The sequence below is a fragment of the Stomoxys calcitrans genome, chromosome 5 (assembly GCF_963082655.1).
Source record: "Stomoxys calcitrans chromosome 5, idStoCalc2.1, whole genome shotgun sequence".
NCBI lineage: Eukaryota > Metazoa > Arthropoda > Insecta > Diptera > Muscidae > Stomoxys > Stomoxys calcitrans.
Genome location: NC_081556.1, coordinates 43,590,207 through 43,662,295, shown reverse-complemented (window position 1 = coordinate 43,662,295; position 72,089 = coordinate 43,590,207). Strand labels below are relative to the sequence as shown.

The 72,089-nt window shown below is 39.8% G+C and overlaps 7 protein-coding genes across 7 annotated transcripts; all 7 read left to right on the top strand.

Moving 5' to 3' along the window:
- Nucleotides 1-21,529: 21,529 nt before the first annotated feature.
- On the top strand, nt 21,530-23,425 carry LOC106081049 (uncharacterized). Its single transcript, XM_013242738.2, has one exon. It carries the CDS (start codon nt 21,530-21,532, stop codon nt 23,423-23,425), a length of 1,896 nt encoding a protein of 631 aa, XP_013098192.2.
- A 5,582-nt stretch (nt 23,426-29,007) lies between these two features.
- On the top strand, nt 29,008-30,894 carry LOC106081048 (uncharacterized). The gene has a single exon (XM_013242736.2). It carries the CDS (start codon nt 29,008-29,010, stop codon nt 30,892-30,894), a length of 1,887 nt encoding a protein of 628 aa, XP_013098190.2.
- Nucleotides 30,895-36,641: 5,747 nt separating this feature from the next.
- On the top strand, nt 36,642-38,537 carry LOC106081047 (uncharacterized). The gene has a single exon (XM_013242735.1). The coding sequence runs from the start codon at nt 36,642-36,644 to the stop codon at nt 38,535-38,537; it is 1,896 nt and encodes a 631-aa protein (XP_013098189.1).
- Nucleotides 38,538-49,015: 10,478 nt separating this feature from the next.
- On the top strand, nt 49,016-50,923 carry LOC106081046 (uncharacterized). Its single transcript, XM_013242734.2, has one exon. It carries the CDS (start codon nt 49,016-49,018, stop codon nt 50,921-50,923), a length of 1,908 nt encoding a protein of 635 aa, XP_013098188.2.
- Nucleotides 50,924-56,702: 5,779 nt separating this feature from the next.
- Nucleotides 56,703-58,577, top strand: LOC106081045 (uncharacterized). Its single transcript, XM_013242733.1, has one exon. The coding sequence runs from the start codon at nt 56,703-56,705 to the stop codon at nt 58,575-58,577; it is 1,875 nt and encodes a 624-aa protein (XP_013098187.1).
- A 4,355-nt stretch (nt 58,578-62,932) lies between these two features.
- Nucleotides 62,933-64,774, top strand: LOC131997890 (uncharacterized). Its single transcript, XM_059369750.1, has one exon. It carries the CDS (start codon nt 62,933-62,935, stop codon nt 64,772-64,774), a length of 1,842 nt encoding a protein of 613 aa, XP_059225733.1.
- Nucleotides 64,775-67,961: 3,187 nt separating this feature from the next.
- LOC106081043 (uncharacterized) lies at nt 67,962-69,857 on the top strand. Its single transcript, XM_013242731.2, has one exon. It carries the CDS (start codon nt 67,962-67,964, stop codon nt 69,855-69,857), a length of 1,896 nt encoding a protein of 631 aa, XP_013098185.2.
- Nucleotides 69,858-72,089: the final 2,232 nt, after the last annotated feature.

Here is a 72,089-nt window from a genome sequence, read left to right as displayed (position 1 = left end):
TGTTCCAACGTCTCATCATCTTTCCCACATGCCTACACATGCCATCACTTGCCGTACCGATTTTGCATTAGTGAACTCGTAGTTTTATGTGTTCTGTTATGACACCAAAAGCTATACTGACCTCTTTCTTACTTCCTTTCAGTAAAAGCTTCGTTCTCTCACGATCCGGATCACCCCATAGGATTTTCGCCATCCTACCGACTGTTTTGCTGTTCCACAGTGTTATATGCGCGTTTGTCTCCCACGCCCTTAAATCGGACTGTGTCAACTCAAAAGGCTTCGGGTTAACCAAGTTTATCGACGGCAGTTCTTTGGCCTTCACTGCCAAATCGTCTGCCCTTTCGTTCCTCCTTACTCCATTATAGACCGACACCCAAACGATGCGGATTGTGCCATCCTCAGAGAAGGCGTAAATCTCCCTCTTACACTCCAAGACGGTTCGGTTCGGATGGTGGTGGTAATTTGAACATTGGCTCATCATTAAGGCAAAGTTGTTGTTGGGTTTTATAAAACGGTAGTCCAAGGAGTTTGATGATGATTTGAGGCAAAGTTGTTGTTGGGTTTTATAAAACGGTAGTCCAAGGAGTTTGATGATCCTAATGTGATCAAGCGTTTGTTTACAAGCTTAGTGCTGCCTACATGGGATTACGGTTGTGTTGTTTAGAACCCATTCAAGTGCTACTCAGATAGGATTGAATCAGTGCAGGTACAATTTCTTCTTTTTGCGCTTAGGGGTTTATCATGGAGTTCGCCTGAATTTCTTCCCCCTAACGATAACCACTAGAAGCTTATTGACTTATCAACGCTCGAAAAGAGGCGTTTGATACTTAGAGCCGTATTTAACGAGAACCGGTTGAAACTTATTGACTTACCAAAGCTCGAAAGGAGGCACTTGATGCTTAGAGCCGTATTTATTGTGAAAATATTGCGTGGCCAGATTGATTCCTGATTGGTTGATTGACTCTTAGATTAAGTTGTATGTCACTATGGGCATACATCTTAGCCATTAATAGGCTTGTTGTGCGCTCTAGAAACTTAAAAGTAACCTTGAAAAAGAAAATCTAAGTTAGGAATTCCGTGCTTTTTACAAAATCCTTTATTCCCAATTCTTAACTGGCGAATTAAATTGCAATATTCCTCTCCTTAATACTCGGCATTACATACCTCTCAGACTACCTTTAGTGAGATCTAATTACGAATTAAACAATCCGTTTCGCTCTTTGTGTGATGTGTATAACAAATTGTATGTTAGTATATCCGGCACCGATCCTAATCATGTAATAAGGAATCCTATCCTACGTCTGCAGTTTCGTCGTAGTAGTTGCCAGAGAAGACTGTTCTTCTTATTGTCCTTACGTTGATGTGTAATAACTATGTTGGTTTGGATGTTGATCTAACTATAGTGATCTAACTGAAATTTCAGTATTACCCTAACCCTCCATAGTTCGGACTATATGGGGTGTACGCATTCCTACATAATGGGAGATGGCCCCTCGATCGGCAGAGACGGGAGTGATTGGCGTGAGAACGAACAAAAAAAATGGACGTATAGTTGCATATGGTTAAATCAAATTTGAAAGTGATTCTAGGTAGATGGTTGTACTTAACAATGAGTCTATTTTTCTCTTTTTGGGTGTCACAAACAAATAAAGTAAGTTAAAGGGTCTTATACCCTAGAAAAAGCTTAAAAATGTTAGTGACAAGGCAGAATTCGGCCTCCTTCATTCAAACTTTCTTCCTACAGAATTTGTTTAAGATCAAACTATGCTCTTTTAAACCCAATTAAAAAACCCCAAAAACAACACTTTAACATCCCTTTCATATAAAAAAGATTTTTTGAAAATTTAGCCAAACATTTTTAGATGTTTTTTCCCCCATGCTTTATGTGTCAAATTTAGTGATATTTATTAAAGAAGAAAATTAAAATATACCAAAAACCAAAAAACAAAACAACATAACAAACTCAACAATAAACCAAATTAGAGAAATCCAAGAAATATATATAAAAAAAATAGTATCAAAAACTTACAAAAGAAATATTTCTTGAATACAAACATAAGAACAAAAGAAAATATTATTACAAAATACAAAAACTTAATTCTAAAGTCAAAACAAAGAAGAGAAAGGCAAAAAAACACAAAAATATTTTTAAACAAAAAATTCGAAAAATAAAAAAAATCTCAAAAAAAATAAATAATTTGTTATTAATCAATGATGAATGATGTGAAATCTTACAGATATACAAAAAAAAAATACAAAATTTGTTAATTAATTGCTACAAAGGAATAATGAATGATACAAAACAAAACAAAATCTAAACAGAACCGTAACTATAAACTAAAAAAAAAGTTGTTATTTTCAATTGAAAACATTAAAACATAAAGAATGAACAACGGTGATGATGATGATAATGGTGACAAATTACGAATAGTTTAATAAAATCAGTAAAAAAACAAAAATATTTTCCACACTACATCACACCTGGGGAGTGCATTTAGGCATAACCCAATTAGAACCAAACAAAAACAAATACAGCAATGAACATTCATTTTTAATTCTCACCAACACTAATGTTAAACTATTAGTTAAAGCGTTAAGTCTACATACTACTCACATATACTGCATATGCAAAATTAGCTATTTCATATAGCAGCAAACAAACTAGGAAGAAAGACATATACATGCAGCATATGTAAGACAAAAAACACTTATACATCTATGAAATTAAGATAGTATTTGACTATGTGTAAACAAAACACAAACAACACACAGAAAGCCAAACCAAATAATTGTTTAATTTTATTAAGATACACACATCTAAATATACAGCATACATGCATACATCATATTAATACAAATAACAATAATAAACCAAAACGAGGATGAAGTAGACGACAGACGAAACCAACAAATAAATATAAATGAAATTTTAAAAACTATTTAAAAATAATAAATCATTATTAAAACAAATATTATGTGTGGATTTCATTTCAAACAAAGCAAGCAAATAAACAAGGCTAAAGGTAAGTCAATACAAACATTTAATATTGAGTAGCAAGGGAGACATCTTTCTAAAATGAACAAAGCTGTTAGGAAGTCTAGAAGTTAAAACGTGTTATCGTTTTCTATGGGGCGGTATAACTATTTATGTTCGCTATTTGAATCGTGGATTGAATTAAGAGTGGGTATTAGGTTAAGGTTGATTGGGTAGCCCACTAGAATAGTTAATTCACTCGGAGGCCAGACTGGTCCATTGTGCTATCCTAGTGAGAACAAGTAAAACCGTATTCTGTTCGACCGGTGAATAAAGCACCATCTATGAACCTATAACAACTATATCGAAATATTGTCTGATTTGAAGCAAAACTCGTTAGGACGTCGTTGGATCTAACACAACTCACTGTTTCAAATTTCAACGAAATCGGGCAATAAATGGCCCATATATGGTTTCTAGGCGATAAGTCGGGAGATCGGTCTATATGGTAGCTACAGTCGAACTTCCCTATAACGTAGCAGTTGGGGACCAACTGGCCGTAGCATAGTAAGGTGGAATGAAAGGGCAGACGTTTTGGCAGTGAAACGCGAAGCCTTTCGGATAGACGCAGTCCTAATTAAAGGCGTGGGCGTCGTATGCGCATGTTACATTGTGGAACAGCGAAACGTTCGATGGGACGCTGAAAATCCTCTGGGATGATCCGGATCGTGAGGAGATAAGGCTATTACTGCAAGGAAGTGGGAAGGAGATCAGTATAGCTCTCGGTATCACAACGCGACACATAGGACTAAGCAGAATAGGTGCAGCAAGTGATAGCATGTATAGAACATGTGGAGAAGATGATATGCCATTGCCTGGCTTTCGCTGCTAGCAGATACCGGTACCGGTAGTGTTTAGAGCGCGATCGACCTGAGACGTGACGCCAAATTTTATTTTTGAATTCGTATTCTACTTTCAATTGCCTTTTATCCCATATTACCTCAATAGGAGGAATGGTTTTTAGGGCTGGACTTCCCCCTGCCCCCAAATTTTGATACATATTTCGAATTAACCTCCAAAATGCCTTTTTTCATACCCACCACCGAAGGATGGGGGTATATTCATTTTGTCATTCCGTTTGCAAAACATCGAAATATCCATTTCCGACTCTATAAAGTATACATATTCTTGATCGTCATAGAAATCTAAGACGATCTAGCCATGTCCATCCATCTGTCTGTTGAAATCACTCTACAGTCTTTAAAAATAATGATATTGAGCTGAAGCTTTGCACAGATTCTTTTTTTTTCCATAGACAGGTTAAGTTTGAAGATGGGCTTTATTGGATATATTGATATAGCCCCCATAAAGACCAATGTGCCCAATTAAGATCTCAGGCCCATAAAATCCACATTTATTATCCGATATTGCTAAAATTTGGGACAGTGTTTTTGGTTAGGCCACTCGACATCCTCCTTCAACTTGGCTTCGATCAGTCTAGATTTGGATATAGCTGCCATAAAAACCGATCTCGCGGTTTAATGCCTTGGGCCCATAAAATGCGCATTTATTGTCCGATGTCGCGAAAATTTGTGACAGTGAGTTATGTTATTCCCCTCGACATCCTTCTTCAATGTGGATCAGATTGGTTTAGATTTGGATATAGCTGCCATATAGACCGATCTCTCGATTTAAAGTTTTGGGTATGTAAAAGGTGCGTTTATTGTCCGATTTCGCCTAAATTTGGGACAGTGAGTTATGTTAGGACCTTTGATAGTTTTGCAATTTGGCCCAGATCGGTTCAAATTTGAATATAGCTGCCATATAGACCGATTTCTTGATTTAAGGTTTTGGGCCTATGAAAAGGGCATTTATTGTCCCTTGTCGCCGACATTTGGGATAGTGAGTTGTGTTAGTTTCGTCGATATCGTTTTGAAATTTGGGCCAGATCGGTTTAGATTTGAATATACAATAGCTGGCATATAGACCGATCTTTCGATTTCGGGTCTTAGGCCAATAAAAGCCACATTTATTTGCTGAATTTTTGATTTTGCTGAAATTTGGGACAGTGAAATGTGTTAGGCCTTTGACATCCTTCGTTAATTTGGTCCAGATCGGTCCAGATTTGGATATAGCTGCCATATAGACCGATCTGTCGATTTAGGGTCTTAGGCTCATAAACAGCCACATTTATTATCCGATTTTGCTGAAATTTGGGACAGTGAAGTGTGTTAGGCCCTTTGACATCCTTCGTTAATTTGGTACAGATCGGTCCAGATTTGGATATAGCTGCCATATAGACCGATCTGTCGATTTAGGGTCTTAGGCTCATAAACAGCCACATTTATTATCCGATTTTGCTTCAATTTGGGACAGTGAGTTGTGTTAGGCTCTTCGACATCCTTCGTAAATTTGGCTCAGATCGGCTCAGATTTGGATATAGCTGCTCTATAGACCGATCTGTCGATTTCGGGTCTTAGGCCAATAAAAACCACATTTATTATCCGATTTTGATGAAATTTGGGACAGTGGGTTGTGCTAGGCTCTTCGACATCCTTCGTCAATTTGGCTCAGATCGGCTCAGATTTGGATATAGCTGCTCTATAGACCGATCTGTCGATTTAGGGTCTTAGGCCAATAAACAGCCACATTTATTATCCGATTTTGCTAAAATTTGGGACAGTGAGTTGTGTTAGGCCCTTTGATATCCCTCATTAATTTGGTGCAGATCGGTCCAGTTTTGGATATAGCTGCCATATGGACCGATCTCTCGATATAAGATTTTGGGTCCATAAAAGGCGCATTTATTGTCCGATTACGCCGAAATTTGGGACAGTGAGTTTAGTTAGGCCCTTCGACATTTTTCTGAAACTTGCCCCTAATCGGTTCAGATTTGGATATAGCTGCCATATAGACCGATATCTCGATTTAAAGTTTTGGCCCCATAAAAGGTGCATTTATAATCCAATTTTGCTGAAATTCGACACATTGACTTATGTTGGGCTTTTCGCAATCCGTGTCGTATATGGTTCAGATCGGTCTATATTTGGATATAGCTACCAAAACGACCAAAAGTTTGTTCTACAAAATTGAACAATGACTTGTACTTATGAGAAAAATCAACGCCCATGCCGATTTGGTCGGACCATATTTCGATATAGCTGCTATGGGGGATTAAATTATGCATTTGTCACCGGATTATAACGAAAGGTGGTTTACAAAAATCCGGAGGTGGTGGGTATCCATAGTTCGGCCCGACCAAACTTAACGCCTTTTCTACTCCCCCCTCATATTGCCCCCATTCCGGTATTAAAAAATTAAATAGCCTATCACTTCTTAACTTTGTTGTTGTTACTATTAAACATGAAAACAACTGCTTTATTTACGCAATATATTGGGTTGCCCAAAAAGTAATTGCGGATTTTTTAAAAGAAAGTAAATGCATTTTTAATAAAGCTTAGAATGAACTTTAATCAAATATACTTTTTTTACACTTTTTTTTCTAAAGCAAGCTAAAAGTAACAGCTGATAACTGACAGAAGAAAGAATGCAATTACAGAGTCACAAGCTGTGAAAAAATTGGTCAACGCCGACTATATGAAAAATCCGCAATTACTTTTTGGGCAACCAAAACTTCTTTTTCTTAAGGGAAATTTCCATCATTTTCCAATGGCGCTTAACAAATTCGACAACCTCCAACACGGATTCTATCTACTCTGAATTTCATAACTTTGTCTTCTTGGTTTCTTCAAAATTTTAGTGTCGTGGATAATTTCTTGACATCTTATTTTCTAGAAATTTTATTCAAAATTTTATTTACCTAGAGAATTGGATCAATTCTTAAGTCACAGATTTTGAATAGCTTCAGCAAAAACAAAAGCAAATAACTTGTCTTCTTTCGTTTTAGCGCTCTTTTTCTTTATTTCATCCTCAACTTATAGTCTTCATAAGAGTGTACAATTTATTCGAAATTACTTTTACACAATCCTTTGCTTTTATACAGACAAATAAAAATAATTAATTTTCTTTCTTTAATGCTATTTCTTTAGCATTATATTTAATAAATTATTCCTAAAAGCCATTGGCTTTAGTATTCGCATTGAGTTTAATTTATCGTCTCGCCAAACGACATAATCATTCAGTGTAATGCCATTATGCGGTTTATGCAATGGGTTGATGTCCTCCTCCCACTCTCTGCCGGAATCCTTGTCAAGCATAAACGAACAAATGTTGAAATTCCCGCAACTAACACGAGGATGAAAGACCACCACAATAAAGACAGACTGTCTGCCATTTGTGTTCACTAAGCACTTTACAAAACAACATCAAATAGTGAAAGGATACAAAGAACGTTATACAACATATAGACCAGGAATGAGGCGTTTAATATGAATTACAAGTTATCCTTTGACAACTTTCAATTATCCTATTCAAAGGACTATATGAATGCGTCTCAATTGAAAGTGATTACGTTTGCCATTGTTTGACAATAACACTATGCAACAAAAGGAAAATTAAATAGCAACATTTATAAAACCAACACTTACTCATCTACCCGTTGGCATGCCCACAAAGCTCACAGAGCGGAAAGGTTTGAAGACAAAGAGAAAATCAAAACAAATTTTAAGCATTGAAAGCTAAAGTACTAAAACTACTCCCTCGATTTAGAAAGGGTACTAAAACTATTCTTTTTAAACAGGGAACATAACTACGATTTTCTTTTGAAAAGGGTACTAACCATATCTTTTCCTTTTAGAAAGGGTTCAATAACTATCCTTCCCCTTGGGAAAAGGATTTTAAATTTACCATTTTCAATGGAGAAGGGTTTTTAACTTACACTTTACCTTAGGAAAGGGAACTAAAACCACCCTTTCTCTTAGGAATGTATGATAAAACCAGTTTTTCCTTAAGAAAGTTTACTTTCTTCTAAAACTACCTTTTCTTATAAAAAGGGGACTGAAACCAGCCACGCTTTATGGAAAGGGTATTAAAACTACCCTTTCCTTATGGAAAGGGTATTAAAACTACCCTTTCTTTATGGAAAGCGAACTACAACTACCCTTCCTTATGGCGCCAGAAATGATTGTCACTGGTATACATTTGTCAGAGGATATTGGGGAAATTGTAAAAAATTCTCTCCAAAGAGGTGTCGCACTACGGCCTCCTTTAAAAAAGAGGCCTCTTATCATTGAACCTTAAACTTTAATCGAACTGTATTCATTGGTATGTGAGAAGTTTGTCATTGTTCATGTTGATGGGCAAAATTTGCATTTTGTCCGATAGACTGGTTCCTTGGCTTAAAATTTTCTTTTTAGAGGTTACTTTATATTGGGTTGCCCAAAAAGTAATTGCGGATTTTTTAAAAGAAAGTAAATGCATTTATAATAAAACTTAGAATGAACTTTAATCAAATATAATTTTTTTACACTTTTTTTTCTAAAGCAAGCTAAAAGTAACAGCTGATAACTGACAGAAGAAAGAATGCAATTACAGAGTCACAAGCAGTGAAAAAATTTGTCAACGCCGACTATATGAAAAATCCGCAATTACTTTTTGGGCAACCCAATAGTTTTTGGAGCGCACAACAAGCCTATTACTTGATTAGGTGTATGTCCATAGTGGCATGGGGCGGATTAATATCTGGACCCTCTTTTCCACCTAACCTAACCTTGGGAGATATACTCTGCTTGTATCAGCATGTCATGTCGTATATACTTGTGAGATGGAGGAACACAAAGGTAATTTTCATTCCGAAAGATTTTCGTCCTATTAGTCTGTCATCCTTTGTGCTGAAGACTCTTGAGAGGTTGATAGAAACATATCTTAGGGCAAACATCCCTAGAGATAGCCTAACGTGGCAGCAGCATGCATATAGTAAAGGCAAATTGACTGCAAAAGCCCTTCACAACCTAGTCGGATAGGTAGGGGGTTCTCTTGCTTGACCTTGAAGGTGCTTTCAATAATGTAAAACCGACGTCAATCATGAAGGAGTTGAAGTTTCTAGGCATCAACTCTACCGTAAGAAAGTTTATTAATAACCAACTTACTAAAAGATGCATTACGGTAGGCTTGGGATCTGTGGATCTAAAAAGATGGGTCACCAGAGGAACAACTCAAGGAGGTGTACTGTCTCCTCTACTTTGGAATATAGCCATTAACAATATATTATTGTCTCTGGAAGAAAAATATGTAAAAGTGGTCGCGTAAGTTGATGACGTGGCAAATGCGGTTAGGGGAAAGCTTCCCAGCACTCTAAGAGATATACTTCAGGAAGCTCTACGTGCAACAGCGAAGTGGGCTGCAGAAACCTGGTCTTGGCGTAAATCCGTGCGAGGCAGAAATAGTTCTTTTTAGCAGAAGATACAAATTACCTACAATGGCACCTGTCTCCTTGGGTGGAGAGAATGTTCCATTTACAGAAAGCGCAAAATACCTGGGTGTTTTGCTGGACAGGAAACTGAATATCAAATACAACATTTTGGAAAGGGCAAGAAAGACAACTCTTGCCCTACACCCATAGAAAAAACATGCACCGCGTTGACAAAGGGACACCATTTGTTCATAAAAGTGAATCAACACACAGATGTTATCAGATCAACCACAAATGTTCATAAACCAACAACAGTATTTGTGAGTGAAACGTCTACACCCGTTTACATTCTGATAACGTCTTTCGCACATTTTTTTAAAAGATTGCAAAAAGTTTTTGTGTGCTGCTATCGAACCTGTGTTCCATCCATTCCATTGAATGTTTACAAACGGCTTACCACATTGCAAAACAGACGGCTATGTAAATATTGGGTTGCCCAAAAAGTTATTGCGGATTTTTCATATAGTCGGCGTTGACAAATTTTTTCACAGCTTGTGACTCTGTAATTGCATTCTTTCTTCTGTCAGTTATCAGCAGTTACTTTTAGCTTGCTTTAGAAAAAAAGTGTAAAAAAAGTATATTTGATTAAAGTTCATTCTAAGTTTTATTAAAAATGCATTTACTTTCATTTAAAAAATTTGGGCAACCCAATACAATATTTTTAGAGTTATTCAAACTTAAGGTTTGTATACATACACATTTTGAAGGGATGATGTTCACAACGATCGGTGTATGAAACAACAACGTGTGCTCACAAAATCATCCACGCTTGTTAACAATGTTTTCAAGAACGTTCGTGTACGTTATTGACAACATTGGTGCATGTTTTTGTACCGTCTTTTTTCTATCAGTGTATACACGTACAAGAGAGCCATTGGCAAAAGTTGGGGGTTAAGACCGCGTGTCATCCATTGGGTATATACTGCCCTTGTACTATATTTATCATCAGAGACCTATAACGCTATATGGTGTTGTGGTCTGGTGGACGGCGCTTCAAGAGTCCACCTACTGTTCAATACTCAATCGAATTCAAAGGATGGCTTGTTTGTGCATCACAGCCGCACTTAGGACCACACCATCTGATGATGAGGCTAAGGGAGCATCCATTTTAGTCATGTGGCAGCCACGGACTCCGAGACCTATAACGCTATATGGTGTTGTGGTCTGGTGGACGGCGCTTCAAAAGTCTACCTACTGTTCAATACTCAATCGAATTCAAATTTATCAGAGAGACCTATAACGCTATATGGTGTTGTGGTCTGGTGGACGGCGCTTCAAAAAAGTTCAATACTCAATCGAATTCAAAGGATGGCTTGTTTGTGCATCACAGCCGCACTGAGGACGACACCATCTGATGATGAGGCTAAGGGAGCTTCCATTTTAGTCATGTGGCAGCTACGGACTCCGTGTTTTCCTTGATGCAACGTCCGATTTTGCAGGCAGTTTTGATTATATATAAAACCGATTGGAACTACGATATCCCTGGTAATAGAAGTTACAATTAGAAGTTAGTTCTATACGGTTCTGTATGGTTCAAAACTAGACGACCAGGCGGGTTTTGGTGTGTACTCTTAAGATCTAAAACTGGCCATATCTATAAGGTTACCCGTTAATCTGGCGGATATCCTTGCAATTAGGGAAGTGGTGGAATGGCATATATATAATGTCATAACGACGATTGGCATAAATATCTTTTCAGACAGCCAGGCAGCCATTAAATCCCTGAAGAACATATTTCTAAACACAAAAACCGCCCTGGACTATTGCAGATCTCTCAACGAAATGGGATTGTAAAATAGACGAGCTTGCGATACTACAAAATACCTTACACATTCCAGGGAAACTGAAATCAGTAGGTATGCCTCGAGCAACATGTAAGCTACATTTTCAGAATCAGGTCCGAAGGCCAACGAATGATAAATGGTCACAAAGGGAGGGTTGTGAGTATTCCCAAACTATGTGGACTATTCTAGACATGAAAAGCTCTACCGCTTTGCTATCATTGGCTATAACAGCCGTCTCAGTCATTGCGTCCGTCATGACAGATCAATGTCTAATCGGAAAACATGCTGACAGACTGAAGGTTGCCAGTAAAGACTTTTGCAGAAGCTGTGAGGACATCGAAGAGGAAGAGACTATAGAAACTATAGAACACCTTCTGTGTGTGTGCCCGCACTGGCAGTCAGAAGGAGTTCCACTGTAGGTTCTCATTTCTTTAAGAACCTATCTGTTTTAGCGGATGTAAACATTTGCAAGTTGTTGGGATTTTTTAAAGCGATCTGGATGGTTCAACGGCAGAAACTAGAAGGCATCCTCCTTCTTCTGTTCCTGTGGCTAAAACTACCCTTTCTTATGGAAAGGGCACTTAAACTACCCTTTGCTTATGGAAGGGGTACCAAAACGACTCTTTCTTTATGTAAATGGTACTACACTTTCATTTAAAAAAAGATACTAAAAAAACTATCCTTTCCTTTAAAAAAGGATACTAAAACTACCTTTTCCTTTTTTTAAGCTCAATGATAAAGGGCCTCGTTTTTGTGTGCCGAGTCCGAAAGTGTACCGCATCGCGACTCCACTTGATAGAGAAGTTTTAACATGGCAGGATACCTCACAAATGTAGCCAGCAATATTTTTAGCATAAGTAAAGGGATATCCACAGGCGTTCGGAGTCATAGGCGGACATGCAAACCTCTGCGCCACGGTGGCTATCTCCCTCCTGATGCTGACGACATTTGTCAGGTATAAGGCCATGCAAAAACTTCTCCCCAAAGAGGTATCGCACTGCGGCAAGCCGTTCGGACTCGGATATAAAAAGCATATCCCTTATCATTGCGCTTAAAACTTGAATCGGACAACAATTTATGTGAGAAATTTGCCTATGTTCCTTATTGAAATGTTCGGGGGAAGATTTGCACCAAAACTATCCTTTCCATTTGAAAAATGTAGGAAAACTATCCCTTTCTTTTGAAAAGGTTACTTAAACTAGCCTTCGTATTAGAAAGTGTACTAAAACTCGTTTTTCGTTTTCCTTCTTAAAAAGGTACTAAACTGACTAAAACTATGATTTCCCTTTTCTTTTAGAAGGGGTTCTATACCTACCCATTTCCTTGGGAAAGGATTTTAAAAGTATCCTTTTCCTTTGAAAAAGATGCTTTACAACACAAGTATTTAATTTGCTGATAGTAACTTCTCTGGATGAAGTAGTCACCTTTCGAGAGGTAGATCTTATTTTATACAAATCATTTATACTAGTTATTGTTATCTAATGGTGATTTCGATTCTGAAAAAAAAAATGTTACACTAATGTTGCACTTATACGGGACAACATTTTGGGAATCCTGCCTTATCCCTCTCATAGTTTTACACTTTTTACATTTTCAATCGAACATGTTAATATGCCCGTATATTGTAATTTCAACCAAATAATGCTGTAAAATGTAGCAATGCATCTAATATGCCGTTAGCTAAATAAAACGCGATTACTTTTTCCTTTTTTTATGTATTTCTTTTTAATATTTTGCCAAACATTCTACAAATTGTTTTCTTCTTCTTCTTTTAAACCAAAATTTGCTTGAACGGTGGCATGCACATGAGATGATAGCAGCTGATTTAAAGTGCGGCATTCTCCATCCTAGCCTAGCCACGGTGTAGAAAATGCAGCATTTTTTCACTTTCAGTGGGCAACACCATTACAAACGAACATTTACCCGGTGGTGGGGTTACACTTTTTTGGAGAATCGAACACAAAATTTCGATCTCAGTGCAACATGTCGAAAAAATGCTGCACTTTTTTCACAATCGAAATCACCATAAGTTCCGAAACTTGCGAAAGCAAACGAGGCAGTACTTGGCGAGTTTGTGATACTATAATATATGGTTTTCCAACAAGAGGTGTTATTTGGAATCATCCGATATTCCGGTAGCTGCTACTTTTGATGCTTTTATTCTTTAAGATTTGACAAGTAGTAGTCCATTATTACAAATGGAACCATAAACGCTTCAACAACGCACTGAAATTATTAAAATTCATTACAAACATGGTGAAAAACTTGCAGTCACAGTTCGCAAAACTAAAGCATATTTGGGTTATCGTGAATCCCCTTGATGGCTACGTCAAAAAGCAAAATTGTCACATCTGGGGCTCGGAAAATCCAAGAGTTATTCTGGAAAAGTCTCTCCATCTTCAACTTGTCACAGTTTGGTGCAGTTTATGGTCCGGCGTGGTCATTGGACCTTACTTTTCTGGAAATGAAATTGGTTCAACAGTTACGGTGAATGGATTGCACTATTGAGAGTTCATTTATGATTTTTTTTTGTTCGGAGTTGAATGGTATTGATCTGGAAAAAGTTTACTTTCAACAAGTTGGCGTATCGTGTAACGCAAACAACGAAACCATTGCTTTTTTACGGGAAAAGTTTTCGGGCCGTGTTATCTTTGGGAGCGGTAATCGCAACTGGCCACCGAGATCTTGTGATTGAACACCTTGTGACTTCTTGCTTTGAGCTTCGTGAATGATACGGTGTACGCCAACAGTCCAGCGTCCATTCAATACCTCAAGGATAGAATTCGTGTGGCTATCGAGGATATGGGCCTGTAAGCGTGGTCGCCGCGGCCATTTGAATGTTATTTTTTTTTATCATTATAAACGACAAACCTTCCTCTTTACGAGTATTATGAAATAAACCTTCGACCATTTATCTCAAAAAATTTTTAATTTTTCTTCGAATTCCAAAATAACACCTCTTTTTGGAAAAGCCTTTATGTTGATTTCAAAAACAAAACTACTAAAATAAAATTCCCTCTACGAGAGATAACTTTTCCCTAACAAATGTATGCAATGTACTGAACAACAAATCTCATAAATTTGAATTTTAACTTCAATCAAACTAACCTTCAAAGTCAGGCAACAAAATGTTTTGCGTGCTAGGCAACGATTTATTGGCTTTAACAAATTGGGATGTTTTGCTGTCATTTTCATTCATAAAAATGTAAATCGTTTATAACAGTTGTTTACCGTCATTGTGGTCAACCATGACCAATAAGAATATAAAGTCAGTCGAACATGGTAACAACACTTTTTAAGGGCAGCAAGCAAAATCGGGCTAAGTATGGCCAGGCCGAATCTTATATACCCTCCACCATAGATCGCATGGGATAAGTTCTTTCAATGACTTTTCCAATATATTGGAGCTCTATCAAGTTATGGAAAAAATGTCACATTAAAATTTTCAGTCAAAACAGATTTTTATTGCCTCATCTAGAGGCTCAAGAAGTCAAATCGGGAGATCGGTTTATATGGGAGCTATAAAAAGTTATGAACCTATTTTGATCATACTTTGCGTATATTTTGGAAATCGAAATAAAAAATTACAATACTTGCAAAATTTCAGCCAACAGAAGTGCGACCTCTAGAGGTTCATAAAGTATAATTTGAAGACTGGTTTATATGGCAGCTATAACGGGTAGTGAATCGATTTGAACCATACTTTACACAGTTGTTCAAAGTCAAAACAAAACATCGCGTGCAAGATTTCAGCCAAATCGAGTGGAAATTGCGCCCTCTAGGGGCTCAAGAAGTCAAATCGGCAGATCGGTTTATGTGGGAGCTATATACCGATTTGAACCATTTACAATCACAACCAACCTACACTAAAAATAAATATTGAGTTTCCCAAAAAGTAATTGCGGATTTTTTAAAAGAAAGTAAATGCATTTTTAATAAAACTTAGAATGAACTTTAATCAAATATACTTTTTTTACACTTTTTTTCTAAAGCAAGCTAAAAGTAACAGCTGATAACTGACAGAAGAAAGAATGCAATTACAGAGTCACAAGCTGTGAAAAAATTTGTCAACGCCGACTATATGAAAAATCCGCAATTACTTTTTGGGCAACCCAATATTTGTGTAAAATTTCAAGCGCCTAGCTTCACTCGTTCAAAATTCATTGTGCTTTCCACACACATACAGACATGGCTCAATCGATTTAAAATTTCAAAACGATCAAGAATAAATAAACTTTGTTGGGTCTGAGGTAAATATATCGATGAGTTACAAAAGGAATGACAAAGTTAGTATACCCTCTTCCTATGATGGGGGATATAATAAATATCACATTTAAAGGGAACAAATTGGAATAAAAGTCAGCTATTAAATGCTCACTACTGAGATTGTAAATATCAAAATCAAGGTTTGCTCTAGAATACGGAGAAAAATACGAAAATTGGTTAATGTCTGCATTTTCAAAAAGTTTCACTGTGTTCAACATTTTATAGTACTCCTTTAGAGGAAAGGCTGATATGCATAGGACAAGTGCTAAGGGTAATGTGTTCATCCTAGCAGAAAAGAAAAAAGAAGAAGAAAACAAGTAAAGGCGTGCTAAATTTGGCCGGGCCGAATCTTATAAACCCTCCACCATGGATCTCATTTGTCGAGTTCTTTTCCCGGTATATCTTTTTAGGCAAACAAAGGATAAAAGAAAAGAAATGCCATGTTATTAGAGGTATATGATATTTTGGTCCGAATCGGAGCATAATTGCATTGAATGTTGGACACCATAGTCGCATGATAATTGCGCCCTCTAGAGGCTCAAGAAGTCAAGACCCCAGATCGGTTTATATGACAGCTATTTCAGATTATGAACCGATTTAAACCATACTTGGCACAGTTATTGGAAGTAATAACGAAATACGTCATGCAAAATTTTATTCAAATCGGAGAGGAATTGCGCCCTCTAGAGGCTCAAGAAGTCTAATCGGGAGATCGGTTTATATGGCGGCTATATCAGGTTATGAACCGATTTAAACCATAATTGGCACAGTTGTTGGAAATCATAACAAAACACCTCATGCAAAATTTCAAATCGAATAAGAATTGCGTCCTCTAGTGGGTCAAGAAGTCAAGATCCCAGATCGGTTTATATGGCAGCTATATAAAAACATGGACCGATATGGCCCATTTACAATCCCAACCAAAATACTATAAAAAGAAGTATTTGTGCAAAATTTCAAGCGGCTAACTTTACTTCTTCGAAAGTTAGCGTGCTTTCGACAGACAGACGGATGGATGGACGGACGGAGATTGCTAGATCGACTCAGAACGTCGAAACGATCAAGAACATATATACATTATGGGGTCTTAGACGAATATTTCGAGGTGTTACAAACGGAATGACTAGATTAGTGGGTGGGTATAAAAAATGGATAAACTTACCCCACAGAACATTGCAAGACAACAAGTTACGACAGAACAAGTAAAAGAGTGCTAAGTTCGAACCTTAGGGACCCACCACCATGGATTCTGCTAAAAAATTATATAAAACAAGTAAAAGCGTGCTAAGTTCGGCCGGGCCAATCTGGGGAACCCATGGATTCTGCTTAAAATTTATACAAAATAAATTTATTTAAAGTGCCTAATTTTATTCTACATACCAAACTTCTGTCAAACCAGCAAAAATTAAAGCATGTAGGAACCGAACAAGGATGATCGAGAGACCGGTTTATATGGAGAGCTATACCAGGTAACAGGCCGATTTGAACTGTACTTAGCGCAGTTGTTGGGAGTCTTAACAGAACACTATTGCGGCTTCCAGGTGTTTAAGAAGTCAAATTGGGAAATCAGTTTATATGGGAGCTATGTCAGGTTCACAACTGTTGGAAGTCCTAACAGTACAGCTAAATCGGGTGAAAATTGCGGCTTGTAAGGACTCAAGAAGTCAAATCGGGAGATTGGTTTATATGGGAGCTATATTAAGTTCTTGACCGATTTGGACCGTACTTGGCACAATTGTTGGCAATCTTAACATAATACCATGTGCAGCTAAATCATACAACAATTGAGGCTTCCAGGGGCTAAAAAAGTCAAATCGGGAGATCGGTTTACATGGGAGCCATATGGGAGCAATATCTAAATTTGAAGCGATATGGCCCATTTGCACTCCCCAAAGACCTGCATAAATAAAATGTATCTGTGCAGAATTTCAAGCGGCTATCTTTATGGTTTCGACCGCTGTCGTGATTTGGCAAACGGAGGGACGGACATGGCTAGATCGACACAAAATGTCGAGACGATCAAGAATATATATACTTTATTGGACCTTAAACGAATATTTCGAGGTGTTACAAACTGAATGACTAGTTAAGTATACCCCTATCCTATGGTGGTGGGTATAAAAATAGATAAACTTACACCACAGAACGATAAAGGATAGTAAATCAGGACAGAATAAGTAAAAGCGTACTAGGTTCGCCCGGGCCAAACCTTGGAACCCACCACCATGGATTTTGCTAAAAAATTATACAAAATAAATTTATTTTAAGTGCATAAACTTATTCTACATACCAAACTTCTGTGAACATACCAAGGTTTCTAGAAACCGAACAAGGATACTCGAGAGACCGGTTTAGCAAGGAGCCAAGGACGTAGCAGGGATTTTAGTTTTGGGGGGCCACATTTTCACATTTTTTCAAAATCAAAAATTGTCAAAATTTTTGTTACTGTGAAATTGGTAAAGATACCTCAAACTTTTTTTTGAAAATTGTGGTGGTCGAGAGACTGGTTTATATGGGAGCCACGGACGTATCCAGGATTTTAGTTTGGGGGGGGGGGGGGTAACCCACCCCTAATTTTTTTAAATCGAAAAGTGCTAACATTCTTCTGTTACTGTTAAATTCGTAAAGATACCTGTAACTTTTTTTTTGAAAATTGTGGTCGCTTTTGTCTGCAGGAACTGACCCATCGGTGGTGACATTTGGTAATAAAGTCAGAGCTGAATTTTGTACTGATTGCCAACACACTATTTATAGGCCGATCATAATCTTTCAAAGACTTCATAACCTGATATAGCTCCCATATAAACCGATCTTCCGATTTGTCTTCTTGAGCCACTGGAAGCGGTATTTTTTTTCCAATTTGGCTGAAATTTTGCATAAAGTGTTTTGTTGTGACTTTCAATAACTGTGCTAAATATGGTTTGAATCAATCCATAACCTGATTAGCTGCCATATAAACCGATCTGGGATCTTGACTTCTTGAGCCACTTCAGGACGCAATTCTTACCCGATTTGGATGAAATTGTGCATGAAGTGTTTCATCTTGTCTCCCAACAACTGTGTGATGTATGATTCAAATCGGTTTATAACCTGATATACCTGCTATATAAACCGATCTTGGATCTTGACTTCTTGAGCCGCTGGAGGGCGCAATTCTCACCCGATTTGGCTGAAAATTTGTTTCGAATCCTAGCGAGAACATCGGAAAAAGCGGTGGTTGGCGACATTTGCTAGGTACAATGGCATGCATAATCTTATAAAACATTTTCCACAAAGAGGTGTAGCACTGCGGGACGCCGTTCGGACTCGGCTGAACCGTTTGGAGGGTGTTTTGGGGCTGGGGCGGCCACCGGCACTTTGCACTGAAAATAGGTATCAAATTCGTTCTTTATTCCCAACGGAAAAGAAGTTCAGTTTAGGGGGTGCTTTAGAGCGTACACTTCGCTCTAAAATGGGATACCAAATTCGTTTTACTACTCTCAAGTACCTTTCATTGAAGTCCCATATTGTCATAATGGGTCAATAACCCATTTGAAGTATCTTTAGGAGGAAATGCGTCACCTAGACTTGAATGCAAATTTTAATGTCGTATTCGTGAGCTACTCCTAAATACCATTCATTTGAGTCCCATATAGCCGTGGTCGGCTAATATGCCCATTTGGGGGTATTTTGGGTAGGCGACTTCCCTTTACTTGAACCTAATGTTTTATTTGCGGCCCATGTTGACATGTACTTCGAATATATCCGTTTAGAAGAGTTTTGAGCTTGGGGCGGCCCGCTGGGTACTTAGAGCCAAAATTTAAAACGATGTTCGTTTTCTAATCTCCAATACCTTTCATTTGATTATTGTGCCCATCGGACCACTTTCGGATATGTGGGGCGTTTTTGGGGTGAGGGTGAGGGTCCGCCTCCACCCGATATCTAAGAATTATATAGCCTATGTTTACTTCCAGAAATTTTAAGAAAATCTAATGGCGTTTTTGAGGTGTTGCGTAACCCCCTATACTTCGATCTGATTTTGTATGCCAGATTCGAAATCTACTCCCGAATACCTTTCATTTGAGCACCATATTAAAATGAATGTCTCATATGTCTGTTTAGGGAAGTTTTGGGTTTGGGGCGGCCCGTTGGGTACTTAGACTCATACTTTAATACCATATTCGTATTCTACTCTCCAATACCTTTCATTTGATACCTACACCTACATTGTCCCGATCGGTCCACTTTTGATTTTGGGATTTGTTTTTGGCATAAGGGTACCGAAAAATTATATAGCCTATGTTTCCTTCCAGACCAACCTACACAATATGCGAAAATTTCGGGAAAATCGGTTCTGACGTTTTTGAGTCTATGCGGAACAAAAAAAAAACCCTTGAACCATATAGCCATGATTGGCTAATGTGCCAATTTAGGGCGTTTTTGGGGGGGTGGGGTGACCCCCTACACTTCAACATGAATTTGTATTCCAGATTCGTTATCTACTCCCGCCTACTTTTCATTTGGTATGCATATTGTCCTTATCGGTCCACTTTTGATTTTTGGGGGTGTTTTTGGGGTAACGGGGAGGGTCCGCCCCCTTCCGATATCAATAAATTTTAAAGCCTATTCTTCTTTCCTGACCATATTCGTAATCTACAACCTCTCATTTGAGACCCATGATTGTCATGATCGTCAAATAACCCTATTTTAAGGGGGCGGCCTCCAAATACTTGGACCCAATTTTAGTTATGAAATTCGTATTCTGCTCCTGAATATTGTCCCGAAAGATCCACTTTTATTTTGGGTAGTTGTTTTGGGGTAAGGCCACCGAAATCAACAAATTATATAGCCTATGATTCCTTCCAGACCAACCTACACAATATGTGAAAATTTCAAAGTAATCGGTTAACGGGCGCAGCAGAGCCCGGCCAAATCTACGGCGTCCGATAATGCTATGGAGAGGAGAGGAGTACTCTATATTTGGATATTTCTTCCTAATTTCAGTTAAAAAATTATTCCAATTTTTCCACCCCACATTGCAATGGTCAGTAAAACTCCTTCTTGGGGTGTGGTAGACCCCCAGAGGCTTGATCCCAAAAGTGCAAGTCAATTTCGTGCTCTACTCCCAAAGACCTTTCATTTAAGATCCATATTGACATGGATGATAATAGCGCATAGGTAAGCATATCCGCCTATGACCCTGAACGCCTGGGTTCGAATCCTGGCGAGACCATCAGAAAAAATTTTCAGTGGTGGTTTTCCCCTCCTAATGCTGGCAACATTTGTGAGTTACTATGCCATGTAAAACTTCTCGCCAAAGAGATGTCGCACTGAGGCACGCCGTTCGGACTTGGCTATAAAAGGGAGGCCCCTTATCATTGAGTTTAAACTTGAATCGGACTGCACTCATTGATATGTGAGAAGTTTGCCCCTGTTCCTTAGTGGAATGTTCATGGGCAAAATTTGCATTTGGTAAATATTTCCGATTTTAAGGGTTTTTTGGGGGTGGGGTAACCCATGAAATATATACACAAGATGTTCTATTTGATGTCCTAAAATGTGTGCAACATTTAGGAAAAATCGGTCCCACAAAACACCTCAATTTACAAAATCTGGATTCAGCTCTCATAAAAAGCGAATTCCTGATTTAAAATCTTAACCGTTATTTATAACCCAATTTCGCTTAAAATAGAAACTGTAAGTTGTGTATAGACCATACAACATAAAGTTAAAGTACACCATATAAAAAATTGTTAAGTTGTAAATTTGTCCAAATTTTAATTTTATCTCAAATATGTATCGCGTTTTATACCTCCTTGTGGTGATTGACCCAATCTTATATTTACAACCACTCAAAAATTAGAGATTTCTACTGATTTTTTGGCAATAAACTTTTAAACATCCCCTTGAATATTTTATGAGAGCTCTTTCATTTAGGTGGTTGCAATTAGAACTTCAACTAAGGCACTCATCCCATTGCAAAAAGACATTAATAAATGAGACAGAGCTAAGTCGAAATAAAAGTCAGTTGTAAACAGCCAAACATTTGATTGGTGGTCCTTTAGTCAGCCACTTCAAAAGCATGATATAAAAGTCCTGCTGACAATATATGTTTGTCCATTAAGTCCGTCAACGTTAACACAATCGGTTGTCATCATGGCCCTGGATAGCGCCATTGCCCTGTTGATACTCTCTTCGAATATCACAAGAATCCATAAAGAGCAACTGCCCCAGCCTAAGATGGTCAATAATAGCTTTGTCATTGAGATTGTGAGCAGCATTCATGAACTCTATCACTTCAAGAATTTCGTTTTCTATATATCGGAACGTCTGGCCAAAGACACAGAGATTTCCAATGATTTCTTTCATGACTTTTGGGAAACTTTTCCCACTGTGCCATCGATTTTGATGATCAACAACAACCAGAGTATGGATGGCTTTCTGAGTACGCCTTCGTTGTGTTTGGTACTGACCACAGGATTTGATGATCCCATTATGAAGTTGGCCTCGGTGGGCATGAGAGGGGTACGTTTCCTCAAGACCATATTTATATATTTTCCCATTCTCTCATCGAAGGAATATTACCACAGCCTGAAGGACTACAAACGCTTATATGAGGGCATTCGACGCTTATATGCCTGGATATGGCGCAAGCAGTTCATCAATTGCCTGCTGATGACAGTGGACAATAATATCTTCATACACGAACCCTATCCCACTCTCCAAATAATCAATGTGACCTCGCAGTGGAACAGTTCTACTTTCTTCATGGATTACAGCACCGATTTTAAAGGCTATGTCATTGACTCGCCCGTACGCTATGATTTGCCGCGAGTCTTTTTTATGACCGGCCCACGCTATGGCTTGGGCAAGAAGAAGCCCCATGTAAGTGGTGTATCGGGAAAATTATTCATGATATTCGTAGACTACATCAAAGCCAACTACAACGAAAGTAAATTTGATGGCTATGAATATGAGGCGTTAGATTTGGCAGAAATTATAAATAAGATAGACCAGAAAGAGCTGGAGATCAGCATGAATTCGTATACGGGAATCCTGGGCTCGAACATTGGCAGCAGCTATCCCATAGGCATCAATGACTGGTGCATAATGGTGCCCTACCGCAACGAAACACCCGCTCACATGTATCTGCAAAAGAGTTTTCGCCCCTACACCTGGTACCTGATGTGCTTCAGCGTTTTCTACATAGCGTTGGGCCTTTGGCTAAGCACTCCGCCGCCCAGACGTGATATCAGTTTGTCCCTTTTACAGGCCATATGCTCAATGGTGCTGATCTCTCCTCTGAGGATCTTTAAAGTGCCAAGCACCCGCATTCGTTTCCTGTTTGTACTGCTCTTCATCATGGGTTTCTTCATCACCAACTTGTATCTGACCAAAATGGCCAGTTTTTTGACGGCCTCGCCGGAGGTACCACAAATCAATACAGTGCAGGATGTCATCGATGCCAAATTGCCCATCATGATAGCGAACTATGAATATGACATCATGATGTCGAACAATTTTCCTGCGGAATTCATGGCTCTAATGGTGCCAGTGAGCAAAGGTGAAATGGACAAACATCGCGATAAATTCAACAACTCCTTTGGCTATAGCATTCAGTCGGATCGTTGGGATTTTCTCAGTATTCAGCAACGCTTTATGAAAAAGCCCATGTTTCGCCTTTCCGAGATATGTATGGGACCCTTCTATCACGTCTTTCCCATACAAAAAGATTCGCATTTAGCCAAACCCTTGCAGGAATTCATAATGTCTGCATTTCAATTTGGCTTGGTGTCCTATTGGAACACTGAGGCTTTTGCTGATGCCCTCTACCTGGACTATGTCACCATCATTGTGGAAGAGGACAACTTTGTACCTCTGAGTCTAACATTTTTCCGTTCAATTTGGATTGTTTGGTGGTTTGGTTTGCTATTCTCTGGTCTGGCCTTCTGTTTGGAGATTAAATGGCATCTTTTACAGAGGAAAAGAAATAATTTGGAGAATTTATACCGACACTCGAGAACGTTTAAATGGTTGAAAATTAAAAATTAATCTCAATTAATGAATTGGAAATTTTCGACAAAATGATTTATGAAAAATTTATTAGAAAAAAGTCTCGTTCTTGACTGTTATCGAAAATGTAAGCAATCACAATCAAATTAAAAGAATTTTTGAATAAAACTTAATTTTCATATAGGCTGGATACTGGTGGCCACCTACAGTTAGACTCACTCACAGACTCACCTATTGCAATCATCATCAAGCTAAGATATGTTTATATTAACTTTGACAACAGTATTATTTTAAGACGAGCTAGCCATGTCTGTGTGTCTGTCTGTCTGTTTGTTTAATTTTTATACCTACCATCGCACAGTGGGAGAAAATCGAAAAAAAAACTGACAAAAAATATGCCGTGTGAGAACGGGTAAAGATATTTGTTTGAATTTGAAATGGTTAGAGCTGAGGTGTTAGCTAGATTGTGTGCAAAATTTCAAGGCCCTGGGTGGTCCGCGCGTCTCTTGGCAGACCCCTAAAGTTGGTCACCTTGGTATTTCGATAATTTGTTGGGGCTGCCAAATCTACATTTGTGGTTCGATTTTCAAAATTACAACGATTTTGTCACAGGAAGTGCTCACGTCTGATTATTCAGTTAAAAGTTATATTGGGTTGCCCAAAAAGTAATTGCGGATTTTTCATATAGTCGGCGTTGACAAATTTTTTCACAGCTTGCATTCTTTCTTCTGTCAGTTATCAGCTGTACCTTTTAGCTTGAAAAAATCCGCAACCCAATAGTTTGAAAATCAAAAAATGTGAAAATGTGGTCAAAAAAGCATTTTCATTGATAAGTCTCTATTGAAAAAATTTGCTTAAATACCTAAATTTTCTTAATTGTTTGTAAAGAGGACATATTGTAGATGAAATTTGAATAACATATGTCAACTTATACGGGTGGTATGTGTACTTCAAAATAGGCAATTTTTCATTAAAAAATGTTTATTTTGTTTTTTTTACTCCAAATTTCCCCCAAATTCATGCAAAAAATTTTTGTTGGCTAAGCGCTCTGAACACTACCGGTACCGGTATCTGCTAGCTGCGAAAGCCAGGCAATGGCATAGGAAAACTCTACAGTCTCATCATCTTCTCCACATGTTCTATACATGCTATCGCTTGCTGCACCTATTCTGCATAAGTGAGCTCGTATGTGATACCGAAAGCTATACAGATCTGCTTCTTACTTCCTTGCAGTAATAGCCTCATCTCCTCACGATCCGGAACACCCCAGAGAATTTTCGCCGTCCCACCGAACGTTTAGCTGTTCCACAATGTCACATGCGCATACGACGCCCACGCCTTTAATTTGGACTGCGTCGACCCGAAAGGCTTCGCGTTCACGCGTTCGCCTTCACTGCCAAAACGTCTGCCCTTTCATTCCAACTTACTACGGCCAGGCCCCCAAACAATGCGGAAAGTGCCATCTTTAGAGAAGGCTTTAATCGCCTTATATTCCAAAACTGTCCGTCCTGGTTGTTATTGACCTGATGGTAAAGATGTTCACTTTAAGACCACACCACCTGGTGACGCATTCCATGATCTCAGGATCTCCGCCTGCAAGACAGTATTAGAAGCAGGCAATCTAAAACAGATCTTAGTCCCTAGGTTCTCAATGTAGATCCCCAGGCTCACTCCGTTCTCTATCTTTGATCCATCCGTGTAACATGATCTTCCAAATGGCAATACTAGTGTTCCATCAATCCAAGACTGAGCCGCTGGCAGCAGTGTCTCGCACTCGACCTCAAGTGTCATCTCAGCTATCCGATTGGAAACCTTTTTTCCTTTTAGGTTTCCTATCGTCGCCTCGATTATACCACCATGGTATGTGCTGCTCCCATCCTCAATCCATTCTCCCATCGCCTTAAGTCTCATAGCCGCAGTGGCTGCCTCACACGTAATCTGTATGTCAATGGGTCAGATATCTAGAATAGTCTCCAGTGCCCTGGTGGGCATGGTCCTCATCGCTCCACCTATACCAAGACAACATGTTCTCTGAACCTGTTGTATGGTTCTAACGTTGCACTTTTTCTCCATAGCAATCCATCAAACTACTGAGGCGTAAGTAAGTATTGGTCTAATCACTCTGTTCTCTAGCTTTGATCCATCCGTGTATCATCATCTTCCAGATGGCAATACTAGGGTTCCGTCAGTCAAAGACTGAGCCGCTGGCAGCAGTGCCTCGCATTCGACCTCAAGTGTCATCTCAGGTATCCGATCGCAAACATTTTTCCTTTTAGGTTTCCTATCGTCGCCTCGATTATACCGTCATGGTATGTACTGCTCCCATCTTTAATCCATTCTCCCATAGCCTGAAGTCTCAAAGCCGCAGTGGCTGCCTCACACTTAATCTGTAAGTCAATGGGTCAGATATCTAGAATAGTCTCCAGTGCCCTAGTGGGCGTAGACCTCATTGCTCCGCCTATACCAAGACAACATGTTCTCTGAACCTGTTGTATGGTTCTAACGTTGCACTTTTTCTCCATAGCAATCCATCAAACTACTGAGGCGTAAGTAAGTATTGGTCTAATCACTCTGTTCTCTAGCTTTGATCCATCCGTGTAACATGATTTTCCAGATGGCAATACTAGAGTTCCGTCATTACAAGACTGAACCGCTGGCAGCAGTGCCTCATACTCGACTTCAAGGTTCATCTCAGGTATCCGATCGGAAACTTTTTCCCATCCTTTTAGGTTTCCTATCGTCGCCTCGATTATACCGCGATGGTATGAGCTGCTCCCATCCTCAATCCATTCTCCCATTGCCTTAAGTCTCATAGCCGCAGTGGCTGCCTAACACTTAATCTGTATGTCTATGGGTCAGATATCTAGAATAGTCTCCAGTGCCCTAGTGGGCGTAGTCCCCATTGCTCCGCCTATCCGCCTATACCAAGACAACATGTTCTTTGAACCTGGGACGCTTCCAATTAAGATTCCTATCCAAGATCACTTCTTAGTATTTGAACTTGTCAGACATCGAAATCGTTTAATTGAGGGAATTTGGTGCGACAAATTGGCCCAACTTCGCCTTCCTCGTGAACAGTCATATTTCGGTCTTAAGCCACATTGAGACCTCTGGGTCTAGCCCAGTCATATGCCATATGCAAGACCCTTTCGGCCCTTTTGCGTAGCTGGTTCGGATCCTTAACCTCAAGAAGCATTATAACATCGTTTGCGGGTTCAAATCCCTCCTCAGTCAGCATCAGTAATAGATCGTTTATGATGGTCACCCATAGGAACGGCTTTAAAATACCACCCTAGGGCGTGACCTATGGCACTTTCTCCCTTATACATATGTGATGGGACCCACAATTTATCCTCCTGTTCCTTAGAACATGGTTTATCCAGTCTCCAAGGACCCGACGCACCCGGTACTGATCTAAGTATAGGATCAGTGTGTTGGTCCTCACATTGTTAAAACTCCCTTCCATGTCAATGCATACCGCCAGTGTGTAGGTCTTGGCATCGAAGGATTCTTCTATTCTATGCACAACCTCGTGTAGGGCAGTCTTCACCCACGTTCCCTTGATATGGGTATGTTATTGGGTTGCTCAAAAAGTAATTGCGGATTTTTTAAAAGAAAGTAAATGCATTTTTAATAAAACCTAGAATGAACTTTAATTAAATATACTTTTTTTACACTTTTTTTCTAAAGCATACTAAAAGTCACAGCTGATAACTGACAGAAGAAAGAATGCAATTACAGAGTCACAAGCTGTGAAAAAATTTGTCAACGCCGACTATATGAAAAATCCGCAATTACTTTTTGGGCAACCCAATATTTCATTTAAGCAGTTCGCTGGATGTTCTACTCTTTATCGTTCGTTCCATGGTTTTGAATAGAAAGGACGTAAGGGTTATATGTATGAAGGCCTTGCATAGGCCTTTGGTGTTGCATAACTTGCCTTGACCGGCTTGGGTATAAATACCACCCTTGCGTCCTGCCAGGCTTTCGGAGTATATGCAAGTCCTGGGTATGTTGTGAAAATAGTGACAATATAAGGCGCCATATAGTCTTCTACCTTTTGTAGTAACGCCGGAAACATTCCATCAGGTCCGGGTGACTAAAATGGTTGGAAGCTCCTCAATGCTTCCATTACCATAATTTCCATAATGATAAGCCTTCGAACAACCTCATTATTCCAAGTCTCCAGTGTCTATGTGAGTCCCGTCGTATCCTGTGAAAGATTTGTTTTCATCAAAAGCCTCATCATGTCCATTGTCTCTGCTTTCACTGCCATGTCGTCTACTAGAGTTTCAGTCGACATGGGTTTTGAGAGAAACTTTTTCATCTTGGCGGCGTCATTAACGCTATCGACCTGCTTGTAGAAGAGTTTACAGGAGGCACCACCGCTCTGATAATCTTATTTTATTCCCTGAGCCGTGTTTAGTACAAATCCCAGTAAACTTCCGCTTTTTTACGACTTGCTCTGTTATAAAGTCTGCGGACATCTATCCCAATGTTGCGAATCTTCCCGATCATCCAGGGTTTTTTTGGGCTGATTTCCTTTTTCGAAGAGGACATCTATCGTCGAAAGACGCTATAGTGAGGTCTTTCGTAATCCTGTTGACGTTGTCGTCAATGTCTTCTATGCTTGGACAATCTAAATAATCTTGGCCAAGTCTTCTTCTGATTGATCTTCCGAATTTTGTCTACACCTAATAAATGACCGATAGCAATGGTCAGAGAAGGAGTGGTCCTGGGAGACCCTTCAATACCGAATCTCACCGATCAGATTTTCCTAAAATATTGTCCTATTGGCAAATATAGCGATGTTACCAATATTAAGTGTTTTTAGATCGCTAGTATTCAAAAATTCTGCCAGGACTTAGCCCCGCTTATGTGTGTTGCTACTACCCCACTAAATGTGGTGAGAGTTCCCATTGCACCCTATTAGCACCTCATTTGCCGTCTGTTTCGCTTTCCTCACCAGCCGTAGCAACTCCGACGTGGGTGGCAGTGTTGGAGAGTCAAAAATCAGATAAAATGATGGCAGGTATGCTCCACCGTCTCCATGTCTCATCATGTTGCATTTGACATTGACAAATCAGGCTCCCGGCTGAGTACCATTGTTAGTATGGAATACTTGGTAGTTGATATGGTTTTGGGTCGTCCATGGCCCTTGAATTAAGGCAATATGAATCTTACCCTTGCTGATTTTTTTTTCCATCATAGCGTGTGAAGCTGTCTAGCTCCGTTGGAGCTTTATAGGAATAACCTCCTCGTGAAATTCTAGCTAAAGTTCTATTGACTTTTTGGTCATAAACAGTTAAACATCCCCTTGAACATTTTATGAAAGCTCTTTCATTTAGGTGGTTGCAATAACAGCGATTACAACTTCAACCGATGCACTCATCCCACTGCAAAGAGACATAAATAAATGAGGCTCTGCATTTTTAAACTTTTCATTATCAGATGACACATTGCAGCAGACAGAGCTGAGTCAAAAGAAAAATTAGTTGTAAATAGTCAAGCGTTTGATTGATGGTCTTTTGACCATCCACAAATTACATGACATAAAAGTCTTACTGATGTCAAGCAATTGACTATTAAGTCCGTTGACGTTAACACAATCGGTTGTCATCATGGCTCTGGATAGCGCCATTGCCCTGCTGATACTCTCTTCGAATATTGCCAGTAATCACAAACAGCAACCCCAGCCTCAGATGGTCAATAATAGCTTTGTCATTGAGATTGTGAGCAGCATTCATGAACTCTATCACTTCAAGAATTTCGTTTTCTACATATCGGAACGTCTGGCTCTAGACACAGAGATTTCGAATGATTTCTTTCATGACTTTTGGGAAACTTTTCCCACAGTGCCATCGATGTTGATGATCAACAACAACCAGAGTATGGCTGGCTTTCTGAGTACGCCTTCGTTGTGTTTGGTACTGACCACAGGATTCGATGATCCCATTATGAAGTTGGCCTCGGTGGGCATGAGAGGGGTACGTTTTCTCAAGACCATATTCATATATTTTCCCATTCTCTCATCGGAGGCATATAACTTGAAGGACAACAATCGCTTCACTGAGGGCATACGACGCTTATATGCCTGGATATGGCGCAAGCAGTTCATCAATTGCCTGCTGGTGACAGTGGACAATAACATCTTCATACACGAGCCCTATCCCACTCTCCAAATAATCAATGTGACCTCCAAGTGGAACAGTTCTACTTTCTTTGTGGATTACAGCACCGATTTCAAAGGCTATGCCATTGAATCTCCCGTACGCTATGATTTGCCGCGAGTATTCTTTATGACCGGCCCCCGCTATGGCCTGGGCAAGAAGCAACCCCATCTAAGTGGAGTATCGGGAATATTGTTCATGGTCTTCGTTAACTACATCAATGCCAGCTACGACGAAAGCGAAATCGATGGTAATGAAGATGACCCGGTGAATCTGCTGGAAATTATAAACATGATAGAGCTGAAAGAGCTGGAGATCAGCATGAATTCGTATACGGGAATACTTGGCTTAAACATCGGCTCCAGCTATCCCATAGGCATCAATGACTGGTGCATGATGGTGCCCTACCGCAACGAAACACCTGCCCACATGTATCTGCAAAGGAGTTTCCGCTCCTACACCTGGTATCTGATGTGCTTTAGCGTTTTCTACATAGCGTTGGGCCTTTGGCTAAGCACTCCGCCGTCCAGACGTGATATCAGTTTGTCCCTTTTACAGGCCATATGCTCGATGGTGATGATCTCCCCCATGAGAATCTTAAATGTGTCAAGCGCCCGCATTCGTTTCTTGTTTGTGCTGCTCTTCATCATGGGTTTCTTCATCACCAACTTGTATCTGACCAAAATGGCCAGTTTTCTGACAGCCTCGCCGGAGGTACCACAAATCAATACAGTGCAGGATGTCATCGATGCCAAATTGCCCATCATGGTAGCCACCCATGAGTATGAGATCATGATGTCGAAGAATTTTCCTGCAGAGTTCATGGCTCTAATGGTGCCAGTGAGCAAAGGTGAAATGGACAAACATCGCGATAAATTCAACAACTCCTTTGGCTATAGCATTCAGTCGGATCGTTGGGATTTTCTTAACATTCAGCAACGCTTTATGAAGAAGCCCATGTTTCACCTTTCTGAGATGTGTATGGGACCCTTCTATCACATTTTTCCCATGCAAAAAGATTCACATTTGACCAAGCCCCTGCAGAAATTCATAATGACAGCCTTTCAATTTGGCCTGATGTCCTATTGGAACACTGAGGCTTTTGCTGATGCCCTCTATCTGGACTATGTGACCATCATTGTGGAAGAGGACATCGTTTTGCCATTGAGTCTGACATTTTTCCGTTCAATTTGGATGGTATGGTGGTTTGGTTTGCTACTCTCTGGTCTGGCCTTCAGTTTGGAGGTTAAATGGCATCTTTTACAGAGGAGCAGAGAAAGCTTGAAGAATTTCTACCTACATTTGAGAACGGGTAAATGGTTGAAAGTTAAAAATTAAACTCATCTATGAAATTTTGAAAATTTTCCAAAAAAAAATAATTTATGAAATATTAAATATTTTTTTCTCATTTCTTCATTTGCGATCTCTTTACAAAAGAAAAATTAAGCAAATTTTATTTTGTTTCTATTAAGAATAAAATAAACCCCATTTTAAAAAGACATACGGCATATGTTTTGCGGTATAATGTATTGGGCTGGCTACGGAGCTGACGATTTCGAAGCTGGCCAAGCTTCATCTTCGGTAGGCTTTGTACAAAAAAGATTACATACTTCCATCACTCACAAATTAGTGAGCTGTGCAATGGTTGAAGCATGGGGTTTCACCCCATGCTTCAAGGACAAACTATTAGACGACTGACGATCAGCAATCAATGGAAGTTTGTGAAGATTTGCAAAGTAGCACTCCGAAGAAATGTTTAATCGCACCTATAAAAGTGCTGAGTCAATCGATTGCAGTGATTCAAAATCACCTCAGATAATATCAAGTGATGTTAAAACTGCATGTGACGATACCAAAACTTATGATTTATTCAAATATCTTCTCTCTGAGAATAAGTTTCAATTTTACTCTCATGAGAACAAACTCAACCGAAGATTTAAAATTGTTATGTACGGCTCGGATGGTAAATCAGCGGATGAGGTGAAAACTGAACCGATTGCCTGAGGTGAAATTGGTCATTCAGCAATATAAGAACTATTAAGACTCTCTGTTTATTTGGGTTTACAGCAGAGAGTAAAATCTCTCTCTAGAACAATTATTAAATGGGATTACCAAAGAAAACAAAAAACAAAATAATCCAGTGCCTCAAATGTTTGGATATGGTGAGCGATATTGTTTTCCGAACCAAAGGTCTGGAGCATTCTTTGGTGACTGTCTTTGCTGATTTTATTAAGAATGAGAACTCTACTAAAGAGTGAGACACTGAAGACAGAGAGTGCGTTGAGTAGATTATTAAAAAAAAACGACCCCCATTCAGTGCTTGGTTGTATTTTTATCTCGAATTCCTCGCAGCAACAGTGGGATATGAGAAATAACTCGCTGCACACTGAGTCATATGAAAGCGTCTCGCTGTCATTCTCAAAAGATAAACTGATCACACAAATCGTTGTTGTGTCTGTCTCATATTAAACAAGTAAAAGCGTGCTAAGTTCGGCCGGGCCGAATCTTATATACCCTCCACCATGGATCGCATTTGTCGAGTTCTTCTCCCGGCATCTCTTTTTAGGCAAAAAAAAAAGGATATAAGAAAATATTTGCTCTGCTATTAGAGCTATATCAAGATATGGTCCGGTTTGGACCACAATTAAATTATATGTTGGAGACCTGTGTAAAATGTCAGCCAATTCGAATAAGAATTGCGCCCTTTGGGGGCTCAAGAAGTAAAATAGAGAGATCGATTTATATGGGAGCTGTATCGGGCTATACACCGATTCAGACCATAATAAACACGTATGTTGGTGGTCATGAGAGAATTCGTCGTACAAAAATTCAGGCAAATCGGATAAGAATTGCGACCTCTACAGGCTCAGGAAGTCAAGATCCCAGATCGGTTTATATGACAGCTATATCAAGTTATGAACCGATTTGAACCTTATTTGATGCAGATGTTGAAAGTAAGAATAAAATACGTCTTGCAAATTTTGAGCCAAATCGTATAGGAATTGCGCCCTCTAGAAGCTCAAGAAGTCAAGTCCCCAGATCTGTTTATATGACAGCTATATAAGGTTATGAACTGATTTAAACCGTAATTGGCACAGTTGTTGGATATCATTACAAAATACTACGTGCAAAATTTCATTCAAATCGGATAAGAATTAAGCACTCTAGAGGCTCAAGAAGTCAAGACCCAAGATCGGTTTATATGACAGCTATATCAGGTTATGGACCGATTTGAACCATACTTGGCACAGTTATTGGATATCATAACAAAAAACACGTCGTGCAAAATTTCATTCCAATCGGACCGATATGGCCTATTTACAATACCAACCGACCTACACTAATTAAAAGAATTTGTGCAAAATTTCATGCGGCTAGCTTTACTCCTTCGGAAGTTTGCGTGCTTTCGACAGACAGACGGACGGACATGGCTAGATCAACATAAAATGTCGCGACGATCAAGAGTATATATACTTTATGGGGTCTTAGACGAATATTTCGAGTAGTTACAAACAGAATGACGAAATTAGTATACCCCCCATCCTATGGTGGAGGGTATAAAAAAACAACCCCCATTCAGTGCTTCGAGATAGTATTTTTTATCTCGAATTCATTGCAGCTACAGTGAGATATGAGAAATAACTCGCTGCACACTGAGTCATATGAAAGCGTCTAGCTGTCATTTTCAAAAGATGAACTGATCACACAAATCGTTGTTGTGTCTGTCTCATATTAAAAAATCTACGCGTGTGTGTGTGTGTATACCCATGCTTTTGTCAAATCAACCACGTTGCCTTTGAGCGAATTTCTTACTAAGAAAGCAGACGAAGCAAAATGTCTGAAGCAAAATATACCCCGTTGTACAATGTGCACTCGCTGAAAACTGAATCTATTTCCTATTTTGCATTCAGTCATCTCGTTGCCTTCGCTTCTTCTTATCTGTTTAACTCAGTTCTCAATTGTCTCTTTACAATATTGTAGTCTTAGGCGATCAATTTAGATCCTAAAACTCTCTATGGTTGGTAGTGTGTCCTATTACGGATGCTGACTGAGGTGAGATTTGAACCCTTCTGATACGCAGAAGATGTTATAGTCCATCTAAGGGGTAAAAATCCGAACAAGCTATGCAGAAGGGCTGAAAGGGTCTTGCAGATGGCACACGACTGGGCTGGACCTAGGGGTCTCAATGTTAACTTAGAGAAGACTGAATTATGCCTGTTCACGAGGAAGTCGAAGGTGGGCCAATTTTAAGCATCACGTTTTTTTCAACGAAACGATTTCGATATCTGACATGGTCAAATACCTAGGTGTGATCTTGGACAGGAAACTGAATTGGAAGTATCATATTCAGGAGCGTACCGAAAAGGCTCACAGTTTTTGGGCGCTATGTAGACGAGCCATAGGCTCGAAACGGGGCCTGAATCCGAGGATAGTCCACCGGCTCTGCAGGAGCGTGATTAGACCAATACTTACTTACGCCTCAGTAGTTTGGTGGACTGCTATGGAGAAAAAGTGCAACATAAGGACCATACAACAGGTTCAGGGAACATGTTGTCTTGGCATAGGCGGAGCGATGAGGACCACGCCCACGAGGGCATTGGAGACTATTATAGATATCCAACCCATGGACATACAGATTAAGCGTAAGACAGCTACTGCGACTATGAGACTTAAGGCGATGGGAGAATGGATTGAGGATGGGAGCAGCTCTTACCATCGCGGTATAATCGATTCAACGATAGAAAACCTGGAAGCAAGGGAAGAGGTTTCCGATCGGACACCTGAGATGATCCTAGAGGTCGAGTGCGAGGCACTGCTGCCATCGGCACAGTCTTGGATTGACCGAACCCTAGTATTGCCATCTGGAAGATCATGCTACTCGGATGGATCAAAGCTAGAGGGCAGAATGAGAACCCAGGGCTGAGATCTGTTTTAGACTGCCTGACCATAATACTGTCCTACAGGAGGAGGCCGATCATGGAATGCGTGAGGTGGTGTGGCGATAACACGAGGACGTCGAGTGTGAACATCTGAACAACTGAAAGTAAAATTGCCATAAGAGCAATAACAACCAGGATGGTGAGGTCACGAATAGTCTTGAAATGTAAGAAGGAGATTAACGCCTTCTCCGAGGACGGCAGAATGCCCATCGTTTGGATGCCGGGCCATAACGGAGTAAGGGGGAATAAAAGGGCAGATCAGTTATGGTAGAAAGACCTTCAATCGGGAGTTCGGTCTATGTGGAAGAAAAATCCAAAAATGGCCAATCCAAATCATATTTGCAAGGACTTCAGAGGGCAAAGCTCAGCTCACTGTGTCAAATTCCAGAGATAGAGAGATAGAGCAATAAATTTGATTCTTATGGACCTTAGGCCTGGGGATCGGTCTATATGAGAACTTAAGATACAAACGGATATTGATCTTTTTAGTAGCTATATCTAAAAATAAACCGATCTGAACCATATACGACACGGATGTCGAAAAGCCCAACATAAGTCACTGTGTCAAATTTCAGTGAAATAGGATTTTAAATGCGCTTTTATGGGGCCGTGACTTTAAACCGAGATATCGGCCTATATGGCGGCCATATTCAAACATGAACCGATTTGGGCCAAGTTGCAGTAAAATGTCGAAGAGCCTAACACAACTCACTGTCCCGAATTTCAGCGAAATCGGACAATAAATGCGCCTTTTATGGCCCCAAAACGTTAAATCAAAAGATCGATCTATATGGCAGCTATATCCAAATCTGGACCGATCTGGGCCAAATTGAAGAAAGATATCGAGTGGCCTCACTTAAGTCACGTTAAATGCGCCTTTTATGGGCCCAAAACCATAAATCGAGAGATCGATCTATATGGCACCTACATCCAATCGAGAGATCGGTCTATATGTCAGCTATATCCAAATGTGAAACGATCTGGGCCAAATTGAAGAAGGATGTCGAAAGTCCTAACAAAACTTACTGTCCCAAATTTTGGCGATATCGGACAATAAATACGCCTTTTATGGGCCCAAATCCATAAATCGAGAGATCGGTCTATATGGCAGCTATATCCAAATCTGGACCGATCTGGACCAAATTGAAGAAGGATATAGAAGGGCCGAACACAACTCACTGTCCCAAATCGGACAATAAATGCGCCTTTTATGGGCTCAAAGCCTTAAATCGAGAGATCGGTCCATATGGCAGCTATATCCAAATCTGGACCGATCTGAGCCAAATTGAAGAAGGATGTTGAAGGGCCTAATACAACTCACTGTCCCAAATTTCAGCAATATCGGATAATAAATGTGGCTTTTATGGGCCTTAGACCGTAAATCGGCGGATCGGTCTATATGGGGGCTATATCAAGATATAGTCCGATATAGCCCATCTTCGGACTTAACCTGCTTATGGACAAAAAAAAGAAAGAATCTGTGCAAAGTTTCAGCTCAATATCTTTATTTTTAAAGACTGTAGCGTGATTTCAACAGACAGACGGACGGACATGGCTAGATAGTCTTAGATTTTTACGCTGATCAAGAATATACTTTATAGGGTCGGAAATGGATATTTCGATGTGTTGCAAATGGAATGACAATATGAATATACCCCCAACCTTCGGTGGTGGGTATAAAAAACTCAAAAAGTCAACACCCCAATGTATTTATTTTCAATGGACACAGTGTTCATTTAGCAAACACATATCACAGATTATAAATCTCACTTTCCTAAATCCTATCTAGAACTCTATTGACTTTTCGGTAATAAACTTCGAAACATCCCCCTGAACTTTTTATATAAACTCATTAGCTGGTTGTAATAACTGAGGTAGACACTTCAACCAACTCACTCATCCCATGGCACATTGATAGATGGGCGGCAGAGTGGTTATTTTAAAGCTCTGCATTTACAAAATTGTCTTCCATTTTCTTATCACATATCACATTACATTATTTGTAAATGGTCAAGCATTTAATTGCCCTCTTCACTTTAGTTGTGCATTCCAAAATGCATGCCATACATGTACTGCTGATGTCAAGTGATTGTCCATTTAGTCCGTTAACGTTACCATAATCGGCTGCCCTCACCAACGACCATCATGGTCCTGGACAGCGCCATTGCACTGCTGATACTCTCTTCAAATTTCCCAAGAATCCACCAAGACCAACTGCCCCCGCCTCAAATGGTTAATAACAGCTTTGTCAATGAGATTGTGAGCAGCATTCATGAACTCTACCAGTTTAAGAATTTCGTTTTCTATACATCGAGGCGCCTGGCCCTAGACACAGAGATTTCCAATGATTTCTTTCATGATTTTTGGGAGACTTTTCCCTTAGTGTCATCGATTTTGATGGTCAACAATAACCAGAGTATGGCTGGCTTTCTCAGTACACCCACGTTGTGTTTGATAATGACCACAGGTTTCGATGATCCCATTATGAAGTTGGCCGCGGAGGGCATGAGAGGGGTACGTTTCCTCAAGACCATATTCGTATATTTTCCCATTCTCTCTTCGGAAGAATATTACCACAGCTTAAAGGATTACAATGGCTTCTCTGAGAGCATACGACGCTTATATGCCTGGATATGGCGCAAGCAGTTCATCAATTGCCTGCTGATGACAGTGGATAACAATATCTTCATACACGAACCCTATCCCACTCTAGAAATAATCAACGTGACCTCAAGTTGGAACAGTTCTACTTTCTTCGTAGATTACAGCACCGATTTCAAAGGTTATGCCATCAACTCGCCCATACGCTATGATCTGCCGCGAGTCTTTTACATGACCGGCCCCCGCTATGGCCTGGGCAAAAAGAAGCCCCATGTAAGTGGAGCAACGGGAAAACTATTCATGGTCTTTGTGGAGCACATTAAGGCGAGCTACAACGAAAGCCAAACCGATGGCCATGAATATGACCCGGTGGATCTGCCAGAAACCATTAAAATGATTGAGCTAAATCAGCTAGAGATCAGCATGAATTCGTATACCGAATACATTGCCACGAATATTGGCAGCAGCTATCCCATAGGCATCAATGACTGGTGTATGATGGTGCCCAACCGCATCGCAACACCTGCCCATAACTTTCTACAAAGGAGTTTCCGCGGTTACACCTGGTTTTTGGTGTCGTTCAGCATATTCTACATAGCACTGAGCATTTGGCTATTCACTCCGCCTCCGAAACGCGACATCAGTTTGTCCCTTTTACAGGCCATATGCTCAATGCTGCTGATCTCACCTCTGAGGGTCTTAAAAGGGCCAAGCTTACGCATACGCCTAATATTCGTAATGCTCTTCATCATGGGTTTCTTTGTCACCAATTTGTATCTGACTAAAATGGCCAGTTTTCTGACATCCTCGCCGGAGGTACCACAAATTAATTCAATGCAGGATGTGGTCGACGCCAAATTGCCCATCATGGTAACGACCTTTGAATATGAGAGTATGTTGTCGAAGAATTTCCCTACCGAGTTTATGGCTCTAATGGTGCCGGTGAGCAAGGGGGAAATGGACAAACATCGTGATCAATTCAACAAATCCTTTGGCTACAGCACTCAGACGGATCGTTGGCGTTTTCTCAGCATTCAGCAACGCTTTATGAAAGAACCCATGTTTCGCCTCTCTAAGATATGCATGGGACCCTTCTACCACATAATACCCATACAAAGGGATTCGCATTTCTCTAGGCCATTAAGGAAATTCATGATGTCAGCTTTTCAATATGGTCTAATGTCCCATTGGAACTATGAAGCCTTTGCTGACGCCCTCTATATGAAGTATGTCAAGGTGATTTTGGAACACGAAACCGTTGAACCATTGAGTCTAACATACTTTCGTTCAATTTGGATCATATGGTTAATTGGTTTGATACTCTCCACTCTGGCCTTCTGTGTGGAGCTTAAATGGCATCTCTGGCAGCAGAACAAAATAAATTTGAAGAATCTTTACCAAAACTTGAGACAGTTTAAATGGTTAAAATTTAAAAAATAAAGTCATCTAAATAGTTAAAAATGTTCGTTATAATTTTTTTCCTACAAATCTCAAAATCTCAAAGAAAATATTATGGTAATTATTTGCCACTTGCCGAAATTGATATCGAACTTTAAGGCCAAGTGTTTGGAGGTCGTCTCATCCCATAAACTCCTCCTAAACCAATGGTAATTAAGGCTCAAACAAAAAAAAAATTTGAGAGTAGAGCACAATGCTGATATTTTTTCAGGGCTAAGTGAGTGGGTGGCCGCCCCACCCTGCATACCCCTCAAACCGGACATATTTGTAGTTTATGGCAAAAAGGGGCTCTAATCTGATATCCGATTTATGGTGAAGTGGTTTAGCGACGCCTTACCTCATAAATTCTACCGAAATCATACATATATGCCGACTATAGCAGTATGTAGCTCAAATGTGGTTTTAGGCTGAAATGGTTGTATAAAGTCAAGTTTCAAGCGCTTTCCCCTCCTTCAATTCCCATCAAACGGACATATAGACGGACAATAACATTATGGGGCATAAATTAAAGAAGAAGGATGAGAATCGTACAAAAAAGAAATCAAAATGAAACAAGTAAGAGCGTGCTAAATTCGGCCGGGCCGAATCTTATATACCCTGGATCCACCATGGATCGCATTTGTCGAGTTCTTTGCGCAGTGTCTCTTTTTCGGCAAACAAAGAATAATGAATATGGACGGAGGAGGAGGAGAAGCTATGTCAAGTTATAGTCCGATTCGGGGCTGAAGAAGCAAAATCGGGAGATCGGTTTATATGGGAGCTGTGTCAAGCTATAGATCGATTCAGACCATATTGCACACGTATGTTAAAGGCCATGGGAGAAGCCGTTGTACAAAATTTATGCCAAGTCGGATGAGAATTGCGCTCTCTAGAAGCTCAAGAACTCAAGATCCCAGATCGGTTTATATGGCAGCTATATCAGGGTATGGACCGATTTGGACGATACTTCGAATAAATGTTGGAAATGATACCAAAACACCACGTGCAAAATTACAGCCAAATCGGATAGGAATTGCGCTTTCTAAAAGCTTGAGAAGTCAAGACCCAAGATCGGTTTATATGGCAGCTATATCAGGTTATGGACCGATTTGAATCATACTTCGCATAATTCCGCCTTCTAAAAGCTCAAGAAGTCAAGACCCAAGATCGGTTTATATGGCAGCTATACCAGGTTATGGACCGATTTGAACCATACTTAGCAAAGTTGTCGGAAGTGATATCAAAACACTATGTACAAAATGTCAGTCAAATTGGATGAGAATTGCGCCCTCTAGAGACTCAAGAAGTCAAGACCCAAGATCGGTTTATATGGCAGCTGTATCCGGTTATGGTCTGATTTGAACCATACTTCGCACAGTTGTTGAAAGTGATATTAAAACACTATGTGCAAAATTTCAATCAAATCGGATAAGAATTCCGCCTTCTAAAAGCTCAAGAAGTCAAGACCCAAGATCGGTTTATATGGCAGCTATATCAAAACATGGACCGATTTGGCCCATTTACAATCCCAACCGACCTACACCTATAAGAAGTATTTGTGCAAAATTTCAAGCGGCTAGCTCTACTCCTTCAAAAGTTTGCATGCTTTCGACAGACAGACGGACGGTCGGGCGTACGGACAGACGGATGGACATACGGACGGACATGGCTAGATCGACATAAAATGTCACAACGATCAAGAATATATATCCTTTATGGGGTCTCATAAAGTATATATATTCGAGTATTGGGTTGCCCAAAAAGTAATTGCGGATTTTTTAAAAGAAAGTAAATGCATTTTTAATAAATCTTAGAATGAACTTTAATCAAATATACTTTTTTTAACTAAAAGTAACAGCTGATAACTGACAGAAGAAAGAATGCAATTACAGAGTCACAAGTTGTGAAAAAATTTGTCAACGCCGACTATATGAAAAATCCGCAATAACTTTTTGGGCAATCCAATAGTTACAAACAGAATGACGAAATTAGTATACCCCCATCCTATGGTGGAGCGTTGGCTCTAGAAGAGAAAATCGAGCTATATACATATATAACAGCAATTTCTAAATCTAGGCCGATTTCTATGAAATTCACGAGTAATATTAAGAGTCATAAGAAAATCCTTCCTGCAAAATTTCGAGAGAATCGCTTTATTGCAATATTTCTCAAAATCGGACGAACATATATATATGGGAGCTATACCTAAATCTGAACCGATTTCGACCAAACTTCTCAGATACTGTGGCAGTCGTCCAGGAAAGCGTTGTGCAAAATGTTGGCAAGATGGATCAACAAATGCGCTTGCAGTGGCTCTAGGAGTGAAAATCTGACGAACATATATTTGGAAGCTATATCGAAATCTGAACCGATTTCTATGAAATTCGCCTGTAATGTCGAGAGTCAAGAGAAAATCCTCCCTAACAAATTTCAAGAGAATCGGTTAACAAATGACCATTTTATTGCATTATTACTGCAAATCGGACGAACATATATATGACAGCTATATCCAAATCTGAAACTATTTTTTCCAATTTCAATAGGCTTCGTCTCTAGGCCGCAAAACATGCCCATACTAAATTCAAGGACGAACGGATGAAAATTGCGGACTGTAGTTTATATACAAATTAACATGGACAGACAGGCAAACAGACAGACGGACAGACAAACAGGCGGACATAGCTATATCGAATCACAAAGTGATTCTGAGTCGATCGGTGTCTATCTCTCTTACTTTTGGGTGTTACAAACAAATTCACTAAGTTATAATACCCTGTACCACATTAGTGGTGTAGGGTATAAAAACATTCAGGGCCAAGTGCCTCTGCTCAACGGAAAGCTATTCGCACGTTGTGTATCCCAACAATGTGGCGTATATTTGAAGTCAAGATACACCCATGAGACCTAGAATTTTAGACTACAAATATAAGTAAAATTTTAGTCTGTGTATTGTAGAAGGCACCGCGAAGAGCGTTTGGGTGGGCTCATTTATATTAATTTCCTTTCATGTCAAAATTTCAATCTCAGCATTTGTAAACTCATGACCAATTTCATGCACAATGAGTTAATTTCCTAAATAAGAATCGTAAAGCTTTCTTGTCTATTAACATGCAATATATAGCTTTACCAACTACTTGCAACAGTGCGATTACTTAAAGTCCTTTAAAATTTTTTCTAGTTTCATAAAATTTCAAATTTCTTCTATACTAATCAAAAACACTTTGTCAACCATGTGAAATATTTTTTGTTTGCTAAAAATTCTACAAAATTGCAAGACCTCCCTATGCATTTGCAGTACTTGGAAACTTTGTATGCAGCAGAAAAAATTATCATTTCAAGAACAAATTATTTCTAACATTTTAATTATACAGCGGTCAAAAAAAGTATTCATCATTAGCAAAATTGATAATAAATTCACTTATTTTGGGTAATTGAAGAAAATTTAAAGTAAACAAATAATGCAGTTTTATGCAATAGTTTATTTTTCGTAATATGTTTTAAAATAAATTCAAAAAATAAATTTAATTACCGCAAAAAATGCAATTTTATATAATAACACCAAAAACAGAACAAAAAAAGTATTCATCATTGATGTGCTATCATCAAAGTCAAATTCAAATATTATTTGGGAATCCCCCTTTTCTGTTTTATTTAGTAGAGGAGGCTTTGCCCTTGACAGCAAATATTTAATTTCATTGAAAATATAGTTTTTGTCAAAATGGGTCGTAAGCAAAACGAGGTTTCTGATGAGGTAAAAGTTTTGATAATAAAACACCACAGGAATGGTTTAACTCAAAAAACTATCAGTGAAATATTAAATAGACCACGATCTACTATATAATCCATCATCAGAAAGTGGACAGAAACGAAAACTGTTGACAATAAACCAAGATCTGGTCGACCAAAAGCACTTTCAGTTGGAGATGTGCGTTGGCTAGTGCGGCAAGTTCAGAAAACTCCGAAGACAAATGCGACCATTCTTCGTAAAAACACTATGGAATATTTAGGGAAGGAAGTTACTACACAAACAATTCGAAATACACTCAAAAGGCATAGTTACAGAGGAAGAACTGCACGTAAGAAGCCCTTTATAAATAAAATAAACCGAGTGAAAAGGCTAAACTTCGCAAAAATGTACAGGGTGGCTGATGAATATTGCTACAATGATGAATATTGCTACATTTTTTTTTCGGTGTATGGAATACATTTTTCTTTTATTCATGTTAAATTAAATTATTAAATTAATTATTAAATTATTATTAATTAAATTAATTAATTAATTAATTAAATTAATTATTAAATTATTATTATTAAATAGAAAAAAAGTTATTACATTTTTTTTTGGTAGCGGCTTTCATCAGCCACCCTGTATGTAAAACAGCCCGAATCATTTTGGAAAACAGTCATTTTTGCAGACGAGAGCAAGTTTAATCTTTTTGGGTGCGATGGAAAGGTCATAGTGTACAGAAAACCAAATACAGAGCTTGAAGAACGAAACACAGTTGCTAATGTAAAACATGGTGGAGGTGGTTTAATGGTTTGGGGGTGTATGGCGGCTTCAGGAGCGGGAAATCTTGAAATTATTAATGGAGTAATGGATCATAAGTATTACATTGACATTTTAAAGAGGAATTTAAAAGATAGTGCTGTAAAACTTGGGCTTGGTAATAACTTTCAATATTATCAAGATAATGACCCCAAACATTCTGCTTTAAATACCAAGATGTGGATGCTGTATAACTGCCCCAAAGTCATTAAAACTCCTCCTCAAAGTCCCGACTTGAACCCAATTGAACATCTTTGGGAACATCTCGAACGCAAATTGAGAACGCGCAATTTTTCGAGCAAGAGTCAAATGCAACAGGTGATAATGGAGGAATGGACTAATATAGACCAAAATATAACCGCTAAATTAGTCCAATCGATGTCAAACCGTTTAAAAGAAGTTATAAGACGCGGTGGTCGACTAACAAAGTATTAATTTTTTTAAATTATGTTATTTATTTTTTTGTTTTTTTGCAATGATGAATACTTTTTTTGTTTAATTTTTTGTGTTCAGCTGTAAAATGGCCCTTTTTGTTCCAATAAATACTATTTTTTTCTTTAAAAACAATGAAATTGTGTACATATATATCACACAAGCACTACTGCATCATTAGTTTAATATGTTTTTATTCCAATTGTCTTTTGTAGACTTATTAAAAAAAAAACATTGAATGATGAATACTTTTTTTGACCGCTGTATGTCTTTGTGAGGCAATTAAGAGAATTTGGACAAACACGCGAAAACACAAGTTGCAATGTGAAAATGGAAAGTTTAAGTGAACACATGCCTATTTTAGAAAGGAAAAGTCATGGGCGTATGAGCAATTTTAATACTGGGAAAATTTCATAAAAAGGCATTAAGTTCGGCCGGGCCGAACTTTGAATATCCACCACCTCGGATCACAATCCGATGAAAATTGGATAACTTATGCACCCAAATTCGGCACGGACATTGAGTGGCCTTCTAAATATAAGTCACTGTTGAATTTTGTATTTCAAATTTCAGTGAAATCGGGTAATGAATAAAGCTTTTATGAGCTTCAGACCCTTAACCGGCATATCGGTCTATGTGACAGCTATATCTAAATATAGTCGGATCTGAACCATATTTGGGTCCTATGTTAGGAGACCTTAAGCCACTCACTGTTTCAAATTTCAGCGAAATCGGTTAAAAAATGAAGCTTTTATGAGATTCAGACCCTTTATCGTGAGATCAGTCTATATGGCAGCTATATCTAAATAAAGTCCGATCGTAGTCATATTTGTGTCCTATGTTAGGAGGCCTTAAACTACTCACTGTTTGAAATTTCAGGGCTTCAAACCCATTATCGGCAGATCGGTCTATATGGCAGCTATATCTAAATATAGTCTGATCTGAACCATATTTGGGTCCTATGTAAGGAGGCCTTAAACTACTCACTGTTTCAAATATCAGCAAAATCGGTTAAAAAATAAAGCATTTATGGGTTTCTGAGCCTTTGTCGGCAGATCGGTCTATATGGTAGCTATATCTAAATATAGTCCGATCTGACCCATATTTGGGTCGAATGTTAAGAGGTCTGAAACAACTCAGTGTTTTAAATTTTAGCAAAATCTGATAAAAAATAAAGCTTTTTTGGGCTTTAGACCCTTAATCGGGAGATCGGTCTATATGGCAGCTACATCTAAATAGAGTCCGATCGGAATCATACTTAGGTTAGATGTCGGGAGGCTTAAAATAACTCACTGTTTCAAATTTTAGCGAAATTGGGCAATAAATAAAGCTTTTATGGGCTTCAGACCCTTTGTCGGCAGATCGGTCTATATGGCAGCTATATCTAAATATAGTCCGATCTGAACTATATATGGGTCAAATGTTGGGAGGTCTGAAACAACTCAGTGTTTTAAATTTCAGCGAAATCGGATAAGAAATAAAGCTTTTATAGGCTTCAGACCCTTTATCGACAGATCGGTCTATATGGCAGCTATATCTAAATATAATCCGATCTGAACTATATTTGGGTCAGAAGTTGATAGGCCAAAACTACTCACTATTTTAAATTTCAGCGAAATCGGATAAAAAACAAAGCTTTTATGGGCTTTAGACTCTTTATCGGCAGATCGGTCTATATGGCAGCTACATCTAAATATAGTCCGATCTGAACCACATTTGGGTCAGATGTCGGGAAGCTTTAAACTACTCACTGTTTAAAATATCAGCAAAATCGGATAAAAAATAAAGTATTTATGAGCATTAGACCCTTTATCGTCGGATCGGTCTATATAGCAGCTATATCCAAATATGGTCCGATTTGGCCCGATCAAGAACTTAAGCAGCGTGCATCAAAAAGACATATTTGTGCCAAATTTCAGCTCAATATCTCAATTTTTGAAGCCTGTAGAGTGATTACAACAGGCGGACGAATAGATGGACAGACGGATAGACGGACAGACGGATAGACGGACAGACGGATAGACGGACAGACGGACAGACGGATAGACGGACAGGCGGATAGACACACGGACATCGTTAAATCGTTTTAGACGATCGGCGATCCGAAATATATATACTTTGTAGGGTTGAAAATTGATATTTCCATGTGTGGCAAACGCAATGACTAAATGAATATACCCCCCATCCTACGGTAATGGGGGGTATATTCAAAGCAAAGGATGGTAGAAAGAGAATAGTTTTAGTACTCTTTCCTTTCCAAAAGGAAGCTTTAGTACTTTTTCCAAGAGAAAAGAGAAGTTTTCGAACACTTTCAAACGAAAGGGGTACATTAAGAACCCTTTCCAAATCTAAAGAACCAGCAGTAAAATCTAAAATTTTCAAATATGAAGGGTTGCTATAGTATCTTTCCAAAAGGAACGGGTAGTTTTAGAACCGTTGCGGAAAGAAAAGGGTAGTTTTACCCTTTGCAACAAAAAAGCGAATTTATTGTAGCCTTTCCAACAGAAAAGGCTAGTTTTATTATCCCCAAAAGAAACAGGGTTGTCTCGTTGTTACCCTTTCCAAATGAAAGGACTAGTTTGGAACCCTTTCCAAATCGAAAGCGTAGGCCAAGTACCTTTTTTGAAACGAAAAGCGAAGTTATAGTATTCTTTTCAAAAGTTTAAGCAAATTTTCCAAACGGAAAGGGCAGTTTTTGTACCCTTTACAAAAGAAAAGGGTAATTCTGTTACCCCTTTCAACATAACAGGGTAATTTTAATCCCCATTCCAAAAGAAAAGGGTACTTTTAGTACCCTTTCCAAAGAAAAAGGGTAGATTTAGTACTCTCCTAAATTAATATGCTAGGTTTAGTACCCTATCCAACTGAAAAGGCTATTAGTAGAAAACTTCCCAACTAGAAAGGGTAATTTTAGTACCCTTGCCAACTGAAAAGGGTAGATTTAGTACACTTCCAAGAGAAAGGGAAGTTTAAGTATGCTTCCAAATGGAAAGGGTAATTTAAGTACCGGAAAGGACCGCTTAATTACTCTATCCAAGCGGAGAGGGAAAGTTTAGTAAACTTTCCAAGCAGAAAAGGCAGTTTTAGTACCCTTCCCAATAAGTAAGGGAGTTTTAGTACCATTTCCGAACGGAAGGGGTAGGTTTTGTATCATTTCCAAACGAAAGGGGTAGGTTTAGTACCCTTTCTGAACGTAAAAGGTATTATGAGTACCATTTCTAAAGGCAAAAGGTAGCTTTAGTACCCTTTCCAAGCGAATTGGAAGCTTTAGTACCCCTTCCAAATGGAAAGTGTAGCTTTAGTACCGTTTCCAATCGGTAAGCGTAGATTTAATACCCTTTCCAAACGGAAAGGGAAGTTTATGTACCCTTTCCAACCAAAAAGGGTAGTTTAAGTACCCTTTCTAAAGTTAAAGTGTAGTTTTAGTTTTTTTATCAAACGGAAAAGGTAGTTATAGTACCCTTTTCAAACAGAAAGGGTTGTTTAAGTACCCTTACCAAACGAAAAACGAAGTTTTAATACCCTTTCTAAACGTTAAGGGCAGTTTTGGCACCCTTTCCAAAGGGAGTCTAGTTTTAGTACCCTTTCTAAACGTAAAGGGTAGTTTTAGCAGCCTTTCCAAAGGGAAAGTCTAGTTTTAGTACATTTTCAAACGGAAGGGTAGATTTAGTATCCTTTTTGGTAGTTTTAATACCCGTTTCCAAATGGAAAGTGTGGTTTTAGTACCCCTTTACAAATGGAAAGAGCAGTTTTACTAGCCGTTTCCAAATGGAAAGGGTGGTTTTGGTACCCTTTCCAAACGAAAAGGGTAACTTTAGTACCCTTTCCAAACGAAAACGGTAGCTTTAGTACCCCTTCCAAATGGAAAGTGTAGCTTTAGTACCCTTCCAATCGGTAAGCGTAGATTTAATACCCTTTCCAAATACGCAGCTTTAGTACCCTTTCTAAACGTTAAGGGCAATTTTAGCACCCTTTCCAAAGGGAAAGTCTAGTTTTAGTACCCTTTCTAAACGTAAATGGTAGTTTTAGCAGTCTTTCCCAAGGGAAAGTCTAGTTTTAGTACATTTTCCAAACGGAAAGGGTAGATTTAGTATCCTTTTAAACGGAAAGATTAGTTATATTACCCTTTCCAAACAGAGAGGGTAGTTATGGTACCCTTTCCAAACAGAATATTTAGTTATAGTACGTCTTCCAAATGGAAAGGGTAGTTTTAGTACCCGTTTACAAATGGAAAGGGCAGTTTAAGTATCCTTTCCAAACGGAAAGGAAGTTTTAGTACCCACTCCAAATAAAAAGAATAATTTAGTACCCTTTCCAGACAACAAGAAAAGTTTTAGTACCCCTTCCAGACAACAAGAAAAGTTTTAGTACCCTTTCCAGAAGGAAAGATAAGTTTTTGTACCCTTTCCAAATAGAAAGGTCAGTTTTAATTCCCTTTCCAAACGGAAAGAGTAGTTTAAGATCCCTTTTCAGATGTAAATATAAGTTTTAGAACCCCTTCCAGAAGACATGAAAAGATTTAGTACCCTTTCCAGAAGGAAAGAGAAGTTTTAGTACCATTTTCAGAAGTAAATATAAGTTTTAGTACCCCTTCCAGACGACAAGAAAAGTTTTTGCTCCTTTTCAAACGAAAAGAGTAATTTTAGTTCTCTTTCAAGAAGTAAAGATAAGTTTTAGTACTTTTCCGGACGACAAGAGAAGTTTTAGTACCCTTTCCGGAAGGAATGATAAGTTTTAGTACGCTTTCCTAACGGAAACGGCAGTGTTCTTACCCTTTCTAAATGGAAAGGGTAGTTTTAGCACCCTTTCCAAATGGAAAGGGTAGTTTTAGAACTCGTTTCAAAATAGAAAGGCCAGTTTTAGTACCCGTTTGCAAACGGAAAGGGTTGTTTTAATATCCCTACTAAACGGAAGGGTTAGTTTTAGTATCCTTTTCAAACGGAAAGCGTAGCTTCAGTACCCTTTCCAAATAGAAAGAGTAGTTTAAGTACCCCTTCAGGCGACAAGAGAAGTTTTAGTACCCTTTCCAAACGGAAAAGTAGTTTTAGTTCCCTTTCCAAGCGGAAAGAGTAGTTTTAGTTCCCTTTCCAAACAGAAAGCCAAGATATCGCAATGGGAATGATAGAACCGGTTGGAGATGCAAAGACTGAATTTTGTTTCCAGTTGTATGACAATAACACAGTAGTTAAAAGTTTTAGTAACTTTATTGCAACTTCAGCACATATGCCAATATAATTCCCGATTTAAAAAAAAAAACAGCCAATTTCGTTATTTTGCAGTGTTTAGACATTGTCAAGCAATCGTTTTCCACTTTCATTATCACTCCCTCATTCAAGTACGACAGTGACTTAGCATCGCAAGCACATTATCTCCTTAGCAACTCATGCTAATAGCCACTGGGGCCACCTTCATTCAAAACCAACACCTCATTAAGAAAACCCGGCTTACTGGTGAAAACATTCCAGTGTTAACTCTTGGGTGGATAGGTTCATAAACAAACAAAATGTCATTAAGCACTGCAATAGCCTTATTGCTACTTTCTTCGAATGCCTCCAAGAAGGCCAGCGAAAACACAACCCTACCCCAAATGGTGAATAACACTTTTGTCGTGGAAATTGTCAGCAGCATTCATCATTTGTATCAATTTGAAAATTTTGTATTTTTCATATCACCAAATCTGGCTTTGAACAGCCAAATGGCAGAGGATTTTTTACAAGAATTTTGGCAGGGGTTTCCCATGGTCTCCAGTGTCTTAATGATAAATAATAATCAATCGATGAGGGGCTTCTTAAGCACCTCTTCTTTGTGCGTGGTGCTGACCACCCATCAGGAGGATCCCATCATGAATATGGCTGCTGCAAGCATGGAGGGAGTCAGATATTTGAAGACCATCTTCATATTTTTCCCCATGGAAAAAAGAAGACAAACTGAGGATAAGCTGCAAGAGTATGTATTCTTCGAGACAATACAGCTGCTCTACGAATGGATATGGAGGACTCAATTCATCAATACGGTGTTGGTGACCACACAGAACAATGTCTTCATACAAGAGCCCTATCCCGTGACCAATGTGATCAACTTGACTGCACAGTGGAATGTGCGCAACTTCTTTGTGCCATATCGCAGTAACTTTAAGGGTTATGTGGTAAAAAGTCCCCTACGCCATGATCCTCCACGAATATTCTATATGACCCGTAGTCCTTATGGTTTTAGAAAAAACCACAGGGTCAGCGGAGTTTCGGGCAAATTATTCATGAGCTTCTTGAGTTATATCAATGCCACCTACGCCAAGAATGATAATGACCAACTGGAGACAGAGCCAGTAAAGTTGGATCGTATTATTGAAATGGTGGATAACCAAGAATTGGAGGTAAGCTTGCATTCGTACACGGATATGCTGAAATCCCAGGCAGGTAATAGCTATCCCATAGGCATTAATGACTGGTGCATTATGGTGCCCTATCGCAATCGTTCGCCAGAGCATCTCTATTTGAAGAAGAGCTTTCGCAGGTACACTTGGTGGTTGTTATTTCTAAGTATTGGCTATGTTACCCTAGCCATATGGCTGTGTACTCCCTCCGAGAGCCGGGATCTAGGCCTATCCTTTGTACAGACCATAAATTCCTTGCTGCTCATTGTACCTTTGAAATTTTTGACTCTACCCATATTTCGCATGCGTTATATGTTCATCGTGCTGTTTGTATGGGGCTTCTTCGTTTCGAATTTCTATTTGACCAAGATGGCCAGCTACCTGACCGCTTCGCCAGAGATACCACAAATAAACACCTATGAGGATGTCATCGCCGAGAAATTACCCATAATGGTTATGCCATATGAGTACGCCATCATGCAGTCCTACAATTTCCCCCAAGCTTTTATGGACCTAGTGGTGAATGCCAGTGACAAATTGGAAATGGACCAGCATAGGGATAACTTCAACACGTCCTATGGCTATAGCACTCAAACAGACCGCTGGATTTTTGAAAATTTACAACAGCGTTATATGAAGTCTCCACTTTTTCGACTCACCGACATGTGTATAGGTCCCTTCAATCATGTGTTTCCCATGTTAAGAGATTCGCATTTTCAGCAACCTTTGGAGACATTTATTTTGACTGCCGTACAGGCGGGTCTTATGCGCCATTGGGAACGAAAAGCATTTGGAGATGCCTTATACTTGGGCTATGCGCACTTGATCATGGTAGATGATCCAGAAAAGCCTCTGACAATGGATTTCTTTCGTTCCATATGGATAGTGTGGTGGTTGGGTATGGTTACAAGTGGCCTGATATTATGTTTGGAGATAAAACACATCAGCTGGCAGAGAATCACAACAGCTTGTGGCCGAATAGGCCACAGGGTTCGCAATAAAATCTTTGGTTCGGTTACTCAATGGAAAGAGAGAATATAAAGAACGAAGGAATGGATTGTTTGTTAGAACTAAGAGAGATGACTCAGCGATGTTTTAACGATTTACAACGGGAAAGACCATTGCTATGGACTTGAACAAGTGAGATTTTCTCGAAACGTTTATTGGATTAAAAAAGTTCTAGTTTTAAAGAAAAATTAAGATTTTATGGCACATTTTTGTAGTTTGTTGAGAATTATATTTTTTTAAATAAAACCCAATGCTAGTTAAAGTTGAATAATAACCGAAATTGTCAAATAAATTTTTTGGGTAAATTTTAGAATAAAACAAAACAAATTGGTTATCCCCTTACTAATGCTTGCTACATTTTTGAGGTATTCTGCCATATCATCGCACTTAGAACTTCATATCATCGAGCTTAAAACTTGAATCGGACTGGCACTCATTGATATGAGAGAAGTATCCTCTGTTCCCTAATGGAATGTTAACGGGAAATAAAGTAATAAAACCCCTTTCAGGGAACTAGGTACAGTTCAAGATGATGTTCTAAACTCTTCGGTTCAAGGTGTTAGTGGGTGACAGTCAATGGGGCGCTTTTAGCCCATAGGTGCCTGTTCTAGGGAATTGAGGTAAAGGGTCGGCTAGATTCGGTATTCGGTAGATTTCTTAGGTATTCGGACAGCTCGGTATTGTTAAACTTTCTGGCGGTTAAGTATTCAGCTAGTACTCAGATTTTCTGCTATTCGGATTGTCTGGTATTCGGTGGTCTTCCACCAGTGAGCATTTTGAGGGTCTTGGATTTTGCCTTATACGCGCACCATTGGTTTTACCGTTGAAGTCTGGAAAGATAAAAGCAGTGTTAGGGGAATCGTCGCTCGCATACTGACGGATCGCGTTAGGATGCGAGCAAGTGTGCGTCAGTATGCGGACGAGTTACGTTAGGATGCGAACAAGTTAGAGTTGGGATGCGTACGAGTTGCGTAAAAATGCGAGCAAATCAGTGTCAGAATGTGGTCGAGTCGCGTTAGAATTCGAACAAATCAGAGTTAGGATGCAAACGGGTCGCATTAGGATGCAAACGAATCAGTGATAGGATGCGTACGAGTCGTGTTAGGATGCGAACAAGTCAGCGTTAGGACGCAGATGAGCCGCGTTAGGATGCGAACGAGTCGCGTTAATGCGAACAAGTTAGCGTTGGAATACATATTAGTTGCGTTAAAATCCAAGCAAATCGGCGCTAGGATTCAAGCAAGTCACGTTAGGATGCGAGCAAGTCAGCGTTAATACGCAGATGAGCCGCGTTAGGATGCGAACGAATCAACGTTAGGATCCGAACGAGTCGCGTTAGGATGCGAACAAGTCTGCGTTAGGGTGTGGACTAGTCGCGTTAGAATTCGAACGAATCAGCGTTAGGATGCGAACGGGTCGCGTTAGGATACAAACGAATCAGCGATAGGATGCGTACGAGTCGTGTTAGGATGCGAACAAGTCAGCGTTAGGATCCGAAGGAGTCGCGTTAGGATGCGAACAAATCTGCGTTAGGATGCGAACGAATCAACGTTAGGATGCGAACGAGTCGCGTTAGGATGCAAACAAGTTAGCGTTGGAATGCATACTAGTTGCGTTAAAATGCAAGCAACTCAGAGTCAGGATGTGAACAAGTCTGCGTTAGGTTGTGGACGAGTCGTGCTTAGATGCGAACGAATTAGCGATGGGATCCGAACGAGTCGCGTTAGGATGAGAGCAAGTCAAAGTTAGGATGCGAACAAATCAGCGTTATGATGCAGACAAGTCGCATTAGGGTGCGAACAAATCAGCGTTAGGATGCGGACGAGTCGCATTATGATGCGAACAGGTTAGGTTAGGTAAGGTTGAAAAAAGTGTGCAGATATTAATCTGCCCCATGCGACTATAGAAATACATCTAAGCAAGTAATCGACTTGTTGCAAATGCAAATTTTGCCCATGAACATTCCACTAAGGAACAGGGGCAAACTTCTCACATATCAATGAGTGCAGTTCGATTCAAGTTTAAGCTCAATGAACGGCGAGCCACAGTGTGACACCTCTTTGGTGAGTAGTTTCACATGGCATAGTACCTCACAAATGTTGCCAGCATTAGGAGGGGAAAACCACCGCTGATAGTTTTTTTCTGATGGTCTCGCCAGGACTCTAACCCAGGCGATCAGTGTCATAGGCGGACATGCTAACCTCTGCGCTAGGGTGGCCTCCAACTTGTTGTGCGCTCTAAAAACTAAAAAGTAACCTCGAAGAAGAAAATTTTAGGTTAGGAATTCATTAATTGTTTTCCATACATGCGGATGCGTTAGGATGCGAAGAAGCCAGCATTAGCATGCATGCGTTATGATTCGGACGAGTCGCGTAAAGATCCGTACCAATCGGGTTAGTTGGTGATGAAATTCTTAAGGCCAAAACAGAATGAGCGCATTGAGCTTTGGTTTTCAAAACGGGGAAAAGTGTGCCTCACGTGACGTAGTGTTTTCGGTCGTCAAAGTTAAAAATTGTTTAACTTTTGCGAGTTGCTTTTGTAACATTTGTTTGAAGATTTGGATTATTCAACGCGTTCATTCTGTTTAGGCCGTAAGGCCTTCGAGGCTTCTTGAATGCGGACTATGCCACACGTCTTACTATTCTGTCTGCTTAACGACTGATGGCCAGCCTCAGAAAGATGTAACATTATGTGCCCAGTAAAATTAATTGCAAGTTATCCTAAAAGAACATCATTTTATGTACTTCCAAAGTGACGAAGTTTGTTCTTTTCCTACATCTTGAGAAGTCATGAAGAATAGCATTGACTATGCTAAGTTTAACCGGTACTGTGAGATATGAAATGGGAGAGTTATGAATGAATTGCATGTTTACTAGCTTCAACCCCTTTTTTGACTATTAGAGCTAGGTGCTTTAGAAGAAGTTTCGTCTTACTCTTGCGATTTGGTCGATTTTCCACTTGAAGCTTCTATGGTAATTTTCTTCTACGTCGACTTAACCTTGCTTTTTTCTTACTATTTCCCAACATCTTTTGTAAATCCCATTTTGTAAACCATTTTAAAAAACAATATTGAACCTAAACTATAATAAAAGAAGGGAATAAAATTCGCTTCAAAGGATGTTGAAAAAATATTGCATTTTCCAACGACAGCTCCATGTTAAAATCACAACAGCAGTTCTGGGGTACATCCAGATACCTAAAACCTTCGATTTTGGAAACGAAAATTTTGCTGGGTAGGAATGGCTACATCAACCAAGTGAGAATTATATCCCATTTGTCTTGTTAAAATAGACGTCGAATAACGACAACCAATGCGAGCACCCGTGCCAATAAACAAAATCCCCATTTCTATGCCCGACTGTGTGCCCTTCACATTGGTGTGTGAATGTTCATCACATGTACTGAAACCCATACATGTAAGTATGAATGGCTGTGTGGCCGGATCATGCGTATTAATGTAAATAAACCCAGCAAACATTTTTGATCGCCAAACAATCTTCCGCGTATCTTCTAGATGAAGGTTACGATCGCGGATGAGTCGTATATGAGGAGTTGTGTCCTGGAGACGATTCTTCTGATAGAGTATTCCGCGAATCTTCCACATGTGTTACTAAAGAGTAAGTCAGAGGATCCTTGGATGATCTTAAAATCACGCAGAATCGTATGACGGAGTAACAGATGAGTGTTTTGGAAAATTTATAAAATACTCTTCTGGAGGAGTTGCGCATTGCTCGCCTGGACGAGTAACAAATAAAAACACTTATTTGTTTAAAAACACTTATTTGGACTCATATTTAATATTGTTCTAAAAGAGTTGCTCGTTATTCGGTTGGAAGATCCAAAAAATACATATCAAGACAACGTAACTGCTGCGAAAAAAGTTTTTAAAAATTTTTTGTATTACTCGTCTTATTCGTCATACTAAGTACAAATCGTCAAATAAACCGTAAGCACCCTAAATCCATTGTTCCAGTGTATCAGAAATTGCATTCTTCCCGTGCCTTCGAGTCTAATAACGTGATGACGCACTTCCAGGCAACGTAACTTGGTTCTTCCATTGTCATGGGAGTCTTCTTACGCGGTGAAGTACCCATAGGCCATGCAGCTCGATTCTTCCAGTCCCGGCGGGTCCCGCTAGTACTTTCCATTTCCTTGCTGACTAAGTATTCATACATAACGCTTTACGGCCCCATAAGACACCCAGACATACATTGTGTTATCTCAGACACCTTGCCATCTGCCGACCGAACTGAATTGTTGCCCTTCGATTGACCCTTATACTCCCAATAGGTATAGCCACTGCTGTACCACTACGCTAATGAACGCGCAAACCATCAGAACCAGAGGAAGTGCCGTACCAGGTTGCAGCTGCCATCCGTTCGTCTGAGATCAATTCCACGAAGAAGAGCCGTCGCATGCAACTTCACCCAGCGTACTCGTCATCACCATTTTACTGGGCCGAGTTTCAGACGTGTGTTCACCGACTTGCAGAACGAAGTGTCATTCCAGATCACATCCGCTCTGCCGCATCAGAATAATCCGCGCTTATTCGCTGGACACTACAGGTAGTCTTTTTACCTACTTTCTCCCCATATCCTGGGTGATTTTTAAGCGCAGTTTTTCATACCCACCAACAGGGACGTAGCCCGGGGGGCCTGGATCCCTATAGACCGATCTACCAATTCAGGGTCTTCAGCCAATAACAGGAGCATTTATTGTCTGATTACGCAGAAATATAGAACAGTAAGTAGGATCCTCCGTTATTCGAACCAAATATTGTCCATATCGGTACATATTTAGATAAAGCTGCCGTATAGAACCAACTCCGGAGAGGTTAATAGTCAAAGATCCCCGGAGATCGCCTACCTGGAGTCAAGTCTACTGAAAAGCCCTTCACGACATACTTGCCTACATAGAGAGTTCTCTCGCTGTCAAGGAATGATAGGATTTATTGATATAGAATAATGTAAAATCGAGGTCAATCATGAAGGAGCTGGAGTTTCTAGGCATTAAGACTACCGAAAGAAAGTTTATTAATCACTTATCTACTAAAAGATGTGTGGGAAGATCCGGATCATAAGACGATGAGACAGTTACTGAAACCAGTAAGAGGGATGTCAGTACAGATTTTGCTATCATAACGGGTCACATAGGACTACGAGCTCACGTACGCAAAATAAGTGCGGCAAGTGATAGCATGTACAGGGCACTTGGGGGAGATGATGAGACGTTGGAGCATTTCCTATATCATTGTCCGGCTTTCGCGGCTAACAGACACCAACATTTGGATGGGCACACCATGCCAGACATGAACCAACTTAGGGAAGTGGTATGGATTAATTTGCGCACCCTCTTTTCAACCTAACCAATAACCCACCTTTGATGACTGACGCCCTCTCATATTCTCAAAATAATAACAACTCATAGATTAGAGATCTCTCCACGTAAAAGATAGCTAGCTAAAGTTCTATTGACTTTTTGGTAATTAATTTTAAACATCCCCTTGAACATTGTATAAAAGCTCCTTCGTTGAAGTGGTTGCAATAACAGCGATTACAAGTTCAACCAAAGAACTCTTCCCATTGCACAGAGAGCCATAAATAAATGAGGCACTGCATTTTTATACGTTTCATTATCAGATGGCACATTGCAGCAGACAGAGTTGAGTCGAAAGACAAATCTTTTGTAAATAGGCAAGTCTTTGATTGATGGTCCTTTAGTCAGCCACTTCAAAATACATGACATAAAAGTCCTGCTGATGACAAGTTTTTGTCCATTAAGTCCGTTGAAGTTAACATAAACGGTTGTCATCATGGCCCTGGATAGCGCCATTGCCCTGCTGATACTCTCTTCGAATATTGCAAGTAATCACAAACAGCAACCCCAGCCTCAGATGGTCAATAATAGCTTTGTCATTGAGATTGTGAGCAGCATTCATGAACGCTATCAGTTTAAGAATTTCGTTTTCTACATATCGGAACACCTTGCCCTGGACACGGAGATTTCGAATGACTTCTTAGAAGACTTTTGGGAGACTTTTCCCACAGTGCCATCGATTTTGATGATCAACAACAACCAGAGTATGGCTGGCTTTCTGAGTACACCTGCGTTGTGTTTGGTACTGACCACAGGATTCGATGATCCCGTTATGAAGTTGGCCGCGGAGGGCATGAGAGGGGTACGTTTCCTCAAGACCATATTCATATATTTTCCCATTCTCACGTCGGAGGAATATTATCAAAGCTTCAAAGATTACAATCGCTTCACTGAGGGCATACGACGCATATATGGGTGGATATGGCGCAGGCAGTTCATCAATTGCCTGCTGGTGACAGTGGACAACAACGTCTTCATACACGAACCCTATCCCACACTCCAAATAGTCAATGTGACCTCGCAGTGGAACACTTCCACCTTCTTTGTTGATTACAGCACCGATTTCAAAGGCTATGTGCTTGACTCGCCCGTACGCTATGATCTGCCACGAGTCGTCTTCATGACTGGCCCCCGTTATGGCCTAGGCAAGAAAGAACCCCATCTAAGTGGAGTATCGGGAATATTGTTCATGGTCTTCGTTAACTACATCAATGCCAGCTACGACGAAAGCGAAATCGATGGCCATGAATACGAACCGGTGAATTTGCTGGAAATTATAAACATGATACAGCTGAAACAGCTGGAGATCAGCATGAATTCGTATACTGAAATCCTGGGCTCGAACATTGGTAGCAGCTACCCCATAGGCATCAATGACTGGTGCATGATGGTGCCCTACCGCAACGAAACACCTGCCCAAAAGTTTTTGCAAAAGAGTTTTCGCTCCTACACCTGGTACCTGATGTGCTTTAGCGTTTTCTACATAGCGTTGGGCCTTTGGCTAAGCACTCCTCCGCCCAAACGTGATATCAGTTTGTCCCTTTTACAGGCCATATGTTCGATGGTGATGATCTCTCCTCTGAGGATCTTGAAAGTGCCAAGCACCCGCATACGTTTCTTGTTTGTGCTGCTCTTCATCATGGGTTTCTTCATCACCAACTTGTATCTGACCAAAATGGCCAGTTTTTTGACGGCCTCGCCGGAGGTACCACAAATCAATACAGTGCAGGATGTCATCGATGCCAAATTGCCCATCATGGTAGCGAACTATGAATATGAGATCATGATGTCGAAGAATTTTCCTGCGGAGTTCATTGCTTTATTGGTGCCGGTGAGCAAGGGTGAAATGGACAAACATCGCGATAGTTTCAACAACTCCTTTGGCTATAGCATTCAGTCGGATCGTTGGGATTTTCTCAGTATTCAGCAACGCTTTATGAAGAAGCCCATGTTTCGCCTTTCCGAGATATGTATGGGACCCTTCTATCACGTCTTTCCCATACAAAAAGATTCGCATTTGGCCAAACCCTTGCAGGAATTCATAATGTCTGCCTTTCAATATGGCCTAATGTCGTTTTGGAACACTGAGGCTTTTGCTGATGCCCTCTATCTGGACTATGTCACCATCATTGTGGAAGATGACCACGTTTCACCATTGAGTCTAACATTTTTCCGTTCAATTTGGATGCTTTGGTGGATTGGTTTGCTTCTCGCTGGTCTGGCCTTCTGTTTGGAGGTTAAATGGCATCTTTTACAGAGGAGCAGAAATAATTTGAAGAATTTCTTCCAACACTTGAGAACGGTTAAATAGTTGAAATTTAAAAACTAAACTCTTCTATTAAATTGAAAATTTTCGACAAAATTTTTTTATGAAAAAATTTAATATAAAAAAATATTTATAGCACTAATTTTTTAGAAAAAACTCACTCACTCTTGACTATTATCGTTAATGTAAAAATTCACAATAAAATTAAATGAAATTTTGAATAAAATTTAATTTTTATATAGGTTGGACGCCGGTGGCCAGCTACAGTCAGAGGTAGAGACATTTACCAAATAAATACTTTTTGTGGGTAATTATAAATTTTCAGATATTTTGGTAGCTGAAAACATTTTGTATCACTTCTAGTAATATCTTATTCTTGACCTTCTGATCTCACAAAATCGGTCCATACTTATTTATAGCCGCTATATCGTATAGATCGATCTCCCGACTTAAAGTGTTGAGGCAATAAAATGCCCATTTTTCATCCGATTTCGATTAAACTTGGCACCGTGAGTTCTGAAAGACATCTAACCATTCCTGTTTAATGTGGTCAAAATCGGAACATATTTAGATATATATAGCTTCGTTATAGACCGATCTCCTGATATATGCCCCTATAAAAAGAAAAATTTTTCATCCGATTTCCGATGAAATTTGGTACAGTGAGTTTTGGCAGACCCGAAACCCATTCCTGTTAGATGTGGTCCAGATCGCACCATATTTGGATAAAGCTGACATGTAGACCGACCGCCCGATCTCCCGATATACAGTATTAAGGCCATTAACCATTCATTTACTACCCGATTTGGATAAAAAATGGCAAAATGAGTTCCGGAAGACCCCTGTCAAATGTGGTCCAGAACCCACTGTGCCAAATTTCATCGAATTCGGATAAAAGATTATCCTTTTATAGATTCAACCCTCTATATTGGGAGATCGGTCTATATGGCAGGTATATCCAAATATGGTCCCATCCGGACAACATTCAACAAAAAGGTGTAGAGGTCTACCAAAACTAACTATGCCAATTTTCATCGAAATCGGATGAAAAATGCTCCTTTTATAGACTCAATACTCTATATCGGGAGATCGGTCTATATGGCAGCTATATTCATATATGGTCCAATCTGGACAACATTCAACAAAAAGGTGTAGAGGTCTACCAAAACTAACTGTGCCAAATTTCATCGAAATCGGATGAAAAATACTCCTTTTATAGGCTCAGCACCCTATTTCGGAAGATCGGTCTATAGGCAGCTATGGATAGAAGAATATCAACACTAAAAAAACACCAAAAGGTCTTCCCTAACATTGACTACCCACGCAAACGAAATAAGGACCACGATCTGCGGATTACACTCTACAAGACACCGATACTACCCGTGCTGGTAAATGGCTCCGAAGCATGGGTTCTTGCGAAGGCAGACGAGGCAGTACTTGGAGTGTTTGAGAGAAAAACCCTTCGTAAAATATATGGTTTGATTTGATGGGGCATATAGGAGTCGTATGAACCACGAGCATAGTTAAACGCATCACAATGCAACATTTGCTTTTACTCAGTCATGTTGTCAGAATGAATAGAAAATTCCAGCGAAGAAGTCTTTTGAAGGCGACCAAAATAGAACACGCAAAAGGGTAAGACCAAAACCAAAATCAAATGGAGCAAGACATCTAGAAACTGGGTTCAGATTTTGAAGAAGAAGTGCAGAAGATAGAGGCGTTTGGAAATTTATTCTACCTTCAGCTAGAGGAACAAAATATTCTGTAATGGTCAACTAAAGTAATGTAAGTAGGTAATATTGCAAAAAAGTCCATACTCGGTATGAAGAGCACCTCACAGTGCCAAATTTCAGCGAAATCGAACAATAAATGCGGCATTTTTGGGCTTAAGAACTTAACTCAAGGAGTCCGTCCATATGGGGGCTATATCAAGGTAGAGTCCGATATAGCCCAACTCCGAACATAACCTGTCTATGAGCAGATACGGAATCTGTGCAAAGTTTCAGCTTATTTTCTTCATTTCAGAGGACTGTAGCGTAATGTTAACAGACACACAGACGGACACATAGGCGGACATGGAAAGATCGCCTTGAATGATTACGACAGCCAAGAATATACACACATACTTTATAGGGTCCGATCAGATACTTGAGACAACATTTGAGATCGAGTCTTGGATTGGAATTCTTGGACGGAACTCTGGTATTGTCATCTGGAAGATCGTGCTATACAGATGGATCAAAGCTGGAGTACAGAGTGGGCCCGGGGGTCAACATTGAGAAACCAGGGACTTAGATCTGCTTTTGACTGCCTGACCATTGTATGGTCTTGCAGGCGGAGATCCGGGCGATCACGGAATGCATGAGGTGGTGTTAAAGCGAGTACATAGAGTGTGAAAATCGTTACGGACAGTAAACTGGCCGTCAGGGAAATAACAACCAGGACGGTAAATTGTACGAAAAGAATTGGATTGTAAGAAGGAGTTAATGCCTTCTCTGAGGATGGCACGATCCGCATCGTTTGGGGGCCGGTCCATAGCGGAGTAAGGTGGATTGAAAAAGCAGACGAGTTGATAGGGAAGGCCGGAAAACTGCCATCAATAAACTTGGTTAACCCGAAATTTGTCGGGTCGACACAGTACGAGTTAAGGGCGTAGGCGACGATCGCGCATCTAACATTGTGGAACAGCGAAACGGTCGGTAGGACGACGAAAACCGTATGGAGAAATCCGGATCGTCAAAAGACCAGGCTATTACTGAAAGGATGTAAAAAGCAGGTCAATATAGCTTTTAGAATCATAAAGGGACACATAGTACTAGGAGCTCACTTATGCAAAAAAGGTACAGCAAGCGATAGCATGTGTAGAGTATGATGTGGGGAGGATGATGAGACATTGGAGCATTTCTTATGTTATCACTCGGCTTTCGCGGTCCTTAGGTGGGGACACAATACCAATATGAAACAACTTAGGGGCGTGGTACGAAAAACAAAAAGGATTTTTTTAAGTAGCATGGAATTCCTGACTTAGATTTTCCTTATTGAGGTTAATTTTTCTACCCTCCACTATAGGATGGGGGTATACTAATTTCGTAATTATGTATGTAACTCCACGAAATATTCGCCTAAGACTCCATAAAGTATATATTATTGATCGTCATGACATTTTAAGTTGATCTAGCAGTGTCCGCACGCTAACTTTGAAATAGTAAAGCTAGCCGCTTCTTATCAGTGTAGGTCGGTTGGGATTTTAAATGGGCCATATCGGTCCATGTTTTGCTATAGCTGCCATATAAACCGATCTAGGGTCTTGACTTATTCAGCCTCTAGAGGGCGCAATTCTTATCCAATTTGGCTAAAATGTTGCATGAGATGTTTTGTTATGATTTCCAATAACTGTGCTAAGTACTGTTGAAATAGGCCCATAACCTGGTATTGGTATCATATAAACCGATCTGGGGTCTTGACTTCTTGAGCCACTAGAGGGCGCAATTCTTATCCGATTTGGTTGAAATTTTCCATTTTAATATGACTTTAAACATCTGCGCTAAGACCGTAGTCTTGATCGGGTCATAACCTGGTATAGCTGTCATATAAACCGATCAGGGGTCTTGACTTCTTCAACTACTAGAGGGCGCAATTCTTATCCGATTTGGCTAAAATTTTGCATGAGGAGTTTTGTTATGATTTCCAACAACAGTGTTAAGTACTGTTGAAATAGGTTCATAACCTGGCATAGCTGCCATATAAACCGGCCTGGGGTCTTGATTTCTTGAGCCTCTAGAGGGCGCAATTCTTAAGCGATTTGGCTGAAACTTTGTAAAACGGCTTCTCTCATGACCTTCAACATGCGGTCTGAATCTGTTTATAGCCTGATACAGCTCCCCTATAAACCGATCTCTCTATTTTGCTTCTTGAACCCCTAAAGGGCGCAATTCATATTCGATGTGGTTGGTCTCCAACATTCAAATCAATTATGCTACGAATCGGACCATAACTTGATATAGCTCCAATAGCATTGCAATTCTTTTCATTTGTCATGATACCGGGAAAAGAACTCGACAACTGCGATCCATGGTGGAGGGTATACAAGATTCGGTCCGGTCGTACTTTTATTATGTAGCTTAGGTATATGTCTATAGCGCCATGGGGAATTTGTCCCCATACTTCGGTAAAGGGTATTAAAATGCCCCTACTATTAGGGACGCCTACGAGTGTATCATGCCACACGCATTTTAGTAGTAATTCCCCGCCACTTCATAATTGGCAGCCTATTAATGATACGCAAATGGCCAATTTATTGCAAACACAACAGCTCGTTATAAATGGCCTACTGCTTAAAGCCAATTTGTAAGTAAGAATAGATACACTCAATGTTTAATTGTGCTCGGAATAAGTTCAACATGACTTTAAATACCGCAATGGCGCTTATACTACTCTCCTACTCGGGGAGAACTCAAGAGACCACAACTTTACCTCACAAAGTGAACAACAGCTTTGCCATTGAAGTGGTGACCAGCATGCATTCAATGTACCAATTCGAAAATTTTGCATTTTACATATCACAACATTTGATGGATAGTAATCTAGCCGGAGATTTCTTGCAACGATTTTGGAATGATTTTTCCATGGTGCCATCAGTTATCATGTTAAGTAATATCAAAAAAATGAAGGGTTTTCTGGACACAGCCTCCCTATGTTTGGTGCTAACTACAAATCGTAAAGACCCCATTATGCAGGTGGCCGCCTCCAGTTTGGAAGGTGTGCGGCGATTTAAAACTCTATTCCTTTACTTTCCTTTGAGCAAAGAAACGCCGAGTTTTCATCAAGAGATAGACCATATATACGAATGGATATGGCAGAACCAATTTATCAATTCAGCACTTTTAACTGTTGACAATAATGTCTTTATACAGGAACCCTACCCAAGACCCCTAGTGGTGAATATAGCCGAAAATTGGAGTGTCGAAAGTTTCTTTGTCAATTATCGGGTAAATTTCAAAGGCTATATTATAGATACCCCCATGCAAAGAGATATTCCCAGGGTGTTCTATATGACAAAAGCGCCACCAGGCGTTAAGGATAACAAAAGGATAAGTGGGTTCTCGGGGAAATTTTTTATAGCCTTTGTGGAACATATCAATGCCACCTACCTGCAAGCGGACCGTATAGATGAACCTGCAAAGCTGGATGAAATCCTTGATATGGTGAAAGAGAGGAAACTGGAAATAAGCATGCATTCCTATACGGACATGCTGAATCCCTCAACCGACAACAGCTACCCCATTGGCATCAATGATTGGTGTATTATGGTGCCCTTCCGCAACCGTACTCCTGAGCATGAGTATCTACACAAGAGTTTCCAGACCTACAGCTGGTTGTTGATATGCTTCTCCGTTGTCTACATTGCCTTGGGTATCTGGCTATGTTCGCCCGTCGATCAACGTGATCTGGGTTTGTCGTTTCTCCAGGCAGTGTGTTCCACTTTATTGATAATGCCCTTGAAGCTGCTTTATATACCCACAGCCCACATGCGTTTTCTATTTCTATTACTTTTCGTCTTGGGTTTTCTGGAGACCAATTTGTATATCTCCAAAATGGCCAGCTATTTGACGGCCACACCAGAGGGACCCCAAATCAATACCATACAGGATATAATCGATGAACAGTTGCCCATCATGGTCATGACATATGAATATGCAGTACTTGTTTTGAAAAATTTTCCCCAGGAATTTTTGGACCTAGTGGTAACTGTGAATCAAACGCGGATGAACCAGCATCGTGCAGTCTTTAATACTTCCTATGGCTATAGCACTCAATCCGACCGTTGGAATTTTGCCAATTTGCAGCAGAGGTACTTGAAGAACCCCATTTTTCGACTGTCCAAAATATGCCTTGGTCCCTATTACATGGTATATCCTTTGGTTAGAGATTCACATTTGGCGCAACCCTTAAACGACTTTGTCTGGGACACCTTTGAAACGGGTCATACCATGCTGTGGCAAATGGAAGCCTTTGCAGATGCCTTGTATTTGGGCTATGTGCATATGATACCCAACCAGGACCACTTTGAACCCTTGACACTGAACTTTTATCGTTCACTTTGGATGCTATGGGGATGCGGCCTGCTTTTGAGTTGTCTGGCATTTAGTGCGGAAATGCAAAGTGGAAGGAATTGGAGAAAATGGGGAAATAGCTGTTGCAAGTGTTTTGAAAGTGTGTGCGATAAAATTATGGAAATGTGAAGAAGTAAATGGAGTAAAAATTAAAAAAAAATATACAAATGGAAATGAATAAAATCCTTAAACATCGAAATTACTTTACTTTAATAGGCTCTGGCAGAACAATTGTGCAATTAAACGAACCGAGAATAGCTTTCCAAGCGCCTCGACCTTTTGCGCCAATGGCACAGTGCTTGCCTTCATAGGACATCTTTGCTAAAGCTTTTCATTCATTCTGATGATGTAGGCAAAGCAACCGTTATATTTTGATACGTTTAGCTATGCTAACTCGGAAACTACACCGCAGTCAGAAAAAAAAAACAAGTAAAAGCGTGCTAAGTTCGACAGGGCCGAATCGTATCCTCCACCATGGATCGCATTTGTCGAGCTCTTTCCACGGTATTTCTTTTAAGGCATATAAAGGATAAACGAAAAGAATTGCTATGTTATTGGAACAATATCAAGTTATGGTTCATTTCGGACCATAATTGTATTGAATATTGGAGACCATAGTAGAAGTCATTGTGCAAAATTTCAGCCAAATCTAGTACGAATTGCGCCCTTTAGGGGTTGAAGAAGTAAAATAGGGAGATCGGTATATAGGGGAGCTGTATTAGGTTATAAACCGATTCATACCATATTCGACACGTATGTTAAAGGCCATGAGAGAAGGCTTTGTACAAAATTTGAGCCAAATCGGATAATAATTGCACCCTCTAGTGGCTCAAGAAGTCAAGACCCCAGATCGGTTTATATTGCAGCTATACCAGGTTATGGACCGATTTGAACCATACTTAGCACATCAGTTGAAAGTTATAACAAAACACCTCATGCTAAATTTCAGGTAAATCGGATAATAATTGTGCTCCCTCGAGGCTCAAGAAGTCAAGACCCCTGATCGGTTTATATGGCAGCTATATCAGGAGATGGACCGATTTGAACCATACTTAGCACATCAGTTGAAAATCATAACAAAACACCTCATGCAAAATATCAAGTTACGAGATTTGTATGGTGATAAAGCCTTAAAAGGAAGACAGTGTCAAAATTGGTTTCGCAAATTCCGTTCTGGAGATTTTTCACTTAAAGATGAGCCACGTTCAGGTCGGCCAAATGAAGTTGATGATGACCAAATCAAAGCATTAATCGAATTGGATCGTCATGTAACTGAGCGTGAGATAGGAGAGAAGTTAAATATACTAAAATCAACCGTTCATTATCACATAAAAAGTCTTGGACTGGTGAAAAAGCTTGATATATGGGTACCACATGTATTGAAAGAAATTCATTTAACAAACCGAATCAACGCTTGTGATATGCACCTTAAACGCATGGAATTCGATCCGTTTTTAAAACGAATCATAACTGGAGATGAAAAATGGATTGTTTACAGCACCGTTAGTCGAAAACGATCATGGTCCAAGCATGGTGAACCAGCTCAAACCACTTCAAATGCTGTTATCCACCAAAAGAAGGTTATGCTGTCTGTTTGGTGGGATTGGAAGGGTGTGGTATATTTTGAGCTGCTTCCAAGGAACCAAACGATTAATTCGGATGTTTACTGTCAACAATTGGACAAATTGAATACAGCCATCAAGGAGAAGCGACCAGAATTGGTCAATCGTAAAGGTGTCATATTCCACCAGGACAACGCTAGAGCGCACACATCTTTGGTCACTCGCCAAAAACTGAGTGAGCTTGGCTGGGAACTTTTGATGCATCCACCATATAGCCCTGACCTTGCACCATCAGACTACCATTTATTTCGATCTTTGCAGAACTCCTTAAATGGTAAAACTTTCGGCAATGATGAGGCTATAAAATCGCACTTGGTTCACTTTTTTTTGCAGATAAAGGCCAGAAGTTCTATGAGCGTGGAATACTAAATTTGCCAGGAAGATGGCAAAAGGTTATCGAACAAAATGGCAATTATATATTTGATCAAAGTTTATATATGGGTACCACATGTATTGAAAGAAATTCATTTAACAAACCGAATCAACGCTTGTGATATGCACCTTAAACGCATGGAATTCGATCCGTTTTTAAAACGAATCATAACTGGAGATGAAAAATGGATTGTTTACAGCACCGTTAGTCGAAAACGATCATGGTCCAAGCATGGTGAACCAGCTCAAACCACTTCAAATGCTGTTATCCACCAAAAGAAGGTTATGCTGTCTGTTTGGTGGGATTGGAAGGGTGTGGTATATTTTGAGCTGCTTCCAAGGAACCAAACGATTAATTCGGATGTTTACTGTCAACAATTGGACAAATTGAATACAGCCATCAAGGAGAAGCGACCAGAATTGGTCAATCGTAAAGGTGTCATATTCCACCAGGACAACGCTAGAGCGCACACATCTTTGGTCACTCGCCAAAAACTGAGTGAGCTTGGCTGGGAACTTTTGATGCATCCACCATATAGCCCTGACCTTGCACCATCAGACTACCATTTATTTCGATCTTTGCAGAACTCCTTAAATGGTAAAACTTTCGGCAATGATGAGGCTATAAAATCGCACTTGGTTCACTTTTTTTTGCAGATAAAGGCCAGAAGTTCTATGAGCGTGGAATACTAAATTTGCCAGGAAGATGGCAAAAGGTTATCGAACAAAATGGCAATTATATATTTGATCAAAGTTTATTCTAAGTTTTTATTAAAATGCATTTACTTTCTTTTAAAAAATCCGCAATTACTTTTTGTGCAACCAATATCTGAGATAGTGTGAATCCCGGCCGAACTCAATGCCTTTTCACTTGTTGATATTTTGATGGCCACACTCTTATACAATACTCTTCATTTAGCAAACACATATCACAGATTATAAATCTCACTTTGCTAAATCCTATCTAAAACTGTATTGACTTTTCGGTAATAAGCTTCGAAACATCCCCCTGAACTTTTTATAAAAACTCATTAGCTGATTGTAATAACTGAGATAGACACTTCAACCAACTCACTCATTCCCTGGCACTTCGACGTAGATAAATAGGCAGCAGGACGGTTATTTTAAAGCTTTGCATATACAAACATTTCTTTCATTTTCTTATCACAAATCACATCATTTGTAAATGGCTAAGCATTTAATGGCCCACTTCATTTTAGTTGCACATTGCCAAATACATGACTTAAAAGTACTGCTGATGTCAAGTGATTGTCCATTTAGTCCGTTAACGTTACCATAATCGGTTGCCCTCAACGACCACCATGGTCCTGGACAGCGCCATTGCCCTGCTGATACTCTCTTCGAATATCTCAAGAATCCACCAAGAGCAACTGCCACAGCCTCAGATGGTCAATAATAGCTTTGTCATAGAGATTGTGAGCAGTATTCATAAACTCTATCAGTTTAAAAATTTCGTTTTCTACATATCGGAACGCCTGGCCCTAGATACAGAGATTTCCAATGATTTCTTTCATGATTATTGGGAGACTTTTCCCTTAGTGCCATCCATTTTGATGATCAACAATAACCAGAGCATGGATGGCTATCTGAGTACACCCACGTTGTGTTTGATAATGACCACAGGTTTCGATGATCCCATCATGCGGTTGGCCTCGGTGGGATTGAAAGGAGTACGCTCCCTGAAGACCATATTCATATATTTTCCCATACTCTCATCGGAGGAATATTACCGTAACTTGAAGGAATACATTAGCTTCTATGAGACCATACGTCGCGTATATGGCTGGATATGGCGCAAGCAGTTCATCAATTGCCTGCTGGTAACAGTGGACAACAACATCTTCATACACGAACCCTATCCTACTCTCCGAATAATCAATGTGACCTCCAAGTGGAACAGTTCTACTTTCTTCGTGGATTACAGCACCGATTTCAAAGGTTATGTCATCAACTCGCCCATACGCTATGATCTGCCGCGAGTCTTTTACATGACTGGCCCCCGCTATGGCCTGGGCAAGAAGAAGCCCCATCTAAGTGGAGTGTCGGGAAAATTATTCATGGTCTTTGTGGATCACATCAAAGCGAGCTACAACGAAAGCCAAACCGATGGCCATGAAGATGACCCGGTGGATCTGGCAGAAACCGTTAAAATGATTGAGCTAAAGCAGCTGGAGATCAGCATGAATTCGTATACTGGAGTAATTGGCTCAAATATTGGCAGCAGCTATCCCATAGGCATCAATGACTGGTGCATGATGGTGCCCTCTCGCAACGAGACACCTGCCCACATGTTTCTGCAGAGGAGTTTCCGCCCCTACACCTGGTACTTTATGTGCTGCAGCATATTCTATATAGCACTAAGCCTTTGGGTAGTCACGCCGCCGCCAAGACGCGACATCACTATGTCCCTTCTTCAGGCCATATGCTCAATGTTGTTGATAACTCCTCTGAGAATCATTAGAGGAACAGGTGTCCGCATTCGTCTCATATTCGTGATGCTCTTCATCATGGGCTTTTGCTTCACCAATTTGTATTTGACCAAAATGGCCAGTTTTCTGACAGCCTCCCCGGATGTACCACAAATCAATACAATGCAGGATGTCATCGATGCCAAATTGCCCATCATGATAACGAATAGGGAATATGAAAACATGTTATCGAAGAATCTTTCTGCCGAGTTCATGGCTCTAATGGTGCCGGTGAGCAAAGGTGAAATAGACAAACATCGCGATGCATTCAACAACTCCTTTGGCTATTGCATTCAATCGGATCGTTGGGATTTTCTCAGCCTTCAGCAACGCTTCATGAAAAACCCAATATTTCACCTATCCAAGATATGTACGGGACCCTACGCTCACATTATTCCCATACAAAGGGATTCGCATTTCGCCAAGCCCTTGCAGGAATTCATTATATCAGCCTTTCAATATGGGCTCATATCCCATTGGAACCATGAAGCCTTTGCTGATGCCCTATATCTGGACTATGTCAAGGTGATTTTGGAAGACGATATCGTTGAGCCATTGAGTCTCACATACTTCCGTTCAATTTGGATCATATGGTGTACTGGTTTGCTACTCTCTGGTCTGGCCTTTTGTTTGGAGCTCGAATGGCATCTTTGGCAGCAGAACAGAGAACGTTTCAAGAATCTCTACCAGCACATGAGACAGTTTAAATGGTTGAAATTTAGAAAATAAGCTCATCTAAGTACTACAAGTGAAATCTCAAAGAAAGCATTAACAAAAATAAACAATTCTTATTTTGGGTTGCCCAAAAAGTAATTGCGGATTTTACATATAGTCGGCGTTGACAAACATTTTCAACGGCTTGTGACTCTATAATTGCATTCTTTCTTCTGTCAGTTATCAGCTGTTACTTTTAGCTTGCTTTAGAAAAAAAGTGTAAAAATAGTATATTTGATAAAAGTTCATTCTAAGTATTATTAAAAATGCATTTACTTTCTTTTAAAAAATCCGCAATTACTTTTTGGGCAACCCTATAATTATAATTAAAGTACGGGTAATTTCTTTATTAATTTTACATAGTTTCGACTTAAGATTAATAATTTATGGCCATCAAGTTCACCTCTCCGTTTTGAAAAAAGGGAAACTAAATTAAAAATAATATTAAAAAATAAGTATTTATAAGGAATTGAAAACGAAATAAAAGAGAACGTTTGTGTTTTTTAAGATTTGCAAGACAGAAGTAGCTATTTTCAGCAGGAGATATAAGTTGCCTACAGTGGAACCTGTCTCCTTGGGTGGAGAGAATGTTCCATTTAGAGAAAGCGCAAAATATCTGGGTGTTTTGCTGGACAGGAAATTGAACTTCAAATCCAACATTTTGGAAAGACCAAGAAAGGCCACCATGCCCCATGCACCTGCAAGAGAGCCATTGGCAAAAGTTGGGGATTTAGACCACGTGTCATGCATTGGGTATACACTGCAGTTGTCAGACCAAGAAAGGCCACTCTTGCCCTATACACCTGCAAGAGAGCCATTGGAAAAAGTTGGGGATTTAGACCGCGTGTCATGCATTGGGTATATACTGCAGTTGTCAGACCTATTATGCTATATGGTGTTGTGGTCTGGTGGACGGCGCTTCAAAAATCCAGCTACCGCTCAATACTTAACCGGATCAAAAGGATGGCTGGCTTATACATCACAGCCACACTGAGCCACCATCTGATGCACTGAATTAAATGCTACATCTTATGCCTCTGGACATTGTGGCTACCCAAATTGCTGCGACCACTGCCGTGAGGTTGGAGCTTTCTTATTGGTCAAGTGGCGGCTACGGACACTGTGTTATCCTTGATACAATATCCGATGTTACAGGTAGTTTGGATTACACCCTACCTGAGCCGCTTTTTGATAAAAAGTACTGTACCACTATTCCTAATAGAACCGATAGGAACTATAATATCCCTGGTAACAGAAGTTATATAGACTTCTATACAGATGGTTCCAAACTAAACGACCAGGGGGGCTTTGGGATGTACTCTAAAGATCTAGAATTGGTCATATCGAAGAGGCTACCCAACCACTGCAGTGTGTATCAAGCAGAGATCCTTGCAATTAAGGAAGTGATGGAATGGCTAAGATATAATGTCATTATATATCTTCTCAGACAGCCAGACAGCCATTAAATCCCTGGAGAATGTATTTCTGAACACAGAAACCGCCCTCGACTGTCACAGATCTCTCAATGAGATGGCTGAACAATTAAAAATTCACCTGTTCTGGGTGCCAGACCACAGAAATATCCCAGGGAATTCTAAAGCGGACGAATTTGCGAGACTAGGAGCTACCTTACACACTCCAGGGACACTGGAATCTGTGGGTATGCCTCTAGCGACAAGTAAGCTAAGTTTTCAGAACCAGGCCCGAAGGACACCGAATGATAGATGGTCACAAAGTGGGGGCTGTAAGCATTCCAAAACTATGTGGCCTCATCTAGACTTGAAGAGGTCTACTGTTTTGCTGTCATTGGCTGCAACAGAGGTCTCAGTCATTGTGTCCATCATGACAGGTCACTGTCTAATCGGAAAACATGCTGACAGACTGAAGGTTGCCAGCAACGACTTTTGCAGAAGCTGTAGGGACTTCGAGAAAGAAGAGACTATAGAACACCTTCTATGTGTGTGTCCGCACTTGCAGTTAGAAGGAGTTTCACTTTAGGTTCTCATTTCTTTGAGAAACTGTCTGATTTAGCGGATGTGAACATTCGCAATTTATTGGGCTTTTTAAAGCGATCTGGATGGTTCAACGGTAGGAAGTAGAAGGCATCTTCCTTCTTCTGTACCTGTGTTATCACAATGGACGAAAACGTCTAAGTAAGTCTGACGTCAGACTGCCACTTAAACCTAACCTAATCTAATCTAAGTACTACAAGTGCTGGAAGAAGACGCCGTACATCGATATACACGC

Coding starts and splice junctions, on each gene's coding strand:
- LOC106081049 (XM_013242738.2), top strand. CDS start 21,530: ATGGCCCTGGATAGCGCCATTGCCCTGTTGATACTCTCTTCGAATATC.
- LOC106081048 (XM_013242736.2), top strand. CDS start 29,008: ATGGCTCTGGATAGCGCCATTGCCCTGCTGATACTCTCTTCGAATATT.
- LOC106081047 (XM_013242735.1), top strand. CDS start 36,642: ATGGTCCTGGACAGCGCCATTGCACTGCTGATACTCTCTTCAAATTTC.
- LOC106081046 (XM_013242734.2), top strand. CDS start 49,016: ATGTCATTAAGCACTGCAATAGCCTTATTGCTACTTTCTTCGAATGCC.
- LOC106081045 (XM_013242733.1), top strand. CDS start 56,703: ATGGCCCTGGATAGCGCCATTGCCCTGCTGATACTCTCTTCGAATATT.
- LOC131997890 (XM_059369750.1), top strand. CDS start 62,933: ATGACTTTAAATACCGCAATGGCGCTTATACTACTCTCCTACTCGGGG.
- LOC106081043 (XM_013242731.2), top strand. CDS start 67,962: ATGGTCCTGGACAGCGCCATTGCCCTGCTGATACTCTCTTCGAATATC.